This window comes from Vanellus vanellus (assembly GCF_965231255.1).
Source record: "Vanellus vanellus genome assembly, chromosome: 8".
Classification (NCBI taxonomy): Eukaryota; Metazoa; Chordata; class Aves; order Charadriiformes; family Charadriidae; genus Vanellus; species Vanellus vanellus.
Window position 1 is genome coordinate 16,902,308 of NC_138913.1, and position 72,089 is coordinate 16,974,396.

Genomic DNA, 72,089 nt, shown 5'->3' on the forward strand with positions numbered 1-72,089 from the left:
GGATTGTTGGAAAAGATGTGATTCGGCAAACTGAGAGTTTGGTGGAGCAGTAGCCCTTGTAGTGGCTCTGAGTGACGTAGGGACTATGTAACACCTTAAAATTGTTCTTCTTCCTTTCAGTCAACATGCTGCCATATAGAAAGACCAGGGTTTGCCTTCAAAAGAAAATATTGTAGCTCTGTTTTCCTTATAGAGAATATGTTTCTCATTGATTTCAAAATATATGCGACATGGCACGCTGTCGCACTCAGCTCACCATCTGCTAACCCGCCACGGAGTTCCTGTGACTCACAAGCTACAGCAAATGTGCCGATATTTTAGCACTTCAGCAAAAATGTATATACTATTACACTTGTCAATGATACTGCAGCCATGCACGGGAAGTTGCTGATCATTGTTAGACAACTGTTTCCTCTGTGCCCAAGAGCCCACCAGCAGGAGAAGGCGGCCCAGTGTGTTTGAGCTCTGTGCTCCAAGAGCTCCAAGAGCTCGTTATGGGTTGGGCTACGTCAAATCCAAAAATAGGAGGGGGGGAACCAAACCGAAACCTTGCCAACCAGGGAATATTCTGTCTATCTGCAAACTAGTCCCAGTTCTTTTGACACATGATCGGTTTAGCAGCACTTTTTAGAAACAGGAAAACTTTGCTTTTTTAGTATAAAACTGAAATAACCAAGATTTCCTGTAGACTTTTTTTTTTCCCTAATTTTGCTACTGTTCAATTAGGTGTCAGTGGAAATTTTTGTCCCTAGCAGGCAACTTCCTGGAGGAGCATCATTCCTCCCCCTTCTTGGTTTGTTCAGTCTATTTAGACTTAAAAGTGAGCGGAGACTGACTGCCTCCTTTTGCATGGCCATGGCTTTGCCCAAAGCAGTTTGTGATATCAGCTGGAGCCCTTTGACCTTAAGCTGTGGTATTTCTCTGTAACAGGAGCGGTTTGCTGACCTTGACTGTGAACTCCTGTTAGAGGGGGAAGCCCCAGAAGACATGTATACCTGCTTTAATATGATGTGTCAAATATTTCTGTTTAGATTCCTGTGGCACATTTAACCATCTGAGGATTATTCACAATAAATAACAAGGAAGTACATTTCTCCATACCCAAGTTAAATGGTTTCTCCATACCCAAGTAATTTTGGGGGAAAAAATTAGAACTGAATTTTAATTTATTTTGTCATTTTTTTAAAAAATAAGTTTTTATAATTAAAAATAAAATAAAATGATTCGTTAAGAACAAATACTAGACAGGTTAAGGTGTAAACAGCAACATGACATCTGTGCAATGCATCAAAGCTGCTTCTGTGTCGCGCATTTGCCCCTTTCCTTTTACTGAATTCTAAGATACTCTGTATATAAAAAGCTCAGGATTTTCTTCAGTTTGTAAAAGATGCGTGAACAATCAGAGAGACTGACTTAAAGCACTTCAAAGCAACACTATGATGGACTACAATGCTAGGACACTAGAATGGACTGTAATGATAGGAAGGGGTGAGAGTTTGCTGCAGCAAAATGGGAAATGATAGGCAAAATAATATTAAGTGAACGATGCAGAGCGTAAAGCTGCATCATCCAATTCATCATTCACTTTATGTTTTGAAACGCCAGTGTTTACTGGCTGCACTCATACCCCTGCCTAACTCTAACACATTTCGCAGGTTTGCATGTCATTAGCATGTGTGATACAGAGACTTGCAGGGGTAGGGGGCCGGGGGACAGGTTTAATGGTGTGCAAGGACTGCTTAATGAACAAAACCAACTAACCTTTCATTTTCCCCTTAAGGAAGGTAAGAATTAATGCGTTGGGAAAGCTTTTGCAGGAACTTTTATGAAATTCTCTGTAAAAACAAAGACTTCGGTGAAATTAGTTTCTGAGACCGCGGGCTGGGATAGTCGCTGTCTCCGTTCGGGATAACACTTCAAAGCAGCACGCTCTCCCGAAGCCCTTCCATCCTTCACCAGTGATGGCACAGCCAGCCATGCCTGTTAGAAGAGCCATTGAATAAATCTAGGCATTCTTTGAATAAAGTAGTCTCTACTTTTGTCAAGTGACAAAAATAATGGTAACTTTAATACTTAAGCGATGAAGGAGGGAGGCATTTCATGGGGCTTCGGCAGCCTTGGCCGCTGGCTCCAGCACTGCCGCGCTCACACACGCTGCCTTTGGGCGCGCTTAGACTCTGTGAACCACAGCGATGACTTTCACCGGGGAATAGTGTAATAATGGTGACTTTTGGTCTTTTGTGGGAACATTTTAATATAAGCGTTTTACCCCAATGTAGCTTGGTAAAATTTGGTATGAGTAACGCTATCAGTGACACTATTGCTGGGAGGCCCGGGCGTCGCCAGGGCGATGGTGCCTACCCCCTGCCTGTCGAAAGGCACCCCAGGGAGCACGGGCGGCCAGGACTGCGGCCAGCAGGCCATGGCGCGGCAGTTTGCGCGGAAGGGCACGTGAGAAGGGTGCCTCCTCAAAGGAGAGGAGCGTTCCACTGGTCAAGCACCGATCTGCAACCATCTGCACGGGTCAAGGGCCCTCAAGGCAGAATGGCGGGTGCTCGCCTGAGAGCAAAGGCTGCAGCTCGGGCGCAGGGCCCTGCACCATCCAGCCCAGAGGCGGCTGATGCCTCCGCCCAGGGGGAGCTGCTGGAGGGAGAGGCTGTGGTGCAGACCTCAGACTGCAGGAGGTGCCTGGGCCTTTCTCCTGGAGCAACACAACTGCCTGCAGAAGGTGTGCCCAGGCGGAGGACATCCTGCAGCAGGCGGCTGAGCTGCAGGAGGCGGTGAGGAGGCCGCGTAGCTTCAGGGAGGCTGAGGAGGAGATAGAGAGCTGGTTACAAGCGCGGCCTGCAGTGGACCCACAACCCGCAGCAAGAACCCCCACGCTGGCACACACAGAAGGAAGGGAGGCCAGCGGCACAGCATGGAAGGTTGTAACTGCAAAGACCAGCAGAGTGAAGAGGCAAAACCTACTGGAGCAGGAGCTAAGACTACCTGATCAGCTCCTCGTATAACAACCGGGGCAACTAAGACAAGGCGGCAGGGGATAGTTGTAGGTGACTCTCTTGTGAGAGGTGTGGAGGCATCCATTTGCCGGCCCGATGCACTCTTGTCCCGGTTCCGGCAAGGATGGGGTTAATTTCCAAGGAGCCGGCAGGGGAGGCAGGTATTCCATCCCACGTGACCCATGCCCCGCTATAAGAGGCGCTAGCCGGGGCGGGGGAGTCAGTCGCCACTCGGGGCTGGGTTGTGGCTGGGCGGGTCCGGTAGGTGCGCTTCGCGGCGGTACTGTAATTGTGTTCTTATACTCCTTTATCGGTGTTATTGTTTTTCTTTCTTCTTCCTTTTGGTTGTGCTGTTAAATTGCACTATTTCAACCCACGAGTTTTGCCTTTTTCTGCCCGTTTTTCCCAGGGCTGTGGGAGCCGAGCGAGCGGCTGGGTGGTTCTTTTGCTGGCCGAGGCCAAACCACCACAGCTCTCCAGGGAGGCGTGCTGCTTGCCGGGGGCTCGGGTCGGGGGTGTAGCTGGGAGGCTACCAAACCTCGTGCAGTCCTCGGACTATTACCCGCTGCTGCTCCATGTGGGCACCAGTGCTGCAGCTGGCAGCAGCCTGAACGCTATCCAGAAATATTATACAGCCCCAGGAGCAGTGGTCAGAGACTCGGGAGCACGGGTGGTTTTTTTTAGTCAGTTGTCCAGGTCAAAGGGAGGGGGCCAGGGCCAGGTGAATCTGGCAAATCAGTAGTGAGCCAGGGGTTTGGCTTCTTAGATCATGGAACTTGCGTTGAGAAGCCTGGTCTGCTGGGGCTGGATGGGGTCTGCCTGTCAGAGACAGGGAGGAATGTCTTTGGTCAGAGGTGCGCCAACCTTGTGAAGAGGGCTTTATACTAGAGTTGCTGGGGGAGGGGAACCAGAATCCATACCACGCCTACCAATACAATGCTGATACCAGCAGTAGAAGCCCACAACCTGGAGATGGATTGCAGCTCAGGAGGAGAGCACCTGGAGTGCAACATAGAGGAAAAAGAGCCACTGCAGCCAGGGAGCTAGATTCGTTGGGGCCCAACTTAAATGCCTCTATGCAAACGCCCATAGCATGGGGAACAAACAGGAGGAGTCAGAGATGTGCGCAGGCCTGCAAGGAGGGCTCATACAGAAGATCATTAGAAATATTCTGTTACTTTGTGACCTATGAGCTATTCTCTATGTAAAAGATCCCAGCTGAGACACGAAGCCAATTAAATAAGACCCATTAAGAAACACATGACATGCAAAAATACATCTTATGGTTTTGTTAATACCATTAATAAGCCGGTGCTACTGCAATGCTAGAGGATGCTCAGTTTTTCCTGGTCAGTTATTCAGGGAGCTTCACACATAACTCGTCACTTTCAGTACGTGCTCTGAAATTAATGAGCTGCAGGTTGCTTTGCCAGGTTGGGCTACTTGAGCAAGTAGAGGAAGGTTTACCTACTTTGGGGTGGAATTGTGGGGTTCCGCTGCTAGCTGACAGCCTGCTCTGTAGCCCTTCTCTTACTAGATGGACTAGTTCAGGTTGTCCCATTAAATTTAACACTTCCCTGTTACAAGCATCTGATAACATTACTGAAGGTGATTTAAAAACAGCTTCTTCCAAACCAGGAAAGATTCATTGTCAAAGTTCTGTAATGCTCAGAGCAAAGGATTGAAACAAATCAAACCAGAAATATTTGGGTCCCTGCAAATGGCTGCACTTGTCTTCTGCTTGGAGCCTGGTTCTGTGTACTGGTGAATAGAGACTGCTCTGCTGCCTTGCCACCTGGGAAGCTTGCAGCCCATAGGATCTTTAAGCCAGTGATCTTAAACAAAGCTTGGGAAGAATATTTCCAGACTTAACTGGACCCAGGACATTTTTGAGTTAAACAAGCTTAAACAGTTAATAGCCAACTATAGCTCTTTGAAGTCTGACCATAGAATATCATGAGATGAAACAACTGTGAGATGCCCATGCTAGCTAATGAGATAAATTAATAAAAATACCCATAGTCTCCCAATCACTATAGTATCTGCTTAGTGATTGTTTCCCTTTCCTGGGAAAATGGCTTAGTGGGCATGTCTGGCTCTAGAGAGAAAAGCTACAAGCAAGAACTAAGCAGGATGCAAAAAGTGACAACTGAGGTGGACTTTCCATTTATTAAATAATGGACAACTACTAATAACTATATCATTTTATTGTTTTAAGGTATTAAAATACATTTAAAAAAGGCTAAAACTTCAATAATTAAAAGATGATAGTTTTCTTAACAAAAGGAAAGAAGAATTTCAAAGACGTGGAAGAACAACCAGGGGAAAATGGAACACCATATCTGGAGAATGAAAAAGTCAGGGTGAGAAAGAAAACAAAAGGAATGAAATAGGGATTTGACAGTCATTTATGGTCAGCTTGTCTGTGATAATTCCAGTGGAAAATCCCAGGAGCAATTCTTCAGCAGATTAATACAAATCCTCATTTCAAAGAGCTTCATTTTTCAGAGCTGCTATGTCACCCATTTTATTAAACTATCCTTTTTCTAGTTTTGCAGCAAATATTGCTTCCTCTAAGACCCTACAGCATTTTCTGGACAGTGAAAGCTGCTTCTGGGTAGTATAATCCTCCCTTTGAAAACATACAATTCATGGTGTGTGAAATCCTCGGTGGGAGGAGGAGTGTGTAAGTAACACAATACAGGAGTCAACGCAGGCTTGGGTCGGGCCAGGCACGGTGTCAAAGAGCAGGACAAAAGCACGTTTGTGGCGACCGTGATCATACTTGTACCTGAGGAGTGTGGCATCATTTGGTATTGCATTGAAAGAGAAGTTTGTGGGAGCAGTTTTCAAGTTTGATATTCAGTAAAAACTTACTAGCTGGTTCAGTTTTCAGACGGAAATTTATTGAAGCTGTTACACAACTCAATCTGTGATTAGTCCCTTAAAAAAGGAATATGATTTACAAAAGGGCATAAGTGTGAAGCAGTTATGATTTGTGTATGAAAACCTGATTTGAAATCCATGGTAGTTGATGGAAGTCTTCACTTTCACTGTGATGCAATTCCTGAAATCATTTTTTTTTAAATAACTGTTGTTGTTTGCTCTTGGATTTCAAAACTTCCCACACAATAAAAGAGACACTGAAAGGGCGAAACTGGGATAGAATCTAACCATTAAGCTAAAACTATGGCAGCTTTCTTCCAAACCAAGAAGTGTTTATAGCCAAAGGTTTACAATGTCTAGACAAAAGGTTTAAAATAAATCAAAACTCATAAATTTAAGTCCTTGCAACCCACTGTAAATTTCTTCTGTCTGAAGCCTAGTTCACTAGACTAGGAAATCCAAAATGCTGTACCCCAGCTCTGCGCTACCAGCTGACATTTAAACCTATGCTTAATTAATCAACATGTGTAAATAGAAAACCAATGGCTCCACTAAATGATACGATTTGTTCTGAAAATGCACATTATAGAATCGTAAAGTGGTTTGGGTTGGAAAGGACCTTAAAGATCATCTAGTTCCAACTTCCCTGCCATGGGCAGGATTCATTCTAGATTAAAAAACAGAATTAACTGCTTGCTCCCATATTTACTTTCTGACAGTATCTGTGTCCTTTTTGAGTGATACTTGGAAGCATGGTAAATGAACATGAGGACTCTCACCAAAGTCATGTTTTCACCACGACCATAAAATACTAAAATTAAGGTCCAATCTGTTAATATAAGGTCCCAAAATGGCAATATTAACATTAAAATATATTCATATTATATTAACATAGTCTATTTAGAGTTCCGGAGCCCTCATTTTGATATAAACCAAAATGGTATTGGACATGGTGGTTTTCATCTAACTGCATGCAGTTTAGCATCTGGATACAGACTTTTGACCCTAACATACAGGCTGCTTTATTTTCAGGCCAGAGAATAGACTCCATGTGACCTCCTTCCAGGAGCAGTTAATGCTAAAGTCATAAAACTAAGTGAGCTTTACAGCAGAACACACAAAAAGGTACATCCCAATGTGTTTTGCTTTTGCAGAAGCAGCAAATCATTTGCAGTCAAAGAAAGCCATGCAATATATTTTCCAAACTAGGTTAAATGTGCTTTATACATTCAGAAAACATACTGTCAAAATAATTTAAATGCTGTGTATGTGATGATTTTTAAGACATAAATGAGACTAGATGAGTAAGTATTTTGGAGAAAAACTGTGAAACCTTCTAAGTTGAAACAGAATGGCAGCTCTGTGCCAGGTTGAAATGTGACGTGTATTTCTACACAGATATTTCTTTGATGCATATCAAAAGCCATTTTTGACACCTTATTTAAAAGAAAAGATTCCACTCTGTAAGAAACAATTCTGTATTAAGTGCAAAAAGGGTTTAAAGTGCACCCTTGACTTTTCTATTGGAGCAATGATTTCAGCAGACGTTGAAACCTTGTCATATGTTCCCGTGATTCCATAACCCAAAGGCAGCTCAGGAGCCATGCCACAGTCCAACATCCTTTGAAGCCAATATGAGTCCTTCCATTGACTTCAACAGATTTGGGATTACAACCAAAACTTCATTCTAATGTGAACTACGTTCACACCACATTGATTTTAGATCCATCCATGATTTTTTTCCAATACCGGTCATAGAACTCAAACTGTAGAGCAGATTTCTTTTCTCACTTCTCCTGGTCAGATATTTCCATCTCTTTTTGACTTGCCGTCAATACTTTGAGATGCATTCAGACACTGTTACAAGTCCATTGACCTCCTGAGGAAAATGCCAAACTCAGCCAGGAGTGGTTTCATACAGGTGATATAAATGGGGCACTATACCCTTAGTGTTGGATGCACCCAGTCTTGGAAAAAAAAAGTTTGGACTTCTACGGTCATTAACTTTTATATGTGGAAAATCATGGGACTGAATACACCTCTGTCTTCTGTGAAATTTCCAACTGTAAAATTGGTGTAGCAGATGAGGTATAATAAATTGTTTCCTGTAAAACTATAACATCAGGCCACGATCTTACTAATATAAATTATGTCCTGTGAGTTACCATGATACTGCCCACTATTCTATCTTTTGTGAGAGAACATAATAGAAATCCTCCTTCTTCTGTTATGCAGAGGAGGGAAAGTCTTTCTTTAAGGCTCTTCTGCAGCAGGACTTGGAACAGGCCAGCACAGAGCAGCGTACGCCATTTCCACTTTTCTAGGGATTTTCTGATATAAGAATCTCCTCCTCTATTTACAAGAAAAGCAGCAAAAACCCAGCTATATTTTAGACAGTCCAAAAAGTCTAAAACCATGAATACAATGCAAATGCAGATATTTCTGCTCGAGTCTGTCGAACACCTCCAGAAATAGCTTTCAAAGCTAATATTTCAGGGAGATGCCCACTGTTAGAGTGAATCAGCAGGTTTTTTAATCAAACAACCTTCAGTTTGATCTGTTTGATCTTTTATAAAGAACACTGGGAAAATTCTGGCATCTTTCCATTTTTTTAAATTCATATTTTTTTTCAAGGGCAAATTCAGAGATGAATTGAAGTTAGAGAAAGGAGAGAAGAAATGTTTGTGGAGATATTTTCTTGACCATTTCAATGATTTTTTTTTTTTAATTGGAAATGAATAAAATGGAATGAGTGGGAGAAATGTTTGAAACGTTTTCTGGGAGGAAAAACGTGAAAAGGAGGGGGGAAAGAGCTTGAAAACTCTTGTGGGGTTTTGTGGGTTTTTTTGGTTTGGTTATTTTTTAGATTTACTCACACTGTTTTTTGTAAAATTTCTTCTTTCCTATGTTTGCATATGTTCCTTTCTCTTGACAAAAGAAAAAAAAATCCATGAAACAAATAAAAGAACAAAACCAAACCATCCTTATTATAGAAAGGATCTCCATTTCTAATTTCTCATTCTTGAAAGTGAGAACAAAAATGTGCAAAATATCTGGTCATAGAAGTTTGGAATTACTTATGAACATTCTTCACTGATAGCAACGCACTGCTCCAGCAAGGGAAGTCAAAGTCCTTGAGTTCCCCTGGTTGAAGTTTCCAATTTTTTTTGCGGTGCAGGAAAATTACACTGCTATTCCTGCCACCTCAGACAGTCGGAAAAGGGTTAAAACCTAACTTCTTATTCAATACTATTAGCACAGCTAAATCCTACAGAAGAAAGCAAACCCCAGCGCAAGTTCAAGTTCAGAAAAATACATATAACCACAAAATGGGTGACAGCGGTGACATACAGGGACCAAGGCTTCCTCTCGTGTACTGCCTAGAGAAGAATAGTCCTCTTATTTTCAATAACGGTTCAACCTTTGGCTGTTGCTGCCTTTTTCTGCCTTCTGTAGCCTTCGTCAAGACATGACTTCTATACAAAATACTGTGAAGCTACTCTGGTGAACTTTCTTATGCTATTCCTTCAACTGTAGGAAAGACTTACTGGATTTATTCTTCTATAATGGTGAAACCTGCTTGAAAATGCCCTGGCATGCATAGCAATAATTTATTTTGTTCCAGTTAACATGTGGAGCTATTTGTGTTATGCAGCACATTCATTTAGCTGTCATCACTGTGGGTGGGTTTCCATTTTCCACTGTATGTCTGAGTAACAAGTTGCTAAAAGACAGGTGCTTCAGGAACACAGGAAAAAGTGATCTACAGTAGCCATAAAAACAGGCTAGGTGGAAACCCGTCTTACCTACTATTATTGATATTTCATTGCACACTTCAATCCCTATTGATTAATTGCTCGTAAAAAAAAAAAAAAAATGCTGTGGTTAAGCTGGCAAGGACTAGAAATGCCATATATATTGCAGACCGCAGTCCCAGGGAAGTAACAGTCCATCGCTCAATTACAGTCCCGTTGTGCACGAGATGTAGGTCTTACACGCCCCAGATGCACAACTCCTGGCCTGGAATGCGAGTATCTGCAAATGAGAAATGTGACCCAGGAAACAGAAAACCAGAAAAATCAGAGATGTGAGGATCCCATATCATGAAATGGAAGTAAAAGTGGCATTTCTTAGTGGAAGGTTCCTACTACCACAGGGAAAAAATCAACCCTCCAAGCCCCTAACTAGTGCCAATATTGCAGTGGAACATTTGACTGCACGGTGCTCTCTGTTGAATTGCATTACTGCTAATAGAGATGGAACAGAACAAAAATAGTTGCTGCCTGTGCAGAGATATAATTTTCGGTATTCCTTAACAGCAGTAAGTTAAGTATATGCATTTAGTTGATTTGAATGATACTTAGATGCTGCTATTTCTTTTGCTGGGCTTGTCGTTTATTGTCTATGCACACAACGGTTAGTGCACATGCAATGCCTGTCCCTTATTCTGCCTGCGCCACTTAGGCAGTACCAGTATCCAAATAAATAAGCATATACCCAGAGTGAAACTTTTGTAGTAACAGATTGAAATATGACAACAAAAGCACTGAAACAATACTTTTTTTTCTGAGGGTTCAGAGTTTTCTACTTCAGATTTTATTTTAGCTGTGACATTTTAGAGGTCCAGAAAATTACAGGACAAAGGTTTCCAGTTTTCATGTGGGTTTTGTTGTGATTTTGTCTTTGAAATAGGTATTCTGAACAACACGAAGCATTATTTGCTAAAGTGGTATGTGGCCAATGGAGTCCTACGGGATATTTGGATTCCTCTCATAATTACATCACTTCTCGGTAAGCCTTCTATATAAACATCTCGCTGTTTGGAAAAGCATTTATTTTGGTCTTCTGTATTCTTTGCCTGTATGCTACTTGCATGACTGAAAATCTTTCCTGAACAAAGCAAATTACAAAGTGTCATTGGAATGGCTAAATTCCATGGAAAAGGCCCCCAAATAACAGACTTAGAACCACAAAATGCTGGCAAAAAAATTGCACAAAAGTAGTACCTTTTCTATTCCAGAATACACCCTACTGTGCTAAGGAAAGAAGGTGGAAAGCAGAGAAATGGAACAGATTCACTCGGCGATCAAACAATCTTCTGTCTCAATGTTAAACCCTGTTCCATAAATGTATTACTTTGTTAAAAAAGATTGTGGCTTGAGATTCAGAGTAAGATAAAGTTGAAAAGTAATACCTACTAATACCTTAACCAGAGTTAAATCTACTAATTGGGAACAGACAGTCTGGGGTAGGCAAGCTCGCTTATCTGTGCTGGCTCACGTACGGTCCTCACAAAGAGTGGCGCAGACCAAGCCAAGAGCATTTGCAAGCACTCACTGCTCCTTCTGAAGCCTGAAGGTTTTCTCGCTGAGTGGGTCTGAGCTCTTTTACAAAACCTTACTAGTCTGATAACAGTGAGTACTGAGAGAGATGTATGAGAACAAAAAAAATCTCCTAAAATCCTCTTAAAGAGCAAATATTAGGAAAGCTTCAATGTATTGAACTACATTTAACAAACATACTAGAACAGTAATCGTGTAAGTAAACGGCATCTTTACTTTTTCAGGGAAATACTGTCTTCACATTCAGCCACACAGGCGGTGCTGGCCTCTCGCTTTTTGTTTAGCTGTACGGGTTTGAAAAATACAACCTACACATTGGAAAGGATATGACATGTTGAACAGCTGTTTGATTCCACTTTGTGTTACCAAAAGATCAGCCTAAGCCAGAATTGTGCTTTCTGTTAGATACCTATGACTAGTGACATATCAGAGCTTTTTAGTAACGATGGTGATTATTCGTGCGGAACCGTCACGTTGCCCCATAGCAGAAGGCATTGGAAGCCGTGCACTAGAAATGGAGACCCAGACAACGCGCAGACACAGGCATTTACCTCACCCAGCAAAAGATGTTCATGGCTATCCAGAAATTATAAGTGGGACACACAACACAGGGCTGTGGTTTCCTTGGCAATACTGAGACTTATTTAACTTACGTGATGGATGGTTTTGATTACGAGTGAAGAGAGAAAGAAAGGGATCCACAGAATAGCCCGGAGTTTGATTCTCAGATATCCAAACAAGTAGTAAAACAAATGCTTTCTATGTCGAATTTGAAATAGTTTTCACTGGTTTTAGCAGAAGTACACAACTAAGAGATGCTCTTCTTGCAGTACTTCACTAGCTCACTTTCAGGGAAATTTCTAAAGCTTGTAATCTTATGAAACAATTTTTGTACATAAAAACTGTATGTAGATGAAACTACTGGCTGCTCTGCTCCAGCCTATACATTTTCACCTAAAAATAAATGAAATTGCAGCAAGAAGGCTATAAATTTTTATTCCCTGGTCCAATTAAAAAAATTAATACTTTAACAGTAGATGTTTATTTTGAACAATGAATAGTACTACATGCATTTTTGTCAAAAATATCCTCCAAGTGGGCTGACTAAAAATTATCTGATTATAATGCAGAATGCTTTATATTTGTCAAAGGCGTGAGGTATTTGTGATTCAAACCCCGCACAGGGCAGGCGGTGGCCCTGGCATGGCCCCTGGGGCGCTGGTCTGGCTTGGAGTCAGAAAGACGACCCATCCTTACAGGGATTTTGTTCTTGCTTAAGGAGAACCGAGCCAGGGACAACTCATAATTTAAGTGTCAAGACCAGTGTCCATTTATACTTTTTGGAGGTCTACTGCTTGTGTGGGTTTGCATCAGATGTGAGTCAAAAAGTACCTTGAGTTTAGCCAAATTGCTTCCCTTCTGCACACCCTAGGGTAAATGTTTAAAAATTATCCTTCACGTGCCTATTCTTCCTTCTCTGTTCTCTCTCTGTATGGACTAAGGCATGTAAAACACATAAGAAACAGGATCGGTCAATGTGATTATTTTCACTAATTTGTGTTATTTTCACTAATCTTCACTTCTTTCTCCACATCTGTAAATCACTAAATACCTTGACCAATTGCTTATTTTTCTAAGAATAAGATAGTTGAACATCCGAGGTGTGGAACGGAATAAAGTGCCATGGGCAGTAAGTATACCTTAATCTCTTTTATTTTCTGTCCAGGTCCCACATATTATTACCTAGTGTCAGTATGTCAGCTCTCTCTGTCTGAAGTTGTGTATGTGCTAGTAAGGTGAGTAATTTCAAAATTAGAAGTTTTCAGTAGGACTTTGTTTTCCCAAAGCAATTAAACAAAAAAAAAAATCTCCTTTCTATGACTAGTCCATGGTTATTTCCGTGCTCATTTACTATGGGGTGAAGTAACACAGCCTTATGCTGTTGCAGAATAATGATGCTCAGATGGTCAGTTAGCTTCTAATGTTATTGTAACTGGGATATATATCCAGTATTTGCATTGCTTACTTTGTAAGAACAAGTCACTAAAATTTCTTTAACCACACTTCAGACATGACCCGAGAGATTAACCTCTGATTAGTTTACTGACCTCTGTAATTTAACTCTGTCCTCCTTGCTATTGAACTTGTCTAAATCCCCGCAGAAAGGGCTGCTTCAAGATTTGAGGCTGTTGAAAGACCTGCAGCTTGATTTTAGCTCTGTTCTTTTTCTGAGGTGTGCATTTTCCGACAACTGGAGAGTATTGCAGATGGGTATGTAAGTCTGCATAGACGTGATGAAGGATATAGCAACTGGGTGACATCCCCGTGGCTTCCCGGCACCACGGCAGATCCAAAGGACACAGCCACACACGCAAGGCTGAGCAGATGCATACACACACTTCCAGTCTGCTATTGCTACAACTTCTGCTGAAGAAATTGAATCTGTAAGTGCTGTGTATACCTCTTAAACCACATCTAAGATTATAAACTTGAATACTTTGGAGATGACAATAGGGTACATGTACAAAACGTAAAGGTCTGGAGTAAGCATAATGTAAAATTCTCTCCTATGTCCTTAAAAATCTATGAAATTCTCTGATGCTTAAGAGATGGTAGCCATCCAGTGGGATGGTGAGAGAAGGACAGAGGAGCTGAATGCTGCAGCTTAAGAGGTGCTGCCCTGAAGGCAAGTAAAGCTGTTCCCACTCCGGTTGCTTTTTAGAAGAAGCCTGAATCAGACCTTGTCACACCTCCCACAGGCCACCAGCTGCCTTCCTCCACCTGCCTGGAGACACAACCGCATTAAAAGTAGTAGAATTTTTAAAATATTTATTTGTAATCAACTCATCTCTGCGACCGGATCAGCACTGGCATGGCACAAAGAGGGGTTCAGTAATAGAAGACTGAGTGGGAATGAGGGGCAGACAATGCCATCGATAACAGATCTAGATCGGCCTAAAATAGTAATGAAGCTTCATCCTGCCAGTGCCTGTGCCCATCTCAGAAGAAACTATGCACTCAAGGACTCCCGAGGCATGTAGGTTTTGACAAGGTAACGCTAGTTTGTTCAAGTGCAGAGGGAAATGGATGAGTAACAGAAAAGTTCTGCCGCACTGAGAATAGCATAAGCCGAAATAAAAAGTACATCTGAAAGGCCAAGGGAAGATGGAGAATAACTTAGCAAGAGCCAAGGCAGAGTCTGATTTATTGTACAGATAATGTTCTTTGGCAACCTACAGTCAAGTGATGAAGAAGTTTACTAGGCTGGGACCTAATTTTATACCAATTTTTCAATTTGTTTAATTTTGAGCTTGGTGTAGGAACATCAGAAGAAGGATACTACTTGAAGGAGTCCAATTTTCCATATGAATTGCATCTAATAAAAAATTTATGATTTTTATGAGTCTTTATATGCCTGCATCTTTCCCCTATCAAACTTTATTTTAATTATTTGTCACTCTCAATAAGCCGTTCCTAGCGTATTTGCAAAAGATGTATGCAATGCATTATGCTGTGCAAATTTCTTCCAAGGTAGCTGATGGGAAAAACTAACTTACCTAGAAATAATTTTATTTTTTTTACTTTCTATTTTAATGGTCCAGTCCTCATTCCAATCTTATTGTGCAATATATTACCATAAAGGTATATTTTGACAGCTCTTCTGAACCTGAGTAGAGAATAATTAAAATGTAGAGAATAATTATAAAGAATAGCAATTAAGCTGTCTTAGGGAAAGCATCGTAATGTAAGTGCTGCTTCAGGGAAATTTCTGTGGTAAAATCAAAAGGATACACAGGGAGCAAAATGATATTTAAGGCAAGCTGCCAGTCAAATTATGTTCAGACAAGTTCAGTACAGTTGATTTAATGTTCCTTGGCCTTCCTAGTCAGAGTCATGGTTTTGAGGCACATATTAGGAGCATTTAAGGAGAGATAAATATAGAGGATATAAGATGGAATAAAAACAACATTGCAATTTAGGATTAGAAAAATGAAATAGATTGGAAAATATATATATACTCATAGGAAATGAAAACAAGCCTGATGCAATTAGGCTGAGTTATTTATGGAAGTCTGATTTCTATACTTCTTTACTGAAGAAATTGCTTAATTCTCTGAGGTATGTCGGTGAAAGCATTAAAATTTGCTATACTGGGTAAGACCAAAGGTCCTAGTATGCTGTCTTTAGCAACGACCAAAAGCCTAGGGCAGACCCAACATGAAATCAGAAACTACCTCAGTCAGAGAAAGTTTTATTATTTTCTCTTTCTTATTCTTAGTAGTACCTAGCATTTGGCTTTATTTTTCTACTCCCTGAGCTCATGTTCTTGTGGATTGCGTATTACTCTGCAACACGCATTCTGCAGTAATTTAGAGCCCACCATGTTATATGTGAAATTATAATTTTTCTTTTCCTCATCTACATCATGTCACATTTACTTTGTTGAATTTTATCTGCCATTTCAATGACCAGTCACCCATCTCAAAGGGGTTTTTTTTGCATTTCTTTAGTGAAGCTTCAATCTTTACTCCTACTCTCTGCTTTCAACTCTTTAATCCTTACGTTTTAGTGAGGGAGATTTCGAGAGCATTTTGGAAAGCCAAATAGATTATATCAAGTGCATCTCCTTTACCACACACTTTTTGTTTCCTTCAAAGAACAACGACAGATAAAGATTCTCATCTATATTCTAGTTTATCTATTTCCATTTTTCTTGTACTTTCTAATGATTTTTAAGGTATGGACATCAGATTTACTGGCTTGTAATTCTGTGGCTTTTCCATGACACACATTTATCATATTTTCTGTCTTTCAGCCCTCGAGTACCAAGGTGGTTTTGAGCTAGAAGTCATAAAACGGAGACAATTCAGTTATTGCACCCCAGAGTAACTTTGGAATGGTTGGAGCCAGGACCAGCTGGCAAATCTGCCTCTCGCATAGACTACTCCATTGTCTGGACTGTAACTGTTTTTACTGATGCTTACATTGATACGTTTTTAACTATCCTTAGATATATCTACTGTATACTTGAGTTTTCAGTGCCCTGACTCCCCAGACAGGCAGCAGACATAGGCGATGCCATAGTTCCCCCCTGCTGGGCTGTAATTTCTTCCTTTAGTGAGCAGACTGGGGATGGAACCATGCTATAAAGCAAGAAGACCCTCTCATGCTCTTGAGGGAAACTCTGGCCTATGCTAAGCTGACTGGAAGTTTTGCTGCTAATTTCAATGGATGCAGGTTGCCAAATTCCAGAATTTACTTTTCCAACTCAATAGCCAACGAATAGAAGCAACAGGAAAATTACTTTTACAGACAGAGGAGCAGCAAAGTGTTCTTTCCATTTCTCTTTCTGCTCATTGCGAAAAGAATTGCCTGCACCCACAAGCACAAATATTGAGGAAAGTCTAGTACTGAAAATCCAGTCTTCTCCATTCAAGAACATGGACTCTTCTCTCAAGAAATTCTAGAATTAGTGTTAGGAAGAATCATCATCTCTCATTCATCTGCCTTCCTCGAGCAGTAACAGAAAGTATATAGTAGAGACCCGATCTAGCAGAATTTGTCACTGTATCTCCTTTTACCAAGAAAACCCTTCTGTACCTCTTAAACACAAAATGGTTTTCCAAGGACTCAGACAGCAAGTATTCAGAATGCCACAGCCTACAGCTGCACTGGCTGCGTGAAACATTAGAAAGGGTTCTTGCTACTATAGAAAACATTATTGTTCAGCAGCAGAGACCATGAGCTACTCAGCTGTAATGTCACACAGGTTCAAGGAGAAAAGAACAACTTCAATTTTTGTTCAGTAAAGAAAGATTAAAATTTTCAGGAGAGTAAAACAGGATAAGTCAGATTTTGTAGAGACAGCCAAATAGCTACCATGACCGAGACAAGGGCTGATGGCATGCACTGTTTGGGAAGCTGGAGTTACAAGAATTTATCTGGAGCCAAAGCACTCGGAAGAATTACTGTAGATCAATTTCTGTTGGTGTTGAGGGGTGCATCTGTCCGAAATCCTTCACTTGTTATGACTCTCCTTTGCTCAAGCAGGCTGGAAAGAGATAAGGTTAAAAAGACAAATATTCCCAGAGAGAGAAATACTACTGGGATCTGTATCATCCTGAGATACTTTAACTTCCCACGGACTGGAGAACAGGTATTGCCAAGATGGTTCAGGCACTGCAGGCAGCTGTGACAGGTGAAAGACTTCTTCACCATTTCCAAAGCAAAGGGTGCTGTTCATTCAGCCACAAATTTTAATGAAAGAATTTATTTGAAACTGATGACAGCCGAAGTGATGTAAATTGAGATCTCACACATTAATTTTGTGTAAATAACAACAAATAGTAAGCTTCAGTTTGAAAAGGGCAAGCTTTTTGCATGTAAAAGAAACAGTTAATAAAGTCAGGTAGGATGGAGAGGTTAGGTTATTTCTAAAATAAAGGCAAAAGCTGCCTGAAATCTGTATCCCAGTAAGATGTTAAAAATTAGTAGTTGAGAGATTATTGGACAGATAACCTCATTCAGCAGGATGGCAAAGAGCAAGCAGAAGACCTACGTGCAATAGAAAAAGAGATTTATTTGCAACAGCTAAATCTTGGAGATTTAGGCAGAGAAAGGGAGATCTAGGGAGAAAGAGAAGTGAGGAAGTGAAAGTTGCCAGACTTTGCAAAGGAAATGAAGAACAGGATAAAAACTTTGGATAGCCAAATGAAAAAGAACAACAGAAGATGGGAGATTTAAGGCAATGCAGAAGCCCTCTACAGTATATGAGTATTTTTAGTAGGAATATGAATGTAGTTTATGGCCATGAAGATAGGCTAGCTAATACAACAATGTATTAGCTAGAAAGTGTGACAGCAGAGCTGGCAGTCAAATAGAAGGCCCTCAGTACACTCATACTGAAGGAGTTACTATTCCACCCCCGCAGCGCTGGAAAAGCTGGCACGTAATGTTGCATGGCTATAAAAAGGAGTTTAATAATTCTTTCAGATGTGGGTGTAGGGGGGAGATGATACCTCACAGCTGCGAATATAAAATATGGCAATGACACTGAAGAATGGAAGGAGACGGGGAAATGGGTGGAGGAGAAAGTTATGTGATGACCGCCTCGGGCAGAGGGGCAGTGAAATAAAAGGAGAAAGAAACAGAAACTGAAGACGCAGAAGGAAGAGGGCTTGAAAAGCAACACCGAGAATGCCAGAGCAATCCACTCCTGTCTTTTAGGCATACGCGTGGTAACAGTACGCTATCTCGATTTTAAATAAGGCTTTGACACGTAGCTGTGCTGGACTGAGGAATTAAGGAAGGGGAGGGGAGGGTAGGTGCTGCATGGCGAGCCAGGAGGAAGGAGGGAGCTGCTCTGCTTCACTTCGGGATGGAGTTCGCTGAAGTCTTTAGCTGTCTGGCCTGCAGCACCGGGAGCTGGATCCAGTGACGGTTCAGCCCTCTGCCTTTGCTTTTGGGTGGGTTTTTCAGTTGTGCCTCAGGTCGGGAAACTATCGTAGTGTGGAGTGTGAGCCGTCCTTTTCCACGTATTAAAGAACTACACCCGTTCCCACGCTACACATTACCATGCACCTTTCAATATGTCTTCACGTGGACCAGACGGTCAGAGATATTTCGGTGCTGACAGGCAGCGGCTAGTATGATTGCTAAAAAGTAATGAGGGAAGTTTAGTGCCTAATCTCATACAACAGTCGCCCGCTAAGATGGAGTGCTGATGTTTATAGCCAGTTATGGTGTAAGGCATTCTTGTTGGACTCTTGTTGTGACATTTATCTGTCACATTTGTCTGTTTAATGTGGACGTTGTGTTGCCAAGCAAACACGTACAAGTGACAGTAGCAACTTTAGCAATTATTTTCACTTTAATCTGTGGATTTCGATCTATTTGACATTTCCCATTCTGTGGTCAGCAGGACCCAATCACTTTTATCGTCGCTTCAAGTGCTACAATACGCCACCGAGATTGGAAAAAAATGGGGAGATAAAAGTCATCTCTGCAACAGGTAGGGGTGTTTACATATAGATAGCATGTTTAGTCTGATAAATAATTCTTCATGTAGTCGGATATTTTTCTAAATATCTGCTATCAAGGAAACACACAGACGGTGCCAAGTTCCGTATCTGTTTTCTAGAAACAACAAAATGGGCTGAATTTATAAATGCCATTTGTATGCCACTCATTTACTGACATTACGTTCTGAAAATTGTGAAGAAGCACGGCAAACTAGAGGCTATTTCATTTTAATATAGAAGTGACAGTTCTGTGACCTTTCTATGTCATTTCTCATATGATCTTACCAAGCAGCATGAGTGAAAATGACATTTGGAACGAGAGTCCAGCATGGTGAATGTAGTGACGGTTTGTTGTTTTCTGTTTTTCCCAGACATCTGTCTTGAAAACAAGGGAAATCTGAAAGTCAAAAAATTGTGAATAGAACATAAAATTGAGTAAAACTTTATGACAGATTTTACTGTACTAGTTCACCCTGCCAAAAAAGTAAATGGGGTTTTGATTTCTTTGTTGTTTGCTCTGTTTTGCATTTCTGTGATGACCTGAATTTAGAACAGGAAAAGACATAGTTTGGTCTTCTAAAATAAAACATATAATTACGTAGACACATTGTTAACATGATAACAAAAACTAGACTCCTAAACTTACCATTGCATTTTTGCATGTTTTTTTTTTCCCCGATACAGATTACTATCATTCCAGGTTAGGAAAAAAAAAGAAGACAACACCAAATATTACGTAGAACATATACAAGAGTGTTTCAAGGTATGCAAACAACGTGGCTAAGATATACCAGCTGTGCTGTGTTTGTTTGGTTCCTTGTAAATCCAGAGCTGATCCCTTACCCGTAGCAGTGACCATCCAGCTAAAGCCAAGGATGGAGCTCGTGCGTCTGTTCCCCAGTTCCTCCCAGCTTTAGAGATGTGATACTGCAAGGACGGTAAGTGATCAGGTCAGCAGAGTTTTCATAGCTTCACCCCTGGGTAGCCATGGGCCAGTCCAACGTTACATGGGGCTCCGAAAGCAAATAGGCAGGAAGCAGCCCCCCTGCTGTGTTTGGCAGCCAAGGGAGCGATGCTCAGTCCCTTATGCTCACACTGCCATTGCAACGAGTGGTCCCCCTCCTCCCAACACAAAGACATGTTCAAAATGCAAGAAAGTATTGATGAGGCCCTACAGACCTTTTTCTTGTGAGTCTTTTTCTTCTTTCTAATTTCTTTATTTGACAGAGCTTTCCCCCCCTTTTTTTACCCTTTTCTTCTTCCATCAGACCCTGCCCCCATTTTGGTTGCAATTGATACAAGTAGCCAAGGTTAGCCTGAAGCATGCTATAACTCAGAGCTATACTCTTCTCCCAGATCTCAGGTTTTCTGCGTTTTATATATATATATATATATAAAGACATACATACGTGTGTATGTTACATGCACATAGACACATAGGCATATGTAACTGAGCATTTATATATAAGCGAGCATTTATATATAAGCATATGAGAAAACTAGAAAAGAAAAATAACCTTTTGGATTTCTTTCCTGGAGGTTAAACTGATCTAAGTGCATTCTGATTTATAACAAGATATTCTGCCAAAACCAGCAGTACAGCGATTAATTATCTTCAGCCAGTTCTACTTTTTGGCACTCCACCACTTTATACTACGGATGATCTGGTTTATTCCATTTTAAGGATGAGATATCTACCATTTTGGTTTGCAATAAGAACCACAGACAATATCCCTTTCCGTAGCAGGAACTTTTTCTCAAAACTGGAGCAGACTTTCCCTTTTTCCTATTTTTCATAATAAAAAAAGACTGTCTGTCTTTGCTCAAGGGACTTAGGGGAAGGAAAAAGAGATCTTTCCCTATTGATTGCTTTTTCATTTTACTTGTTAATTACCTATTTATTAACCCTATCCAAAGAAGCGTATTTGTCTCTTTACATACCTTCCCTTAGCCTCCCTGGTTGTTACAGTACAACTCTGAACGGCATTTTTTGGATGTAGCTTTTAGACGAAGCTCAGAACAAGTTTTTGAACTAGTCACTGGGGTAAAGTACTCGGGAGGAAAGGAGGAGGAACTTGACTTGCCCTCACACTCTCTCTGGCATCATTTACGCGGGAAGGAAAGAGGTCCCAGGATTGGGAAGAATTGCGGGGAGCTTCTTGGCTTCCTCTGGGCCCAGCTCTGCCATCCTCCCACCCTGGCACACTCGCGCCCGGGCAGGGTAGAGGGAAGGAGGGAGCAGGAAGGCTCAGCAGACCACTGCAGTGTTTCTCCATCAGGCCAGTCCCCGCAGTGATTCCCACCCTCTGGGTGCCACAAAGGTACTAAAACCCAGTAGAAAAACTGCCAAATATTTTTCTTTTTTCATGAAACTATATTGGTTATTTTCTCCATTTCCAAGAAAGGATTAATTGAGGTATCTATTTTAACTGATCATAGCCTGCTAGTACAGGCTACAGCTGCAAAAAGGTTTTAGCAGCCTTCCCAAGCTAAACCTTATTTTTCACGGCTCATTAACTTTGGTGAAGTCTGTTCTAGGCTGAAATTTTACAAGATTCTAGCTCTAAAATGTTTTCTTTAAAAACTGATAAGTAACTATAGTTGGCAAGTTCAATGTTATATAAAAATAAATAATTTACTAGTGTTAGACACTACTTATTTACAGGGCTTGAAAACATCTGACTAAAAAAAAAGGTGGCAAACAATTATCACTGCTAATTACCCTTGAGATCTGTTCTGGATACATTTATTGTAGTTTTGCATGAAGTGGTACTCTTCAATGCATATGAAATAGGTTAATATTATTTTGTAAAACCTTCAGTGATAACATCTTTTTCAAAGGTATAAGGTATACATGTTCAGACAGCTTTCAAAACCAAATTTCAAGCAGAGAATTATCTTAGCAGCCAGAAAGCTGTCCTTTCCTTCACCCCTTCCCAGCGCTGTGCAAGAAAAGAAGTAAGAGGAACATCTGGCAAGCTTTCCTCATTCCTTTGCTGGCTCATTGAAGGCAGTAATCACACGAGGGTGTTCACAGCCTGCACAGAGAGCCTTCACAGCTCACCACGCAGCGACAGAGCTGCTGCCTGCCCCGGAGAGCGGCAGAGCCCTGCTCTGTCCTTCTCCTGCCCGGGCAGTGCGGCTGGAGCAGAGCCCAGGCAGATGCCTCCCAGCGTGCCCAGAGCCAGCGCTGCCTGCCCGCGCTCCCCATCATAGCTTGCGGCAAATCAAAGCTCTGAGTTTTCAACCCCAGAGTCAGAAATCATTCCGCAGTCTGGGCTACAGGGCTCTTCTCAGCTCCTCACTTCCAGGTAGAACAAAATCACTTTCTAGTCATGCAATAATAATAATTAAAATGAAGACTGAGGGGTGCAAAACAACTCTAAAACATCACTGGCTATATAGTGGGGCCCTGCTCATATATGATCACCATTGCGGATGCAGACTACTAGATTATTTAATGCAAAGGGTGTGTTCTCCCATTATCTTTCCCACCACCTGCAAATGTGCAATTGCAACATGTTGGTCCTTAGGTAACCCTGCCTCTGCCGACAGACCACACTCCTGTATTTACGGGGCAGGGAAGGACAAGTGTGGATTCAGCACTGCTTAGATTATTGTATGACAACCTGCATGGCTGGGAGGAGGCCAGGGCTACGGAAAAAATAGTAAAGAATACAATTAACAAGTTTTATTTCTGCCACTACACGTTCGCTTTCCATTTCTCAGGTAGTGACAGAGCTTGGCCTTATATCTCCTGCCAAAAAATGTTAGGAGTTGGATTTTTTTTTTATACTCCCTTTCAAACGATGATTTTGAGTTTTGTCTTTTTGGAGAGGGTGGGGAACAAACTGCTGCACTTAAAGCAATGAGGACCTTCAGTTTCACACAATAAGGATAATGTTTCTACTATCAGGTCCGTTTGAAAAAAAGATTTGCGAGAAATGTTGCCAGAGAATCCAAATCCAAGTCAATACATTGTCTTACCAAAGTCAAATTACTTTGTAAAGGTAATATCCATTTCACAGAAATTGAATTTATTGATGAAAAGATGGGAGAAAGGATGTTCCCAAAAGAAAACATTTAAAAAATTTCTAGACTTTTTTCTTCTAGGTTTTTTACTTTGGAACTGCTTTTTATGCTATACCATATATCATCTGACTGAAACAGCTTGAAAGAAAGTAAAATGGTTTCAATATGTATGAGGAATTTCTTTCCATATGTCATCAGAAAAAAATAACATTTTGAGAACTGTTTTCTCATGAGACAAGATTTGCATCTTCTGAGATGGAGTAACATGACACCAGCTAAGCTGTGAACAGCAGAAGTTTTAAGGAGCCAGCGAGGATGACTGGTTCAAAAGCCCTTCTTTTTTAAAAGCCAGCTGTAATGCCGTTTCTCATTTTGCTGGTGACTGGCAGTCAACATTTCTTTTGGATTTAAATAAATATGATCGGTATAAGGATTTATTAGCATTTTAGCTTCCTTTCTTCCTCTTTTGTCTAGTAATTTTGTGCTTTGTTATGTTCCTGACTGTGATGCTTGGGACCTGGCTAGCTTTCTCTCCATTTTTAAAGATGACCTTGCTGGTAAAGCTGTTTTCAAAGGTCCCTCGGTGCCATTTAAAATCCAGACCTTTAAATGTGGTCTTTAATAGTTGTAAAGTGTTCTCATAAATTCCAAACTCTGTATTTTCTATATTGTTTCTTTATGGTTCATTTAGTGTGACATTATATAAAAATTTTAAAAAGGCTTTTCCTTCTCAATCACTTTTGAGTGAAGTGTCTGGAAAAATCACTCTTACAACTTTCTGCTTGAGCCATTAATTAGCACACCGCTTGTTAACTGCTGCTATAGCTTTTGATTCACTGGCCCCAGCACGCTTCTGTAGTGATGGATGTGCTGGAAAGGCTTAGATAGATAGGCTGAAATGTATTTACATGTCAAAGTAAAATGAGATATGACGTTCACTTTCAAAATGATCTTTATGGGATAATACTTTATAGAAGTGATCACGTCATCCTGGATACTGCAGCTTTATAAGTAAATACAAATAATGCTCCATGTGTTTTATCAGCCTTTGTCAGTGTAACCTTTAACACAAAATCAAGACAAATTCAGTGCAGTATTTTAAGATGAAAGGGCCATTATTATAGATAGCATAAATAACAAGCCAAGAATGTATGTAGGCAGCTATGAACAAAGATATAAAGGTTTCCTGAACATTAGAAAGAATCTGCCACGAGGGAAAATCAAAAAGCCACGTGGAAGTGGAAGGAGCTACTGGAAATCAGACCTCTTGAGGGGAATTGAATAGATCTGGTTTTATTTTGACTCTTTTCCTATAATTTTTTTTTCTTTTTTTTAATATTGACCAACAGTTTTCTATGTGAATTGTGTATAACAAACTGTGGTGCAGAAAGCTGTTTGTCTAATGGGAATTAGCAACCAAGATAAAGAAAAAAGAAAACACAGAGGGAAGTACGTAGAGTTATCTCAGCACTGGTCACCATCATCTTTCTCACCCTGGAGAAATGTCAGCCCTTAGAGCACTTGTCTTGTCTTCCAAATGTCCTGTAGCACTGCCACAGCTACTACAGCGTGGATGCAGGGCTTCTGGTTGCCATAAGCACATCCACCTGCACAAACTCATCAGCAACGTGGCTACGATGAGCTGAAGGACCACGTACCACAACTGTACTGGGCACCCACCACAGTCCAAGCACAGCACTAGAGACAGAAGATAGGGTGCAAAGCTTATCCGAGAAGGTGGCTGAGTGAGCTCATGCTCAGCTCTGGGCTGTCAGCATCTGCACAAACCCTCCGAAGATCTCCGTGTGCCATGGTAGTGCCTGAGGTGGCCTGCTGCAGCTGCGACTCTGGTTATGGCTTTGAAGCTGCTGAGAGAGTAAAGACAATGAGGTGCTGAGATGCCAGGCTAATGAAAGGGCAATAAAAGTACTTCGGAGAGGAAAAACAGCCCGAGAACAACAAAGAAACCATAACCGATTACTGTCCTCAGCGTTGCTGGTGACCAGGAGCTATAACGCAGCAGCACAGAGTAAGGCTTATGCAACACCTCTTATTTGGCCATAATGAAAGGGCTTTGAAAGCAGCGCTATGGCTGGATTGAAAAGCCATCCTGGTGCTGCGATTTTGCATGGGGGCACGAGGCTGAGTGAGTGCCTGGCTCAGCCTGGGCAATGCCGGCAGGTGCCCTCCTGGAAGAGAGCTGCTCCCGCAGGGCTGCTCCCCCAAACCCGCCTTCTCAGAAAGCCACCAGCAATACAAATGGCATTAGTAGGGCCATAACGAGATATTTCAGAGAATTATCAGGGACATTGATGAATCACATAGGCATTTAGACCATGCTCCATGGGAGCTAAAAGGTGAAAAAGCAATTTCCTTCTGTAGCAGGTTTTCAAAATACCTGGAGGCAGACATTTCTCTGGGTCAAGGCCCAGGCTTGCCAACTTTCCTTTTGCAAACTCATTCTCTTTTTGGTTCTTACGTCTGGTGCTCTTGTAGGTGGCATAATAATAATACACCTGGGGTAAAGCAAGAGTCAACTGACAGTAATAGCACCAAGTCTCAGTTATGGGAGAATTGTGCAGGATTTTCTTTTGCTCATTACAAGTAGTATTAATGAAAGGCCAAAAGGATTGTGTTGAAAGAAATAACAAATGCTTTTGAAAGCTGGATGAATCTAGTGAACAATCTCAGCCAGAAAAAAAAAAAAAAGAAAATGTTGTCAATGTCACATCTACCTTCTACAAAACTTTAAATCTATATATTTTAAGAAAACTCAAATGGGTGAGTTTTGGCAGACAGCATCAAATGTAACTTTGTTGTGTTGCTGTGCATCATCTCAGGACAGAAAAGTATTACACAATGCTTGTTTTTAATGTATTCTACTTATGTCAGTCAGTAAATGAAAGCATGTCCTATCTAATTAAATCCAGATTTCATGTGCATCTCTTCATTTACTTACTGTGCAAATAATGGAAGCTAACATTAAAGTATTAAAATCAGATAAAATTGCATTTCATATTAATACAGCGTGTGGAAATGTATAATTTAAAATATATCTTATGAAACGTAATCTCTTTTACATATTGCATACAGCTCTGATATTGATCAAGATATTCCCAGAAGTGTATGATGAGAGGAGAAAATGGAAACGTTCCCCTTCCTCTAGGGATCAGTCCGCTTCTTGCTGATGGCTCACGTTGCTTCTTTGGATAAAACTGGTTCTTGTTTGGTTTGTTTTCTTCTTTTTGTTGTTTAAGGAAGGGTAGTTTCAAAAAGGAATATCAGAATTTAGCCAGCTTCTCTCTCGTCAGCTATTTTGCAGAGCAATGGGTGAGCAATCCATGGCCTCTTCAGCTCTGTCCGTTTTCTGATCCCACTGGAAATGAAAGACTCCACATCTGGTATATAGTTTCCTAAGACAAACTTTGCATTATTTTCACACTTTCAGACAAACAGAGTCGAGGGGAGCCAACGCTGTCTCACTGACAAAGGCACGGACCGCAGCTGGACTCCTGGTTTGAAAGCCGTCCTTGGCAAGAGGTGGGCGCTTTGATGTGCTGCAAAACAAACTGCAGTTACCGCCTTCAGGTAGGGAGCGCCTGGGGACCCTGGATCGACAGGTCAGCCGCACTTTACCTTTGCTTCCAGTTTGAAAATTCAGCCTGTTAAGAGACAGAAAAGGCTTTAAACTACTTCTCTGAGCGCTGCATCCTTCAGGATACTGTGTTTAAGCAGGCTACACCCAACCCGTTTTATTGCTTTCGTTCACGTGTCATTCACACTGATGTAAATCCTCTGAGGTCAATGGAAATTGCCCTGGGCTCAAATACAGTAAGAATTGGGTCCCGTATATTCACGTGCAGGATCTTCTCTTTTCCAGAATCTGCCATACCAATGATACCTATTTGTGACTAAGGATTTGTTTTTTAAATCATCACTTTGATTTGTAACAGGATCATGCAAATATAGCCACACTGTGCTAAATACATACACACTTGTAATTAAAGCTCTTTAAAATCATTCTCTCTTGTTCCTTATGGAAATATGTCTAATAATAAATTCTGTAAATATTCCATACTGATAGAATTGAGGTAGACACTCAATACTATTAAAATTAAGAGGGACTTCCAAATTTAGGTAATGTTATAGGATTAGGGCCTTATATTTTAATATCCTACATCAACGCTTCAAAGAAATTTATTCAAACTTGTACATCAACAATATGGAAGGTGGCAGGTATCCTCCTACATTAGTGCCTGCTGTCTGGGGACCAAAAGGAAAAATCAGTGATGCAGGAGTCTGAAAACTGAAATAAAAAAATGAACTCATAAAATGATGACATGAACATTGCTTATATCCCTGCAACAAAATTGTTACAATTGTTCCGATATGGTAGCTTTGTCATGAAACAGACAGTTGAAAACAAAATTATCTGAGAAAAACGAGACCTTAACTCTTTTCACTCAGTGTTATGCTTTGCCTCAGAGAAGCATAATTATCTGCCAAATGTGGGACGATTCCTTTGTTTGAATCCTGACTGGCAGGAAAAAAAAAAAATCTGCTCTCTGCTAAAATTATCTAATTTTGTATCTGTCTCAGTGATACATTTGCTTTTATGAAATGATGCCCTTTCTTCCTTGCTGGTGGAATACTCACTGTGCTCCATAAACAGTCACTTTGCATTATGTAGATTATTTCACAAGAAAAGTGAAGAAGTGGGCTTTTGACAATGATGGAAACAACGAAGCATGAAGAAATTGGAGAAGATCAAAGATGCTCTTTGGCTTAGATGGTAAGAAATAGGGCCATTAACAATAACAGTATCTTTCTTGTTACCGTTTCATACTGTATGAAATCCTTTAATTGTCGCATCAGAAAAAGCCTCATTCAGTTTTCAATAATCAAGTATTTAAAAGAAATCCTTATGCTTTATATCACATGTAACAGAGGGACCTCCTCATTTATTGTATCACTTTGATGTATTTTTTTATTACTTGAAAGGCCGAATCAAATTGCAGAGGTTTTATGAATATTTTATAGACTCAGTGTTCTGAGTGATCCGAAATACCTGTCTCTGATATGCTCTGGGCTTACATCTCAGCTGTGCTCATACTAAGCCCGGCACAGGAATAGACTGAGGAAGCAAAAGCCCAGTTGAACCATTTCCCATATTCCTATATTTCTAGACCTATTGTAAGTCAGAGCATTCTTAGAACAGCTACAGGTGCCTCCCCTATGGATTTAGCTGAGCATATAAGTAGTGCAGCCATTTCTTTTTCATGTCTCTCCTCCGGCCAGACATGCCTTTATTCAGGGACAACCTAATGTGAGAAACTTCGTGTTATAATCTTTTAGTTCAACCTAAAACTAGTCTTGATCTTATCAATTTTCTTGCATTAATTTATAAATGCCTTTAAAACTTCTAATATGTAGTTTAGTAGTTTTAATATTACTCTTACCCTGCTCCATTTGAGTTTGAAAGATAACAATAATACAACTGATTTAATTAAATTTTTACTATTTCTTTATGGTTGCTTATGATTACAAGACTGGTGTTGTATAGATACTGGATTATTTTTATTCAGTAGCATACCAATATTTAATAAATTTTCTTTACTATGTGATTTTCCCTGTATATCCTGCTAAAGAAAAAGGAAGCACTGTATATTGTGAGGAAATATTCTGGGCAAAACAGTGGATACGTCAGTGAAGGACAGATGAAAAGTGCATTAAAAAAGTGATCCATACATGCTCATTATGTATCCTCAGCATCCACAGCAAACAAATATGCACATTGAAGAAACTAGTCAGAGTATCGCTAAAATCCAGAATACATCTATAAACTCCATATTCATAATATAATAGATACAGTCTGTTCCTTTCTATTTTCTACTAGTGATAAAAAACTCAACAAGCCATTTCTGCTTGCTCATACAACGCCTGTGTCATCTGCATCCCTCGGAAGACTTGGTGTGAACCACTTCAGGTATTAGGTCTCAACTACATCGTAACAGTTTTGAAAAACTACTCTGCCCTCCAGTTACACAGCCAACAGCTCCGCCTGCTCGTCACAATGTCGTATGTACTCTCTAACCAACAAACCAGCATAAATGGTTTAAGGACATTTTGCACTTTCTTGAACCACGCACTTATCAGTGTTACTGGGTTTGCACAGCAATGAAGTCCCATCATCTGAGCATTAGTGAACCCCAGAAGTGGAGAAATTGGTGTCTGTGCTTTAAGAAGTCATTGTGTTTTCTTCATGACGGACAGACTGGAGGTTACTCTTCTCTGAAGGTGTGGGAAACATCCATACCAAAGAGCCATGGGGAGGGTTTCTGCAGTTCCTCTCCCTCACGTTCTGCTGTTGCAGTCTCTGCAAACAGCTGCCAATATGGTTAACAATTAAAACCAGTAAAATATCAACACTGGCAAATGGTGCAATAATATGGGTGCACTGCGAGAGAAAGGGAGGCAGTGGAGAGAAACGGAAGACAGATTTTAATCTGTACCTGTGTCTACTCCCAAGGTAGAGATATACTGTATGCCATTCAGCAGCATGAAGATGACGTGTCTTAACAATAATCTTTAAAATAATGGTAAGAAATATAAATTAAATATTGCTTGCCTGTGCTCCAGAGTTTGATAAGGAAATTAGCTCCTGCACCATTTGGTAGGAAGCTTTAGCTTACTTCAGAGAAGAGAATATAAAGCCACAATATTGCATTGTTAAATAGATTTAGTATTCCAGTCAGGTACTAAATTTCCTTTAATAAATATTAATACTTGGAAAAATTCTATACTGTGTTAAAAAACACCATTTCAATCTCCTTTCTAGCTTTTTTGGTTACCCAAGACTGATGCAGAAAAGAACCTCAGAAGCACATAAAGGCTAGGGGATTTAACTCCGGTTTACATTTCTCCTCGAAAAATTACTGAAACCACGCTCGAGTAATCGTTTTTAATGAAAGAAAGCATCTCTGAGTTAAATGCTCACCATAAGCCTGATGTTGTGAAAGAAGTGCATCTCAAGACTATCATGCCTAATTACTGCATATTTTCAAGACATCATCATTAAGGTAAGCAGCTTTTAGTGCTGGTTAACTGTCACACTGCTGATTTGCAAGTGTATGAAACTTTTTAACATTTTTCTCATATTGTCTTCTGATACTTGTTTCACTTTATGCCTCAGTACATGGGACAGGACCTTATTTTCTATATGGTTTATTGTCTCCCATCCTTGCAACTCCATTAGCTAATGTTAAAAAACGGTGAGGGACCTATATATCGTCGCCTGAAACATACATATAAAATATCACTTTTTTTCTGTTAGACTTTTTAATCCTATAACACACACATAAAGACCACGTTGAAACATGAGATTCTAATATGCAAGCCAGCTATAAAATAGCAAACATACTGGTATTTTCTCCACCTATTGGGCCAAACATTGGGGGGACAGGGTAGGGAAGAGAAATCTGCTACATAATGAAGATTCTCCCAACTCAACCTCAGGGCAGAGACGTTTCTCTTCAGTACGCTCAGGGCATCATTACTCTGTAAGTTTTACAAAGCAAAGCCCAAGAAGCAAAGCCATTCTTTTTTGCCTTTTTACTGAACCCCGCATTCTGCCCTTTCACAGAAAGCGGGCTAAATCTAATGACTGTGGCCATCTTACAACCTGCAGGCCATTTTCTGCTTGCAAGCAGGGACGAATTTATAAAGTACTCAGGAAAGAAAGCCAGCCCAGAGCAGGACGCCAGAGCTGCTGTACCTGTCAGCCCTCTTCCCAGGTGTCCCCTTGTTTGGGCAGCAGCGCCTCCACAGTCACGACAGGGGGTGAGAAAATACTTGAAATAAAGTCATCTCTTTAGTTAACAGTAATGTCATCACTGAAACTTTTCATAAGCGTTCCATTTCACTGATTTCAGGACAGTAAGAATTTACTTACAGCACATCCAAATTTAAATAACGGACACAAACCGTGTCAACTTTTAAATGGTTTCTTGTTCTTCAAGGTACTGGCAACATGATACCAGAAATTCCCCAGCCCTTTATCTGTCTTGAGAAAAGCTTACCGACCTAGAAGTCATTTTCCCACTCTAGCACCTAAAAAAATAAAAAAGATTTAAGAATCACAATTCTACAAAGGACATGAGAAAGGTCAGCGGAAAAGCTCTGGTTTCTCTTGACTTTGACCACACAGCTCTCCAAAAAGCATATTGAATATCATTGCACCCAAACAGAGAAACATCATACTATCATCTTTTTTTGCCTATGATGGATGGCATTATATGGCAATAACAGAGCAATACAACGGCAAGTCTGTCTTTTTCTGGGTTTCATGGAAACTGAATCCCCCCAAATGAAGGCCAATTTATAAAGAAAAACAAAGAGTTGAACTTTAAATGCTACTATTTAAGCCTGGCAGTTAATTAGAGTCCTTCAAGGAGTGCTTTTCACTTGAAAGCACATGTGAATTCAAAATCCAAATTCAGACAACCATGTATTTTTCTCAGGGTGGTCTGTGTGCTTTGGTGAGTCTCAGGCTCCTAATTATCCAGATCGGGAGTCGCACCAGAGAGGCAGTGGTGGAGCCTGCCTGGGCCTGGCTTTATTTCCCCTGGAAAACAATGTGCAAGGAGCAGGAGGAAAGACCTTAAGAGTTTGCACCAGGCTGTCACCTGTGTAGATGAGGCCTCATGAACCAAAACTTCTGTTAGGCAAATACATATCCTTCTAGCTAACACAGTGCAAAAATCTTGCTGTAAAGCATAATATTCTGAAGCTATGATTAAATTTGACAACTAGTCAGAATACAGAATTATAAAAATATTATCTAGTATAATTATACCTCTGCAGATTTTCTTTTGAAGAAAAATGTAAGGACCAAGACATGCTTATTTTATAACTACACTATAAAAGCCTCAGATATCTCTATACTATGCTGAAAGCACAACGTGAAGGTATGGTGAGGTTTAGGAGTGCCATCTAAACATGTGTTCCATCCTGAACGATTACAATCCTCTACGGAAGAAATTGTGAGTTAAATCACTTGGTACGTTCCATCTGTATTTGGTATTTTGTGGTTTGCAAATGGGTGGAAGAACAATAAAACACTGTTTATTAAGGGCTTAGCAGGAAGTAGTTACCTGTATGTGAGACGAAGTGTGCCTGGGAGAGGAGGAACTTTCCTAAGGGTCTGCAAGCAAACATGGAGAAGAGCTGTGGGTAAGAGGAAATCTTATACCGCAGTAAATGATGCTATTAAACAAATAAAAAAAAAAAAATTAAGTCATAAGCCACAAGTGAATGAATGAACTGCATTTCTGAGATGCTTAGAAGAGAAAGGAAAATGAATCCAACCCCTTGAAGCAAGGCAGTTAGAAATGTTTTATAGTTTTATTACTCAAGACTGGCAATGACAGTCAAAATTAAAAACAAATTAGGCACTATGGCCTTTATCATTCTCCCTGCTTACAGTCATGGAAGATATTTGTACTTATTGTGTCTTTACCACCACCCAATTTTCTGAAGGGTGTAAATATTGATAATTAAAATGCCAACTTAAAATCATAACAGCACTGTGAGGCAAAGCATATTCGTCAGGCTCACACCTGACGTGTGAGCACTCCGTACAGACGGCTGCAGCCCTTTCACGGTGCTATTGGTGTGGAATTTCTCAGTGTGGTGGAAAGGGACAGGCTGTGGATTTTGCAGTTTTCCTGAAGACATGTTAAAGGGCATATTGACAGATAGCTCTCCACAGACTTTGCGGACTCAGATCTTTATTCCGTCCACCAAGCAAATTGAATGCAACACACTCAAAAATTGAACCCTTTACATGGCAGGTTCATTAATGAACAGAAAACCAACTTTTTTGTTTGATTTTCTTAAAGTAATAACCAGCAAACTCCCAAATCTCTATGTAAGTACTCAAAGGTTGAAACACTTGTGTCTAGGTATAAAACGCTCAAAGTCTTGGACTTGTACAGAGTAATTGCTTAGTCCTACATAGTACTCATTTATTTCTTTCCTTGTGAGCAGTAATGCCTGTCAGATGTGCGTTATCATAGTCCTAGAAGCACAAAGCATTATTGTTGCTTTCTTTTTAGGCAATAAAAGAAGTGGTGCCATTCCCATTTTACAGATAAGGGCATTAGCTATAGAGAACTGAAGCCTCTTGCCTAAGGCCACAGAGGAATTACTTAGTCTGAGCAGGTGATCGCTTATCTGACTCCCATAAAAGAATTTGCATCTCAGGTAGCAACTATTTATCATTAAATATGTCATGAAGCAAAGAATAAAGGCTCAGCAACATGGTCATCGTTCAACAGAAAGACACTTCGGGGGGTGAGTCATCACAAACTGGAGTTCTGCAACAACAGGGCGTTTTAGCAAGAGCAAGGCCAGAGGCTAAGTACTAGAGGTACAGAAAGCATGTAATAAATGGAAGACGACTGAAAACTTACCTAGTTTCATAAAGAAGTGGATATGGTACAAATCACATCACAGGTTTCAGATTCTTGCGGCTGCCTTGGTCTCAGGCTTAGGAAAAAACGGTTCTGATTTATGGCCTCATGTCGAAACCACGTGAAACTCCCCCTTTTATATTTTGATGTGAAAAACAGACTGACGTATTTCAAATTTTTCGAGGCTTTTAAATTCTCAGACTCAAATAAAAACTCAAGACAGCTAAAACTGCAACGTTAGACCAAAATAAAATTTTACAAGAGAACCTGTGCGTCAAAAGATGGCTGAACTTAGCAAACTTCTACTGAATACGCAAACTTAGGTATTTAGTCTTAAAGGTTTCTACTTCTGTAGAAACCATAATTTGTACTGTTATAGTAAGCACACTTTCTCTCCCATGCTGAGCTGTACATAGTATTGACCTAGATCCATTACTTATTGCTACTTTATTGGGGTGTTTTTTTGTCATTGGCAAATTTCGCTAGCAATGATCACTTTTCAGAAACTTGGTATACTTGTTATTGAAGAGATTGAATTACTCCGAATCAAGTGTGTTTCTGTGGAAGACTTGCTATAAATTATGCCAATGGAGATATCTTATTTGAGATAACAATTTGTAATCTAATAGTTGATCATTCTTAACCTACTTACATTGAGATATATTAAATTCGTAGACACTTGTTTGAAATATATTGTTTTCTATATCATTAGTTTCAAGTATTTCGACATTTTAGATGGCTTGGTCATTCAGACATGACTGTTTGCTTTGAACCTAGTTATTCTAACTAATGGGCAAGTTTAAAATTTGATGGTCAGATGCACAGAAATAACTGACATTTTTATTCTCCCATAAAATTTTAATATGAATGGTAATAAACAGCTCAACTAGAAAACCTATTGTTATTTTTAAATTGATTTATGTCCTTTATATTACTACGTTTTTAGCACCCTTTTTAATTTTTACAGTTTATGGTATTTTTCAGTACTAGAGGTACTCTGATAAGAAAGAATAGGACACGCAATAAAATGTATATAAAAAGATTAATTATTTTGCAGAAATGTTTCATTTCCTAATCTTCAGGATGAAAAAATCCAGATATAAACTGCAATGAAACACATCTTATTTCCTAGACTTGCAAAAATTCTTAGAATGAGAAGAAATGGGAACTCCATTGGCAATGAGTACTTGGTGACGGACAGGAATAGCCACACTTTTCCAAGCACCTCCAAACTCTGAGTTTGCATAGCTGCTACCACCTTCTCGGCCAAGGCAACCGCAAGGCTGAGCAGAGCCTCTAAGCCCACCCAACACTGACCCTGAGCCCACAGGAGAGTGGAAATGGCAATTGTGTACTTTTGCTTTACACCTCTTCCTTCTGCCCCATCTTTAAGGGACTGTTTATATGAAACAATCAGAGAAGACGGTATATTTTTCTTCAAAAGTTTCTTCTGAGGAAAAAAATAAATAAAACAATTTACTCTGACTGGAGATACGTGAGCGTCTAGAACAGGCAGACAAATTGGCAGGCTACAAGTATCTGGGCCGGATCTCCGTATTTACTGATGGCATCTTCTTTCAGTGCTCTGACGGTTCAACTGCTGCCTCTGGAGCCTCATCCAATGCTGCTTAGATTGAGATGTCTACCTAACTAAGGAGGAAGAAAGGTGACTGAAGAAAGGAAATTACAGGAGGAAGACTGCAAGAGATAAATCATACTTGAAATGCCATTTAATTAAATATTATGTTATTTTCATGATAAGAACCTTCTGATGCCTACGAAAATCATTTTATCAGGATCCAGAAGGAGATCGGTAGACAACACCAACATTGCAAACCAACACATGACAACTCTGCTGAAGTCAGAACTTAATACGACTCAGCAGAGCTCCCATCAGCATAAACGTGACAAGAGCTGGAATCCTTTCAAATTATATTCAGAAAAATAAGGAAAGCTCTTTAAAGGGTTTAATACCAAATTATGTTGTTGGGTGCAGGTAATTACACATTAGTTTACATCTATAAAACACCTAACTATTCATTTTGCTTTATTCTCAGAATTCTGATTTGACTCAGGAAGTTCTGGTCTTACAGTGCATGCTTTTATCTTCCATCTCTTTCAGCGTATAAATGTTTGCAACACTTTTGTAAGCTGGTCTCATAACTCTAAATACCACTGAGGGATTTTTGTGGTTTTTATTTGTTTATTCGGTTATCCGTTTTTTCCTGGGTGTTTTCTTCAGGAAGAAAATAAGTTTTGTTAAACCAGTTAATTTAAAAATGGGCTGAGATGCTGCTAAATTCACAGTAATGGTGTATTGTTACATTTGTTTATTTTAATAAGAAACAATTTGGATTTCCTGGTAATTAACAAATGGTCATAGAGTATTTTAAGTCAATGTCACAGCTCAGAAAAAACTTCAGAGCTTGCTGAGTACAAGTTCACTGAAAAACCTCAGTCTGTTATCTTTGTGAGCTCAAGCTACGAGTGTTTTTTCACTGAATATTTGATAGGTCAAGTACAGTTCAAAGGCAGAATGATTTTTATTCACCACACTATTCTACAGCATGTTATTTTTGAGTAGATTTGAAGCTAAAAGGATGGAAGTGGAAATGTAAAGAAGAGCAGTCACATCTGGCTTATACTGACCACAGTAAATAAAAAATTTGTTTCTCAATATACCAGAAAATAATACCAAAGAGTATTCAGAAAAGACTTCAAATTATTAATTGTAGCATTTTTAAATACAGTCAGAGAGCTCGGCCTCGGTAAGCTGTACTCAGCCTAAGGTTGAATAGGTATTAAGAAGACTCAAGGTGGCTTTATACCAATTGCCTCTTATGAATTCAAGGCATTAGAAAAGGGTAATTTGGCTGCCTTACAACAAGTGTTATGTAAAAGCATGTTCAGAGCTGCCTAAATCACATCTGTGGGATCTAAGAAGCTGTACAAGCCAGAGACCAGTAGTGACACTTGGCTGCTTCCTACATATCACGTTGGGATTTCCAAGAGACACTTATAGGTCATTGGTTTCCAAATGTTGAGCAAAGACGACAGCAAAGAGAGAGAGGTGAAGGCGGTTTTTCTACCCATCATTTTCAACAAAGTCTAATCTTATTACATAAAAATGTACTTGCTTTAAGTAACAACTCGATATAGCATTATTTATGGCCCAGGCAAGTATGAATTGGAAAGTAACACATTTGTGATTTCTTTCTGTTGCTTTGTATTGATACAAAAGCAAATAAACTAACCTCAAAGAGTCACAGAAGGAAGCTTCTGTGTAAGTGACTTGCATGGGTTTATCAGAAGAAAAGCGCTGCAACAATAAAAGTGAGGTAATGTCAAAAACATCTACCGGCTTCTTCAAGGAAATTACTTGTTTCATTGCCATCTCTCTTTTTCAAAACAGCATCAAAAAATTTCTCTTTAACCAGGGTATAATGCAAGGAATCGTTCATGAGAATGCCACAGAAAGGATCGCTCTCTTTTACAATATGAGCAGCTTACCAGGCATCCTGCTATGCATACTTTATCAAGCAAGATCTTGACTTTTTTTTCCGTTTCTGGTGGTTTTATCAAACAAATGAAGGAAAAGCCTTATAAATCCTTTTTTATAATTAGCGCAGATTCAATAAAATGAAAATCTTATATTCTTTAAGATTTAAAAACTTATTGTAATGCCTTTGTTATAATGGACACCAAGATCACCGTACAATAAAGGAATTCAGAGTATTCTCTTTTTGCCAGCGGTACACTGCCTGTGGGAGGATCAGGAGGAGGTAATCTGTGTTCAGATTTAGCCTAAAAATAGTCGAACTTAAAATTAGAAAATACTTCTGCAGCCTCTGTAACAATATGAAGGAGTAGGAAAAGTAAGACATGGTTTTACAAATCCTCATCTATTTGGAAGAGCAGGATTCACAAGTGAATCAGCGTACCATTTAAAAATGTAGCCCTACAAAAAAAGGGATAGCAAGGGAGCAAAGACGACAAAGCAAAATCAAAGAGAATGGATTGAGAGCAGCCCTGAGGTGAAGGACACGGGGGGTGTTGGTTGATGAGAAGCTCAACATGAGCTGGCAATGTATGCTCGCAGCCCAGAAAGCCAACCGCATCCTGGGCTGCATCAAAAGAAGTGTGGCCAGCAGGTCAAGGGAGGTGATTCTTCTCCTCTACTCCGCTCTTGAGAGACCCCACCTGGAGTACTGCATCCAGCTCTGGGGCCCCCAACATAACAAGGACATGGACCTGTTGGAGTGGGTCCAGAGGAGGGCCACGAAGATGATCAGAGGGCTGGAGCACCTCTCCTATGAAGACAGGCTGAGAGAGCTAGGGATTTTCAGTCCGGAGAAGAGAAGGCTCTGGGGAGACCTTATAGCAACTTTCCAGTATCTGAAGGGGGCCTACAGGAAAGATGGAGAGGGACTCTTTATCAGGGAGTGTAGCGATAGGATGAGGGGTAATGATTTAGGATGAAGGGTAACTGTTTTAAAGTGAAAGAGGGGAGGTTTTAGATTAGATATTAGGAAGAAATTCTTGACTCTCAGGTTGGTGAGACACTGGAACAAACTGCCCAGAGACGTTGTGGATGCCCCATCCCTGGAAGTGTCCAAGGCCAGGCTGGATGGGGCTTTGAGCAACCTGGTCTGGTGGGAGGTGTCCCTGCCCATGGCAGGGGGGTTGGAACGAGATGATCTTTAAGTTCCCTTCCAACCTAAACCATTCCATGATTCTATGATATTGAGCATAACAGAGATGGAAGAAGCCGCTTACTGGAACCAATAAGTAGCCCATGTAGGATAAATGTAGTATATCAAGATTAACATTTTGTCTCACCTCATTTCGCCAGCTTTCAATGTACTTGTATTTACTCAAACTCACTTTACAACACCATATCTGAACTTCAGTTTATTTTTCCATTCGCTCATTTCTTGTACTCCCTTTTTGGTCAGCCTCTCTAAAATGGAATACAAACCCAAAGTAAATAGTTGAATTACTATTGAATTATTTCTAACCAAATAGCTTCTTATTCAAACTCAGGTGTCTAAATAAATTATTTCCTCTCCCTAACTTTCTGTAAGTTAGGAGAAAATTGGCTGCTTGAGCTCCGCTTACAGGCCTCTGCTTAAGAAAGATGTATTTAATTTACATACTTGCTAAGACAGCACAATAGCGGCTTAATCTCTGAAATGTCTCCTGGTTCAACTAATATTTTCCAGAAGAATGGTATTATCACCAGTGAACAGGGATTTCTAGTTATTAATTTGAAAAGGTACATGCCAGGCAGCTACTCAAACTGAGAAAGTTGCCGGTGCTCAGCAAGGCCCATGGAAGCGTAACATTTGCAGTTAATGTTGAGATTAATCTAGGATCAGAAGGCCCTCACCATGCAAAAACAGATTCCTGCAAAAGAACCTCAAATTTCTTCATCCAAACCAGTTTACAATGACTCCAAGCACCTACCTGTTCACTAGTGACCTTTTATGAAAATTAACAGGATGCAACATGAAGAACTTATTTTTTCCTAAGCATCAGCATAAAGTTCCCTCTGCTTGCTTTCATCCTATTACTTATCCTTAGACTACTTCAGATCATCCTAAACATCTCCATGGTTATTTCCAGCAACATACTTACTGATAACAAAACCCCCAGCAAAGCTTCCCGTTGGTATTCACTCCTTTTCAGCATCTTCAATGCAATCGCAGTGGACAATATGTTTGAACTATTGCAGTAACAAGCCAGACACTAATAAGGTAAAAACATTGCAAGAACCAGAAAGAATTAAAAAAAAAAAAAAAAAAAATCACTTGAAGAACAACATTATATTTGCGCCTGGAAAAAAAATAAAAAATTTAATAGACCAGACATGTATCCTTCCAAGTTTTTATGGAGACAATAAACCAAGAACTGGGTAATATGTTCTGATCATCTGTTTTAGGCAGGCTCAAAGTACTTGTCTGGTAAAATTATTGCTTTATATAACAGTTTGTTCTTTTTGTTTTGATTAATGACTATGCTAGTTTCTAAGTAGCAACAGTTCCTACAGCTACATTGGAGAAAGCACATTTTTTGGAACTGTAGTTACCTGCTGGTGAGAAAATGACTGTCCTGCCAGTGCATTTTACAGAATGCAATTAAATCTTGCCGTGAAATAGAAAGTGCCTCGTGCAGCTTTTTAAATAGGTAAGAATTTTCAAGCATCCCGTTCTTGTTTTTCTAATTCAAGTGCATTACATACCATGTGACTCTCCAGACAAGATAAATTGCTTTTGTTTGAAATTAATTTACTGTATAAACATATTCTCTCTAAATATCTTTGAAAGCACTCATACTTCCTCACAAGTCCTTTTGGTAGCTAAGACAGATTTTACAGCTTGTTTTTTTTTCAGGCTCAGTGCAGAAGTACATTGTGTGCACGTCTTCTGGTGTTTGATCTTTTTCCTTTACAGAGTTTGGTCACAGAACAAAGACGCACGAAAATATAGCTTCATTTCACAGGCACATAAACCAAAATGGTAGTCTTCAGATAAAGAAACTGAATACACTTTGACTATTGCAGAAGCTTGAATACTGTTGTGCTTTTTTCTGTCTAAACCAAAAAGCAGAAAACTGGCAGAGCTAATTGTGATCCCGAAGATGAGCTGCTTTGAAATGTGATGGACAAACACAACACGCAACCCACTGCTTCCACTTCTTCAGCAGTCTCATGGAGTTTAGCGAGTACGAGGCAGAACAACATCCGCAACCACAAGCTGCTAATCCAACCTGTGCTTCAAAGAAATTGGATTAGGACAGAGGAACATCAGGCAAAATGCTGGTGTTTCCATACTTTTTAAAGAAATGTCTTCAAATAGTTAGCTTTTCTTTGGAAAACAGGAAGAACTAGGAAGACAGAGCAGCTAATTTCCAGGTAACTGTGTTTGAATGTAAAAACTGGGAATAAAACCTTTAAGAAATTGTTTGAAATCTATAGCAGGAAAGAAAGTGCTTTTGTTTCCAATTGCCAAAAGTTAAATCTGCATGTGCAAAAATCTCTTAAAAAAACTTCATGGGATGAAAGATGCTAAAGTGGTAGCCAGATTTTGAGAGCATCTGCCAGAGATTCATGTGCAGTTGTATGAACTGGACATATGGATTCAGTTACATTATGTGAAAAGCGTTTGGCACACAGAAGTTGTACTTCTGTAAAAAGCCAAGGAATATAATGCAGAGGAGCCAGGAGAAAAACGTCTTTCAAACTAACGTAGAAAGTGAAAGGAAAGAAGATCAGAGAGTTGTGGGATCTTGTGTCCTGTAATAAAGAGAAAGTAAATTTCTCAGAGCATTCATGAATAAATCTAGAGCTTAGTGCCATATTCCAAAAATAAATCAGAACAATCTGTGTACAGGAAAGGTTAACAGCCAGTCTGCTGCTATAAACTTACTTGGTTTTCTTTCTACATCCTATTATTGTGGGTTTTAGTTGTGGGTTTTGTTGTTTCTTGGTTTTGTTTTGTTTTGTTTTTTTTTCAAGAAGAAACTTTTTACTGCATCAGGCCAGAGACAACTCTATTAGCACAAAGGACATTCCAGGAATGAGTAAAGCCCTCTACAGCAAACACCAGAGGGTTTTCCAGTGAACATAGGGTGGAGAGGACACAGCCTTCCCACCAGAGGGCCAGCCAACACTTCCCCTCCCAGTTCCATATCAGCCACGTGGTAGGTGGGGAATCTGGTTTTCACGTTTAACCTCTTCCTTGCTGAGCCTTCAGTTTGACTTTTATGCTTTGTGCCAACATTTTCCTCTCTTTCCCAGTTTCTGGCTGCCATTGCACACCTATGGCTGTCTCCTCTTCCCCAAGCTTTCTGACTCTGGAGGGAGGTGAGGGGTCTCCTTCATTACTTTTCTCTTGTGCAGATCTTACTAAGAGAGTGATTAGTTGCTGTATTAGCTGATTATTGTTTGGAGTGGTGCAGGCCAGAAAACACCTTTACTTGGCGATTTAAACTTGCTTAGGTCTTTCTACACTCATTATCATTCTAATTCCTTCCAAAAAACCTTGAATTGCTTGTTTTCCATCCCCATAATCTTCAGATGCTACTAGATGAGCTAATTTATATAACCAATGACTTTCTGTCATGTGCTCGGTCTGAGCAGAATGATAAAAATCTTTGCTGATGCTTTCCTTATTTCAATAAACACTCGACCAAATTCCCCTTGCAGTTAGATCTTCACTGCATTTCCTTGTCAATGGGGTTGAAAAATGTAAAGGGCAACGTAAATTTAATGTTATCTGGTCACAAGCTTATCGTGCAACCAAAAGCCACTTCAATCATAACCAAAATCCCGTGTATCAAAGCCTGAACATTTCTAAGTAGATCTTTTCGTACTAGCTGCTAAATTACTCCTCTGATACTCCAGTCACATCACCTGTGTCAATGGGACAGGAACTGCAGCTTCTCAACAATTTCATGCTTGCCCCTTTTTCCGGGAGTCATTGTCAAAAAGCAAGTTAAAAAATGGTAAAAATACCAGGATCCTAAAAATGGCATTGTATGACAAGTCTGAGAAAAACTGGAGGTTTTACACTCTCAGTCTGATGACTTCAGCCTAACGGAGGACCAACCCAACCTTGTGTTTAATACAAAATTGTAAAGTTTGTCTGTATATTATTTCTTCTTGCAGCTGTGGGTGCGGGACTTCTAAAAAAAAGACTGAGACATGGAGAAAGGCAATCAAGCAAACAGGACTGGCAGTGCCCAGTGTAAGTCTGAGGAGCTGTGACGCACCACGGGAAAACTACAGAGCAAGTTTGGGTGATGACTTTGACCAACTCTATCTTTGACCTCTACTCAGTCTTTGTAATTACTGTGATTTTCTTTCATTTTATTGTGGTTTTTCAAACTGTATCTGCACTTCACAAATGCTCTGTTTGCTTCAGTAGAAAGAATCCAAACAAACAAGCAAAAAACCAAGCCAAAAGCACAGCCCCAAAGCTTGAAACTACATATTAGAAGTAGGAACGGCCAAATTCCGCATGCTCAGACTTCTCTCATTCCCAGCCCTGTGTTCAGAAGGGAGAAGAGCGGGCAAAGCTGGCCGTCTTTCTACGGTGCTTCATCTGAGCCTGCCAGCCCAACCAAGGCCTGTTAGTGTCTACACACGCACCCAGGCAACCGTGCACCAGCCGCTGCAGCTGCCGGCTCTGCCGATAAGCCCCCATTGGGGGGAGCTGATGAAAGAAAGTGCTGTGCAAACTGGGTCTGGACAGGCAGGCTGCCTTCCCCCAGGAAAGGCTCTAGTTCACGCTGAAATGAAAGACAAACTACTATTAAACAGAGGATATAAGGCCATAAAATTTCAAGTGTCAAACCAGCATCCTAATATTTCTGTATTATCTATAAAAAAAGATTTACGGTACTTTCTTCAGAAGTAAAACACAGATGGGGACTGAAAAGCCATTTTTGGTCCCTGTGCTGGAACACTGCTTTATGATCTGAAACCAGCATCTGCCAAAGAGGTTATCATTCGCGTGTACAAACGAACTATACTGCAATATTGAAAAATTAATTAAACCATTGTTTATTCAATTACATGCTATGTCCCCACTCTATCTAGATAAACAAGCTGAATCAACTTCTGAAAGCTCTCAGCCTGAAGAGACTGAATCCTATTATCAGCTGTTAAATTAAACATTTAGAAGGCTACATTCCGTGAAAGGATATTTCCAAGGACCTGAGGTACTTCTAAAACAGCCCGTTTAAAAAAATTTGGCATTTTAAACAATCTTACCTTGACATTTTTTAGAGCCTAAATATTCCTGCAAATGAATTAACTTCCATTCAATGTTTTTCCAGCAATATTTATGCATTAAAATATTTTGTTTACATAAACCAAAGGGAATAATCCAATAAATAAGAGAGAGTGTGTCTGACAATGTAAGGTTTTCTTACCTGGAATCACAAGCGATGCAAAACTGTGTGAAATTCCTCTCTACCTCGCTTGGAGCACTGTGGCTAGGTGTAATTTCAGAGCAGACTACAGAAACTTCACGCTTCTGCCACCACAGTCACCTTAATTGTGCAGAGACTACTTCTGTGTTAGTACTTCCATGACACTGACAGGGGCATAATTAATTTTCCTTGTAAGGAGATACTACAACATGTCAATGGCTGTCCTGGTTTGAGGGAGACTCGGGCCCAGGACCGACAGCATTTACGATTAGAAAAAGTTCCGACGACAGACAGAGCAGATGTACTTGAGCACAGAAACCACCTGGCAAGTGTCACTTTACAGTCCAGCATGTGCAGAAATGCTTTCAGAAGTGATGAAGTTTACAGCACCACTGGAATCGTGTACTTTTACTACATGAGAAACTGGCAGCAATAGCAGCTGCAGGACAAAACTTCTTCCACTGGCGAACTACGCCCTTTTGGAGGGTGGGGGAAAAAAAAAAAGCTCGTGTATTCAGAGATTAAAACCAGAATACGATATGCACGTGTCATAGGGACATCCACTGCTTCTGCAGCTTCAGTCATCAGCACTGAAGCAAGTGCTTCATATTTATATTTGGCTCGTGGACAGAGATTTTATTTAAAAGATTAGCCAAAGAGAAATAGCGAGAAAAAATATATCCCACATAAATTTCCATCTTCTTTTAAGTGACACAGAGCATAAAGCCTATAAAACAGTTCTCACCTTAAAGCAAGGAAAAAAAAAAGCAAGGAAAAAAACATTGTCCCTGCTGAATAACAAAGCAAAGGTGGAAGAACTTCAAAACCAGACAGACTACTCACTCTTTCTGAGTAAGCAAACAGAGTCAGCATGGGTAGTTTTACACTCATCCCATTGCACTCCTGTGTATTTTCTTTATCTGTAAACAAACGCTCAGATGTACTTTACACACTGCTCAAAAAAGAACAGTAATTTCCCCCCTGACTGGATAAAGGCCTCAGAATCAGAAATCTTAATCTTATGTGAGCCTGATCCCAGATTTTATTCATTTTATTCATATTAGTTATGTGGGTTTGCCGTGAGAAGTAACATGGCACAGCTCCATCCCAGAAACAGGCTGGAGGACGACTTGAAAGGGTTCAAGATGGTTGTTTATGCAAAACAATGTTTTTCCCGGTGTGATACACCCCTCGATTTACCACTGGATGCGCTAACCTTCGTTCAGCAGTAAGAGCGGCAAGGCATCATACAGCTGCTAATGTAGTCTGAAAGTTTACGTGGTACAAATAAGAGCTGACTCCTACAACAGCAATGCCAATACAAAGGCAAGTCAGGACCCCCAGCCCAGAGTGAGTCACAGCGTTTTTCTCCTGTGTCTCGTAACGAGAGGACAGATCCTGCTCATAGCAGAGCTCAACTTGTTTGGCGAGGACTGTTTAAAGCAGCAGCTTCAGGCTGAGCCTGTGCCGGGGGAGCCCCATGGCTGGGTGAGCAGGGAGGTCCCCAGAGCCGTCATTGTTCCCCGGTCCTACTGGTGGCAGTGGCCAAACTCTTGCCTTGCACCATGGGGCCCAGGGCCCAAGTTGTACTCAGCACAGTACCTTTGCCATCAGTACAGTTATTCTCGATTTTCAGCAGTGAGTAGGTCCCTAGCAGAGTCATTGCCATCTTTGACTCGTTTCACACCCGTGTCCGATGCTGGTGTGCTCTGCGATACACGATTCAAAGGCTTTCTGCTAAATGTAGGAGAGGGGATGGATTTGACACTGGAGTGTCAGGAGGGAAATGACCACGGGTTAAGCTCAGATGGACAGAGATATTCATTCTGATGCTTGAAATTGAGCTCTGTTGAGATTGCAGTTCAGGTTTCACAGCATCAAAATCCTCTAGTCATTCCTGAATGAAAACGGAGCAGGCAGAAATCTGACTTGGGCGATTAACTCTTAAAATTTCAAAGTTATTAAAGTTTCGAGAAGAAAATAATTACAACCCAAATGAAAAACCTCTGGCTGTAACCGAAACCGAGAGTTCAAACGTGCCACCGCTCTGCAGACCGAGCGACCAGAGCTGAGCCCTGGGGAACCCCCGAGGCGGCAGTGAGGAGCTGCACCTGCACTTACTGGAGGCACTGTAAATCTGCTCTGACCGCGGGAACATTGTACGGAGCTCAATAGATCAGATTGGCCCTTACTGTCTTCAAAGCAGATTTACTAGGGGACTAATGGGTTTTCAGCCCTTCCATCTCCCTCGGTGACACTTCCCCATGCAGTGCATATGGGATTTTTGGATAAATGACATACCAGTCAGAGAGGTAACTGTTGTGCAGTGGAGCTGGACTTCTTCCTACGCTATGTGTGGAGCAATGCCAATCAAGCGATGGCGTCTTCTTTTCCAAAGGAGTAACCTTTGGGATTTTTTCTGGGTCTTTAATAACCTTTACCACTACCAGAACAGCATAAAGGAGGCTTTATGGTACAGGCTACTGACCTATTTTTGATATTTATTTCTACAGAATGACCTTTTCTTTCGCTTGAAGTTTCACACTGCTTATTCCAACTACTGTCTAAGTATTGCACTAGAGCTGGAAATAAAAATGGAGGGTAATAATATAAATGAAGATCTGGCACGTCTAATTTTAACAAGGCAAAAAGTGCTCATTTGTTAGTCCTCTCTCTTCCAAAAGAAGAAAATCTCTCCTTTTTTTTTCCAACGCTGATTGCATTAAAAGACAGGACAGAAGGAAGCCGGCTGGCAATGGATAGAGCTATCTATCTACTCTCCTCAATCTACCGCTGTGGGCATTCATTTAAATGTCAGGCTTGGTCCTATCTCTGCAATAGATACAAAAATTGCTTTTGTTGAATTTATCAGTAGATCTCACGCTGTCTATTTATGAACACTTTTTTTTTTTTTTCTTTTCATAACCACCGTTTAAAGAAACAGCAGAACTCTCCAAACGTGCATGCTCAGCTTCTTGAGGTTGGAAATATATCTCTTCATGAATAGTTTTACCTGGCCGTATTTAAGGCCCGGCCAGTTCTCCTCTTTATAACTCCACTATAGCCTCAGAAATCTTGTAGGAACTCTTCAACTCTTTTACATTTTCCTTTGTGATTTAACTTTCATATAACCTGTTATTTTCTTGCGTTGGCTTTTTTATTTTCACAAAGGATTCAGAAATAAACCCTTTTCCAAAGCCCCTACATGAAAATGATTGAAAAGGCAACCAAAATCAACCCCAATTACATTTACTTCTGTGGTTTGTATGGTACAAAGAAGCCATACTTAGGAATCCATTTTTCTCTATTTGACAGCAATTGCAGCCCATCCAGAGACTACAACTATCTGACAGCCCAACCTGCAAAGAATAATGATTAAACATCAAAATACCTACCAAAACAGTGTATTTAAGCAATTTGTCCATTTAAGCAATTTGTCCACAGAACAGCACGAGAGAAGTGACACAATAATTCATTGCTGTCTTATCTCTGTTTTTTCTAACCCTTCCTGAGGTGTACCTTTGCCCTGTGGCACGGGCTATTGGAAGGTATGTACTTCGCATAAGGCCTTAACATTGGAAGCTCGTTATGAGCAGGCAATTTGGTGATGAATGCTAATGCCAGTCAGGGCTTTCAGCATCAGTCACTTTTCAGCACCTGATTACCCAGCGAGCGGCTCTCTGTATCACAGCACTTACTGTCTCTCCCGCAGTGACAGTGCCTCGAAACGGGCCCAGTGATTCAGACATTTCTTTTGAGAGACTCTCTCCAGGTCTGATTGCAGCACAGGGGCACAAAGCTACAAAATAATCCCTCTACTTAATTTTAGCTGCCAACACTCCGACTCAAGTCAAAGGGGAGGTTGTCTTAGAAAGTTACACGTGCAGCGGCTGCCTATGAACTGTGGCTACATTGCCCTGTCTCTCCTGTTCGATTCAACAGTACTAGTCTGGTATAAAACAGGGCAGAAGGAGGCAATGATCCGCCAGAGCATTTAAGCACTTCTTCAGTTTGCGGTCCCTGCACTGTTCCACTGAAGTCAATGTTTTTCTTCTCCATGCTTGGACTTCTGGGTATGCAGTTTCTCCGCTTGTCCTTACCTCGAGTTTAAAGAGTTTTGACACCTCATGCAAATTGTCAGAGAATTTTAACATATATTCATAAAATCCAGCCTGCTCAAGATGGTATTTCTGAATATAAAGATAAAGCAAAGAACATACAGGGACCCTGATTTAGATAGAATGGTTGCATACTCTCTCAAGGAAATAAGTGAGGTCACAGTCTGACATTTTTTTCTCCTCCCAGTATCCATTCTAACTAATTTTTACATTGCTTTTGTTTTTCAGTCTAATAAATCACAGTTAGCTATGTAGGCTGATATAATGTCTCTGTAATGCTCTGGACAAGTGCTGGTGTGTTAGTTATGAAGAAGCGAGTGTGTAGGCAAGCACTCATTAGCGTTAACTAATGAATCCTCTAACCAAGTCACACACAATTGAGAGGAGTACAAGTTACTGAGGCTTATTGCACTGATACAGTGGGCTTTCAGGGAAGGGGGTTTTGTTTGTTTGGTTTTGTTTTGATTGAGTGATACTATTCGCTGCCTTCTTTGTTTTGTAAGAGGTAACAGTCCCCGGTATGCTTCTAAACTGAGCTATGGTTTATGGGAGACCTTACTTTTATGTGGAACAAAAGCCAGATTTGCCTGGGAGTGATCTGAAACGCAGTCTCACTGTGCTGTAGCAGTAATAAAACAATGTGATCCTGCAGAGATATACAGGTGTACTTTTCTGAATATATGAGTGACTTCATAACACCATTGAAAGCCCTGAAAGCTAAATGAAGTCGGTCTTTGTACTTTGAAAAACAATCAGTCCCTTGAAGACCTCGGGGAAAGCACAGGTGAGCTTTGGTTTCTGCAGAGGCTGTGAAACACAATAGGTTACAGGGAGTGAAAGTACCGTGGAAAGCTGGCGGGAGCCACTCTCTTAGCTTGTGACATTTCATAGTCCTGGTCGTTTCATAGTTTCCCTGTAGCTATAGGGCTGTTCTCATTGTTTGTTTAGGGAGCATTTTTTCCTCTAGATGCAGTGATCCTCTCTACCCTCCCGCTTGAGAAATGGCCTCTACAAGAGGAGGATTGTGGCTATTTAATTTTTGCATTCTTCATTGCATGCTGTGCTCCTTTCAGAAATCAGTGAGACAGGGACGAAGAGAGGAAGCAGTATCTTTTCTCAAAAGCTGCTGAGCAAACCCACGGGAAGAAGCTTCAAGAGGCTTCAGGGACAGGGGAGGCAAAGCTGGAATCTGGAATCCACCACTTTGTTGCAGCTCAGAAAGTTGTGGAGAGTCAAAATCCAATCCTAGAAGCAGCAGGCAGCTTGCAAAGACTGTCATAGCCATATGCCACTAGTTTACAAGCCCATTTTATTTCCATTTCCTCTTACTTTGTTGGTTTTAGTTTCCCTTATTTAAAGAGCCTGAGATTTCAGTCTAAGCAGACCTCCTTCAAAGCTCTTCTTGATTCCGTCTCCCAGGGCTATAAAGATCTGGCCAAGCATGCAAGATTACAAAGCATTCCCAGGGAACACTGTCCTGGCAATGAAAGAATAGGAATGCTGAGAACGGCTCATAACATCAATAATTTCAAAAGGAGCAAAAGTGAGAGGTCTTATGGAGTAGGATTTGGGCACAAGAGAGCTGGATACAATTTCCAGCTTCACCATGTGGAAATTCACTTAATCCATCTCACAGTCTATGCCTCTACCTATACACTGGGGACGTATGCTCTACTCCCTTGGACTTTTTTGTTACTAACATGGATAACGTTGTTAATTTACTGATTGATATTCCTTAGAAGCACTGAGAAAAGGGGGTTAACTGAAACCTTTTAAAAAATCCGACCTCCCTTCCCCTCCAGCTTCAGTTCGAAGCCATGGGGTTAGCAGAAGTCACCTCCAAGGCATGGTGAATTCTCCCCTCTTAACTTGTCCTCAACACCACTGGAGGAAAGAGCAGGTTCCCTGCCAAACGCACAAGGATGTGTAAGGGGAGGATGCGTCTTCCTCTTTCTGTCTTATTAAGTCATAGCTACACGCGTAAAAGAACATATTTTTTGTGCCAAAATAGTCTTGCTCTTCTTTCAGTAATAGGATAGCAATACCTGTGTCGGCTGTGGGGGAGTAAGAACACTGGCGAGCTCTGAGGGAACAAACACAAGCACTACAGAGTGCACATTATGCACAAAATGAGCTACCTTCAGAAAGCTGGCTGACTTCACATTAGCCAATGTATACATACAATAATTAGGATAAAACACTGCTGGTATACATGGAGTAACCTAGCAGGTAAACCACATACCAGCATAAATAACTGAGACTCCAATGTTAATGAAGTACATAAAGAAGTATACCTCTAGCATTAGCGAGCCAGCGCTATGTTGTCTGGATTTCATTGAGGATTCATTTGAGAATTTAAGTTAGAAAACTAGTCCTGACATCTCATCTTGACTGAGTACAATTTTCTCCACGCTTCTCTTTATGTGCCTGGAAAGTTATATGTTTTCATTAAAAGCCTTCATAATAGAGACAGCTCGGAGTAGAGAAGAGAGAGAATTTAAAATAAAGTTGATTCTTGGAAGAGCAGTTCTCATGGAAGCAGATCCTTCACTATCCCACACTTGAAACCATTTCTAAAACCACAAAGTAGATCATGGAACAACTGGGCTGACATTCTGCTCTAAGGAACCACTACTATGAACATTAACAGTGGGCAATGAGCCCATAGTGTGAAAGGTATAGGAAGACTGTCCCCTCCACTCCCCATATCTGTGATACGGCAAACTGCACCATTCTTACTAAAAATACCAGGATATATTTCTTAAAAAAAAACCCATAAAGTAAAAATAGAATGTTAAAATCTCCTCTTTCTTTTAAGAGGCAAATGGAATTAATTCAACGGGGGGGTGGGAGGTGTCCTGGTGAGGACACCCCTCCCTAGGCTAGCAAAGAGCTCCACTTACTGGCAGATGCAGCCTCTGAGTTATTGCTTCCCACTTAATTACTGAGCCAAAAGTAGGCAGCGAGAAATCAATTACCCACTCGATCAACCCAGAATAAAAGAATTACCTTTCTTAAAAGTACCTGGTGACAGCTCACATCCTTTCAGATATACTTCCTGGTTTAAAATGAAACTTCTACCATGGACAAGTACATGGACAAAATGTAAAGTGGCGAAGCAGAGTGAAGAACGATACAACACCCGCTGGGGCCTTTCCCCTGACATCAGTAGTATTAGCCCCAGTAGGAAAGTAAAGGTAAGGATTTGATACTACCAGTACTTTCTGTGAAGCCCAGATTGTTATAGCCTGGTATACTGACATTTTGTGGTCAGAAAATTAATCCAGATTATGCATAATCTATCCACGTTTTGGCATATTGTAGTGCACAATATATGCAAGTTACAGGTTTTTTCCAAGGCAACACAATGCTGCATAAAAACACGCTGCTCTTTGTAAATTGTTTTGTAAATTGCCTTTATGAGTATTCTCCCACATCTTTGTCTTTCATTATAACACCATTCTTTTCACCTTTATAGCAAAGTTGAATTTGGCCAGTAATTCTACCCAATGCTTCTTCAAAAGCACCTCATCAGTGTTTCACTCATGTGGATGAAATTACATTTCATGGTGTACAACAGGATGTTTTGCATGTAATGAATGATCAGAAACTAATTTGCTCTGTGCCAGAAGTAAGTTTAAAAGTATATCACTCTTCACATCCATTTAACTAAAAAATTAAAATTGATTTTCAAATACCTGGGAGTATCCTGTGGAATAACACAGTGATAGAGGACTATAACACTTTGCTAGGAAGGAAAATGATAAAGGGCCAGAAATGAACCAAAAATATTTTAAAGGACGTTAATCATAAACTGTTTACATACCACCAACTCAAATTACACAAAGTGCATATATAAATGGCAGCAAATTTAATTCAATGAATTTTACCAAGATCACGATGAAAGCATTCTGATTTTTTCAATTAGCTGTCCAAATTGATTTGGGTTTTTTTTTGTGGCGAGGTTTTTCAATCAACCAATGAAGGACAGACTGTGACACATTGCTAGTACTTCACACAGGGCATTCCCAGTCTGCTGTGTCACCGGGACTGCTGGTAACCTGGCGTTATCGCCGTCTTAAGTCAATGCGTACACCCCAATAAGTGGATTGTCCTGAGTGAGCCGTTGGAATAGCACCGCTCTCAGGCCCAGGAAGAATTTAACGTGGAGAATTTATTGTAAACAGTGTTCAACAGGCAGGAACTTAATCATAATTTTAGTGCTCTCTTAAATTTGGGCTTTGATTGTTTTTGTCCCAGAAGCAATATGAAGAGTTTAGAAAGCTCTGTTGTTTCCCTTGCCGTGTTGAGTGCTGCTCCTTTCCATTCAAACGGCTCACACTTCAGCTCATTGCGTGCAGTTGTCCACCATCGTGGTGGCCTGTCGTGTCTTTTATAGGTATTTAAGTTTTGACTTTTCACACATACTTAGGAGCAACGTCACTATACCGAGATCAGAATCAGGCCCACACAGGCATTTGCTTAAAACGCACACATGGAATGGGAGAGTAATAGTACCCCTTTTGTCTGGCCCGTTTAATTAGCTCCTTGGCAATACTACTACAAATGGAAACCTATCTTTCTGGTGCTTCGATTAGTGTCCGACAAAACACTCACTTTCTAAAAAAAAAAATCTTCAAGGAAACATGCATATAGAAATTAACTTAAGACTATAAATTAATGCATACAGAAACGCCTGCTGCATTAATCGTTCTAAGCACGTACTGGTTTAAGGGAGAGAAGGTACAGTAATTATGCAGCTTTCACCATCCAACAGAAGCATGCCGGCAATATAATAAGCGACAACATGAGACAGATAAGTCTCCTTTATTTGTAGACAGAGAATTGAGAGACAAGTTCAATTCTTTTTCCTTACCAAATGTTACGCAAATGGCCTCTAGAGGGATCCAGGTTATTGCTTTTCTGCTGAAATCTCTTAAGCTCTCCCCCCTTACTTTTTAACAAGTGAGTCATTCATCTAGAAATAATGATGCAAACATTTTACATTAATGGGTGGTATAAGTACAAAGTTCATGACCAGGAGGAAGCTTTTTGAAAATCCAAGATTTACAAAATCTGGAGGGCAAGGTTCACATTCAGTAGAAGTCCAGCCTCAAACAAATCAGCTCTCAGCTCACATCAGATTGAATAAAACAATGCAAACCCGAAGCAGTGCCTAGACAGTTAGCTGCCTATCTGAAACTCAGCTGCACTGGTGAGTCTGCACAATTAGGTTAGGAATGTGGTAAGAATTAGTCTCGTGTTTCTGGGGAATGAGTCAGTGTTTCCCGTTTCAGCTCCTAGAATACTCACAGAAATGTATAGTGCTTCTAAATTATTGTCTCTGGCTTGGGCTTTGTTTGCCTGAATTATTTCACCTTGTTTGTATTTTTACAGCTTTGTTTTTAATAAAGCAGGCATGTACTTAGGAGTTCCAAGTTAAACAAAGAGCAAGACTTTCATTCTATGGTGTCTATATTCTATATATTCTACATTCTGGACATGTCAGGTAGCTTCAAGCCAGCTTCAAAATTCAGTCTAGTAAGGTCTTTACTGAATGTGGGCATCACATGCAATCAAAGGTAATTAAAGCAGACGTAATGACGGTAGGCATGTGGAAATGCCTGTGTGTACAGGTGCGGTAGAAAGTCCTAGACATGCTCCCAACTCTGTTTGCAGCTAAATTTTCAAGTTCATATTCTGCAAAAAGAGCATTTTCAGGGACTCTCAGGTGCTCACAGAAATTTGAATATATGAAGATACTCAGCTAACATCCTATTCTATCTGGAGGAAGTTTGGTTTGGCTTGTGCGAACCGAGATAGAGAGTGAAAGGGATCAGAGAAAGGGTATGCCAGGGCCTCCTGGGTCCACACCCTGTGATGGGAAAAGCAGATCACAATCCTGCCATTAGAGGTCATTTGCTGAAACTGGGCCCTGTAAGCAGACTCCATTCCAGTTTGCAAAATACAACACAATACAAAGCCAGTCCAAAACCAGTTTGGTCCACTAAATTTAAATTTTCATTGAATCACATTCCTTCTGTTAGAGTACTGATAGATGTCTTGATAGCACATCAAGACAGAACAAGAGTTCTGTGGCAGGGGCATTTGGCCAGGGTGCAGGAGGCGTCGTCGTTCATACAGCACCGACCACAGCACCAGATCCACAAAGATATTCACTGTTTGTGATGTGCCTTGTTCCAATCTATAAAGGTCAAATAAATCATCTTCTTCCTGACAACAATTTTGTGAAGATAATTTGTTAGTATCTGGAAGGGCTTAGGAAAGCGACTAGACCACAAACTCAGGTAGAAAAACTCAACAAATTAAACCAGACTTTAGATAAAAAAGAAAGTCGTGATCCTCCTCCAGTGAAACCAATCAGAGCTTTTGTCTCCAAATCAAAAGGAACGTTGTGCAGTTAAAATCTCCTGCTGCTGGTTTTTGGTTTTAAATTTCAGTTTGCAATGAAAAGAAAACACATTTAATTAAAAATGCCAGTATAAACCAAAGTTGCCTTATGCTTTATCGTGTGCTTTGTATAATATTAGAAAAGCTGCAGAATTAAACATTTAAGCTCCTTCCTGAGGGTAAAATAACAAAACTAACAACCATAAATTGGAGTCTAAACAAACATTTCTCATTCTATCAAGCGTGCTGCTGGCTGAATTACTTGATTACACCTATCATTTAATAATCTACTTAATGAGGTTCTCCGTGAGACTCTTCTCATAAGTCAGGGCTACTTGTCCAAAAAAAAAAAAAAAAAGGTGGAGAGAGAAGCAAAGGAATCCTCAGACATTAAAAGGAGCATTTTTGCATTGAAAGTAACAGCATACCGTTTACAGAACACCACCAAATATTTAGCACATGCTTTACCACTGGTACAGTGGTTTACCTTACAGTGGGACTTGGAAACTTGAGTCATGGTGGGTCTCTGCTGTGTTCAGTTCAGAGGGTCCTGAAGATCGCTCTGTTCAGTTATATTTTATCAGCTTCAGTGGACTGTATCTCAGGCCCCACGTACGGCTAAAGCTGCTGGAGTTCTGTCATACAGACTACAACAAATCAACCTGGCTGGAGGAAAGAGAGGGTATCAGATTACTCTTATTTAGGAAAAAGAACCCCAAACCCTAAAGGTAGAGAACGTTATCGCTGTGTATTCTCCAACCTGCAAAACATGAAAAGAAACGTAAAAGAAAATATCATAGATGCTGCTACTGAAATAAAAATTCAAATAACATTAAATAGTGAATTAAAAAAACAGGTCAAGGAATTAGTGGTGGAACAGCAAAACCATTCGTCTCCAACCTCCTAGCAGACCCAAGATGATTTTCAGTAGCACACCTACTTATGACCATATATTTTCACTAATGAATCTCTAAGTGCTTTGAAGGGCAAGCGCTGTTGGTAGTGTTTGTCTCTATGAGATAAACTATTGGCTTATTCATTTTCGGTTCACTATTTGATATGCACTGTTACACAGGTTAAACAAATCCCACACCATAACATTACATGAAAAGAGATAAATATTTGCCACAGTGCTCCCTCACTTAGCAGAAGTACTTATATATATATACAGAAGATTATATGTCCTATACTCTTAAAGATGTGAGAAGATACTCCTGCATCATCTTTACACACTAATAACGTTAGTCGCTCTGGTAGCCGGATGAAGTCTCCAGGAAGTGGGTGCTCATTTTCTGCAATGTTTCAGTGTACCTGCTTCTTTGTCTATATTCTCCCACATTGTCACTGCCCACTTTGTCGTCTTATCTGCTTTTTGTCACTGACTTTGAACGTCCAGATGAACCATGAGTAAAGAAGAAAGGAGTCAAAGAGCTGCAATTTTAAAAGGTAATCAAGCCTGAACATAGAGCCCGTCAGCAGAAGCCTAAGGTTTGTTTATGGTGGATGTAAATCATGCACAGAAGAGAACCCTTCCTATTTCCAGGAACAATTTTCCTCAGATCTTTAACAGGATTCTGCCATGGAGAATAAAAATATCCAGCTGAGAACAAATTCTCTTTCTATTTTTAAAAAAATATTTTTTCCCATTATTTTGGGCTCACCTGGCATTGTGACTAATGAATTTCCTTTGCCACTTTTTGTCCTTGGAATGGATATAGTCAGAATGTGTCAGGTGGTGCAGATGAGCAAATTGCTTCTTTTTAATTTGGTGTCAAGCCCTAACAAATCTACAGTACCTCTTTCCATATCTACACATATTTCAAATTTGCCAAAAAAGGAATTGGGTTAAAGTTTGAAGAGTAGGGATTAACTTCTGACATTTAATTTGAGCACAGTAGAAATACAGGATTTTTTCATTAAGTAGTTAGCACATGAAAAAAAGCCTATAGAAAGCTTCAAATGGAGGTCTCCAGTGCCTTTTTCCTCCAGTACCTAACATCTCATTAAACAGCCTTGTAGCTAACCACGAGGATGTCTTCTGCACAATGAGAACTAGCACACACCACCAGCAATATTAAAGGTCAACTTTAAGCTTGTTGTCAACCAGCCCAACCCAAATAAATCTGTATTACACCTTGTAACTCTCTATACCTTTCTTATTTCAGCATTAACTGTTTCAAAAGGTTTACATGATATGGTTTGTTGTTACGGGCTTGAGAACAGTCTTACAGTTGCTGCTACTTGTCTAGCACTAGCAGGGAAGTCTCTTGGTATCTTAACAAACCCAGGCAGGGGCACCGCAACTGCCACAATGCTGAGAAAAATCTGGTGTCTCATCTCATATGTAAGCTCGTCACCAGCCTCTGACTGACAGCCACCCAGGATGATGATCATGTCACTGCCTGGCAGCGGGAAAGTCCCAGACTGGACTCAGCCATGGAGGGAATTTTGCTGGAATCCAAGGAAGGCCCAGGAAAACACCCGTGTTAATTTAAATCAGAGCTGCGATCAGAATGGCAGCCTTGGCACTTTCCAGGGAATTTCAGCTGTGATTCTGGAAGAAATGCATGGGAAGTGAATTCAGAGAATTTACCTGACCCTGTTATTTAGGTCAGATGTGAATGACGATGGGACTGTCTATTTTTCCATTGCATAGAAGAAACCGCTTTGTCTCCCATAAAGTAAAGCGTACCTTTGAGAAGGTACACTAAATCTCCCTCTTCTACCTGGCTATCTGTTTTCATAAAATTTGTAGTAATGACTTGCACAAATATCTGAGACTTCAGTTTGAACTGGTCAATCAGTTCAAAAGTAGGGGAATACAGACAAACACTCACACACTGAGGGACAGACTGAGGGACAAGGAACAAGTTGGGAACCTCATTAGCAGCGTCAACTCTGCTCAACGATGGCTTGTCTCAGAACAAAACCCAGCCAAATTTCTTTGCTTAAATTTCAAGACCCTGACTCAGATAAGCTATTTTCTACAGCTACTAAATGATTGCAAAAGTATTTTTACTGGCTTGCCAGCAAGACTTTTCTATTTCCTGTAATCAAGACGGACTGTAAAAAAACAATAGGCTTGCATCAAGTAACAGAGATCATGAAGCAGTTTGTTTCTAATGACTAAGTCATAAAAAGTGCATGGGAGCATACTAAGCTTCAAGCCAGGCAAAATTCTTTCTTTCCCAATAGAAAAAAAAAAAAATGCTTGGAAATACCATGAGTAAAGTAGAATTGTAGATACTGAATTGAAAATAATGAGCCTTCATTCATTCCTCCACTAGGAAAACTGGCTACTTTCAACAGTGTTTTCTAAGAAGCAGTCACTCCATGTCTGACTGCCATGCATTTTGATAATAAACCAAGAATGAGTAAATTAACATTGTTATATTAAGGAAAAGTAAAGCAATATATCTACTTATGGTAGAATTTCCCACACAGTTTTTTGACACATTCCCTGGAGTGATCAAGTGCATTAATTTCTATCTCTTTATAATCCATGATATACATATACATACAATATATTCTGGCAACTCAGCTAGAGATGTTTTACTAATTACAAAAATCACTTGATTATTACCTCATTCATAGAGGGAGTAAGGATGGACGTAGTCTGCACTGTGGTATTTGCCCTGCAACAATGGCAGTTAGACCTTTGAAAAGGCTGCTGTGAAATTTTATATGCTTAGGGCTAGATCTGCAGCTATACTAGTTTATTGTTAATATTATTGCTCGCAAGACAGAATAAAAGGAATTATTCTCAGCAGAAATATTTGCATGGGTGTATTTTCAGCTCCTGAACAGATTGAATGCATCACCAAAGATTACTGCTGAGGTCGTTTCGCTGGTATCAATCAATTCTTGTCAGATGGCAAAGCGTCAGGACAAAATGAAATACCAACGTAACCAATGGGATTTGTTTTGATGGGTACATGGATATTTAATAACAAAAGACATGATGCTGCAGCAAGTGTAAATGCAGCACAGAAAAAAGACTTAAGTTCTTGCTCTTGAATAGCGGACAAGAATATTCTGAATACCATGGTTTCTAACTCTTTTATTAAGCATTTAACTGAAACTGCTATGGTTTCTATTCTTCCTAACTCAGTGCTTTTAATTTAAAGAGGACATCTGAATTCCTCCTTTAGGTGATATGATTTACCCTCAGGAGTTTTTTGCATTTTTATTATCTTCCAAAATTATACTGAATAAAATGTGTCCAATCTGAGTTTGGACCACCGTCTTGAAACCAAACTTAACCACCTGAACAAACCGTGAATGGGACTTAAAAATTATCTAGTTCCTTCTGCCCTAATAGTACTGTTCACTTGGGCGCACACGAAAATAAACAGAACATTTTAATTAGCTCATCTGAAAGAAGTGCCTCCTAAGCGTATCTTCCCAAGCTCTATTTTTAATTGTGAGGTTGTCATCCTAAGGGGAAAAACGTAACTGTTTTCATTCTCCTGCTATGTAGTCTTAAGCTAATGAGTTTGCACTTGGAATTCTTAATTAACATGTTTTATATTCTTTGTATAAGAAGCTTGCCCAAGACTCTCTTAGTCAGAATCTAATATGTGAAGATTTAATGCCATTAATTGTCTAAAAAAGACTACGGTGATTATTTGGCTGAGTAACATATGTCCATATCTTGATGAATTTTGAACGCAGCTGCAATTCCCACTGTAAATGGACTATTTTAAGCAATCACTCTGATTACCTCTACTTATATATTGAACATGAGAGTGAAGCATATAATTCTAAATTCATTTTAGTATTAAGGTAATTCACTACCCAAGTTTTAATTGCATGACTCTTGAGAACATATATTTCCGAGTTAAAGACAGAACTGAACACTTTGTTTTTCAAGAAAAATAAGTTTTAAAATTAAGATGTTGAAGATGCAGATAAAAAAGATCATAGAATCATAGAATAGTTTGGGTTGGAAGGGACCTTTAAATGTCTTCTAGTCCAACCTCCCTTGCAATGAGTAGGGCCATCTTAAACTAGATCAGGTTGCTCAGATCTAGATAGCATAGATAAGACGCTCGTACCTTTTCAATAAGTAAAATAGCTTTCAAAACGTATCTGGTTGTAGAAAGGCAATGCAAATTATACTGGTCAAAAGACCCAATGAATTTGCTAGATGTCAATACACCTTGGATCAATCTTACTCTCACAGCAGAAGCCACAGAATTATATATGCAAGAGTACATATCAACTTACGTGGTCACTGGGCTGATCAGCTGCAAATGGTATACAGAGCTGGTAAGCCACAGAAAAGCCGTACTGCTACACTGGAAATGGACATGGTTGCCAGCACTATAACACGGAGTTAGGAGAAGCCGGATGAATGTGTCTGATGGATAAATATGAATTTTGGCAGGGTCTAAACACTCTCTTCATTAAAGTAAGTGAGAAAAGCTGCCATTAAATTTAGAGAACTTACTGAGTTTCAGAGATGGGTTGGAGTAAAAAATTGAATTCAAAAGAAACACTTCAGGTATTGTCTCCTTTTGAAAGCTGTTCTGAGTCTTTGTTTACATTATTAGTGCATTTGAGAGGATTGAAAAAGAAAAAAACAATGTTCACAGAATTACTGAAATAACCACATATTTCTCAGCCATTTTCAAATGTTAAAAATAAAGCTCAATATAAATACATCAGAGGGGAGAAAAAGAAACTAAACCTGATAAATATGCTTTTGCCAGTCTGCTTTTTTTCTCTGTGATGTGGTGATTTCTCTTAGAAATAATATGTCTGAAAAACCATATCTGTGTAGCATTACATTTGATCAGTTTGATTGTTGCAGCATTACAGCTGAAGGCTGATCAATATCAAATTACCTTGAACAAAGTCAAGTCTACAGCACAGCTGGACCATTCCATTGTATTCAAGGTAAAGACACAATTTGCAAGCACAAATCAATTGTCTTTTTCATGTGCTACCTCATCATTGAACTTGTACTCGGTTCTGAAATGTGGCTTCAAATTCTGATCTGTTATTCTGGAAAAAGGAAATACAAATCAGAAACGCTCTTCACCATCACCACATAACATGAATGTCACACACATGAAGTCGTCTTCATTCAATAAATAGTGTTAATCTTTGTCTGAGACATTTATAAGAGTAGTTTACCAGGTTACACTCAGGCACTGAAAGCCTCTGGAGCCTGCAGTATTCCATGTGCAAAGTGTATAACGGTCCAGCTGAAGGTAAACGCACATACACCGAGTTTTTCCATTATTAATTCAGCCGCTCAAGCACTTCTCTGGATGTTCCAGACTGGAAGATCAAATGAAGGTAAGACCATGCAGTTTTTATTTTCCCCTTAAGGCCCTACTGTTGGGGTCAGCTAGAGCTCCCCCTGCTTAGGTTAGCACGTAGTTTCTCTACTAGGACTGGGGTTGAGGTTATGTGTATTCCTGGGATGAGTTTAGCAATAAACACAGTTCTAAAAATCCTTTCAAACCCATTTTAATGCAAAAGCCCTATTCCTGTTTTTTATTGCGTCACCAAGGTGCACATTTCTGGCACCAGGAGTTGATATGCCATCTCTATTTGGCAAACCGCAGTCCAAGTATTGCCTATACCAAGATTTCAATCAAAGCTGCTAAGTGAGTGGATAAGCCGACTTTCTTTCTTGACTATATATTTAGTCCTTTATAACGAATTTTATCTCAAACTGATCCAAAACCACAGCGCACTGATTACAGACTTTCCACGTCGTTGCACACAGACACCTCTGGGAGGCTGGTTTGGGCAGTCACTGCTGTCAGCCCCCACAATGACGATGTCTATGAAAGCTCTGGATCTAAACGCAGTCTTATAAATAAACTCTCCATTGCTTTGTTAAAGTAAAGTTTGGTTGTTCTGTATTTCACAGGATTAAGCATATCATAAATATGTTTAATTACCCTGTTTCAGGTTCAACTGTATTATTAAGACAGACCTAGCAAGCTTTTGCTGATAGAAAAACCAATCGGGGTGATACTTCCAGTATCATCTTTTGCATATTTACTTCACGAGGAACCAACACTGCCACGTCTGCATTTGACACAATCATAGTGAAACAGACTTTCTGGTAGAATCCTAGGTGATACAATCATGTCTTGAATATAAAAATTAATCTTCTAGTTATTTAAACAAGGGCTCTTCCAAAATCTGAGATTACATCTGGAATGAAAATGGATTTATAATCATTTATGATGTACTGATTCATAATCAGTCCCCACACTATTTAAATCGCAACTAAAAATAGAAAATTACATCACATTCAGAATCATTACAAACAAATATATTATTTGGCTTGTTATTCTCCCTCCTTCTCCCCCCTCCATCTGTTGAAAATTCTGAGTATGAATTTTTAATTAAATGCAAATCAGGTCCTTCTTTGCTCAATAATACTGTAATTTGGAAAGTGAAGCATTCAGTGTGTTGACGAATACAATTTGGGGGGGGGAGTATTTCTCTTGGTACTTTTGGTATGACATAGTTATAATCGCATAGATCTCCATTTCTAATTAGTTCACCTATTAACATTTCACATTAATTCCTTTGATTGTGCTGTTCATTAACAAAACAGTGAACAGTCTCACCTGACAGCTTCTTGTTGAAAGGCATTTTCCTCAAACAGTATTCTCGCATAGACAAAAGTATTTTTGCTTGGTTTTTATAAATGCTTCTAGCAGTTTTACAGTTTTCCTCCTGCTTGCATGTGGCAGTCTCGGAGCCTAGCACAACTTAGTTACAGATTTCAGCCTTCTTAAACACCTGTTGTTTTTGTCGAAAAAATGTGGAAGTAGTCCAGCTGTTGGTTGAACTTCATCCCGTCAACTTCATCTTACTGAATTGTGAAGGATAAGGTTTACTCTCAGTCATCTGAAGTCATTCCTCTTATGACAGCCACGTGGGATAAACCGCCCTCTGGAAGTGCCCGTGTCTCTCTGTTTTGTAAGACTAGAATAGTCAACAGAGAGAGCAGTACCTTCAGAAGGTAACTGTTCTCATTTTAAGATTTAGATGTCTAAAGTTAGGTGAGATGAGACCAAACATCTCTCTTCCATAATAGCTACTCCCAAGCTGGGTCTTCAGGTATGAGACTTTTTGCCAAAGATTTAGCTTGCCAACAGTTCCTGATACAGATGAGAAATTCAGAAGTGCTCTGAAGAAACGGGCTGTCTTCTCTGGATCCACATCATGGGAAATATTGCTGACCTCCAAAAGTTACACATTGCCCATCAAAGGCTGTGCAGTGTCCTCAGTAGCTACACAGAACGTAGAGCCCATTCGATGCTATGACACCACCCTCTCCCAAGACTCACACTTAAGAAACAAGGATAGCCTCACCCAACTCTTTTTCATCTCCTTTCTGTGTATCTTGCCTTAAATTTTTATATTACTTTGGCTGTTCTGCACTTTCTCAATGCGAGGATAAAGGCCCTAGGGGAGGCTGGCCACCGCCGATATTTCTTATCAGTATATTTCATCCCCCAGGCAAATAAATAAATAAATGAATGAATGAATGAATGAATGAATTAAGGGTTTGGAGTTGGCAGTGTCATATCTGAAACCTGCTGATATAATTAGGGTGTCTTTCTTCCTCAAGAAACCTGGAGTTTGTTATACACACGTCAAGCTGTAAATCAGAAGATATGGGATGAATCAATAGCTATAGAGAACATAAAATTATGTGGCTTCAGCTTATAGACGGAGAGAAATTAGGGATGGAAGGCTTATTAAACTGTCTAGTCCAATCTCTGCCAGCATGGGATTACTCCCTAGAATGTATTTTACAGCACGTTATCCAAAATTGTTTCCATATGTGATTCTGCTCTGGAAAGAGCCTATAAAAGGTGTCTGGTACAGTGCCATTCTGATTGAATCAACGATTTCTCTCTCAGTTACACAAAGCATAAAGAAATATTTTTTCCTATCAATTGAAGACATCAGCTCTTTCAATCAGACACACTATCACTTATAATAGATGTCCTGTGTGGCACCCTCACCTTTATTTGCATTGTGTAACTCCGCATTACGCCTCAGCTCACTCCTATCGCCTTAGGCGTACTGTGATGCAGGAAAGATGATGGAAGTAACAGCGGAGGTAAACGCTTTATCTGACATAAAGCGATACAGATTCTTTGTATTACATACATGCGCACTGCGACTTACAACATTAATACTGTATCTTGCTTCCACAGCTGCTCCTCTCCTATTTCTGAGGCCACAGATTCTGAATCTGACCTAATGAATCCTTCATTATTCTCAACTTCCTTGTGATACTATCACTGAAATTATTCAAGTATTACCACCGCTCTCCCCAAGAGACCTGCCTTTTAGCTTTAGGTGAAGGAATGGGTCAGCTACCTGAACCCTGAAGCTGCTGAGATTATTATTCTGCCTCATAGTAAGCTGGTTTGCTATTAGTTTAGTGCCCCTTCATCTTCTCTTTGCCTCTAAGCACGACCTTTTCATTTTTTCTCTTTGATTTTATTCATAGCTCTTTTCTTTTTCCATTTCACAGTTTTAAATTTGAAGTTCCTTCTAGGACTGGAACATAATTTTGATTTTCTTGACTAGAACGACCAAGCAGGCCACGCTTTTTTTACTGGACAAGATTTATCTCTGTCAGTTCTGTAGCGTTCATTCCGGGCTTTACATAAGTAGTCCTCCTCCCTTTCTTATCGGTGTCCACGCTTTCAGGTCGGATGCCGGCTGGGTGCGGGGGAAGGACGCTCGCGCCTGCTGACTACGAGGAGCAGATGCGTGCCCAGCGGAGCGCTGACTGGAGCGGCTCACCTCGGATCTTCTCACCACCCTCAGCCAATCAGCCACGTACTTTTTAATCTCCCCCCATTAATCAGATTCCCGCTCTTTGAAAGTTTTGAAGCTCTTAAGTTTTAAGCCGATTCCCAAGCGGTCCCTATTCTAATGCCATCGAGCTTCCTTTTAATTATTCGCAACAACAGGGTAGTTGTGAATTATATTCTCACCGCTGCCGGGGATGTCAGCAGCATTGTCTCCACAACTTTAACACAAATTATGCTTTCCTTAGCCTTCTCCGCTTGCCTGTCAACATTAGCTTTTCTGAGGCTGTTCGCAACGTCCTTATGCTGTTTCCACGCAGTGGCAGGCAGGCAGGAAGCATAGCGCAGGCGTCTTCTGGAAACCTGACTCGCCCTCTCAGCGTGAAGCCCCCTTGCAGACCGGCTGTTCAGGCACTCTGGTGCAGGAATACGCTACCAAACGTATGGATGTGGAGACCTGAGGGCCCTGCGAGGTGCACTTAAGCGTGCTTAACGTTTATACTTGCTGGCTCTCTACAGCACGACCGGTCAGGCTTAAAAACGCAGCGTAGGTTTAATAGTCATTGCATATAGATTCCCTGTCACCAAAGCAGAGTTACGCCTCTTTGGTTCACTGCAATCGTCTTTTCTCACAACCACAGCAGCATCTGTGGGGATGGAGTACTTACAGAGATCCCGCTTCGCACTTTCCCACTGTGTTTTCTCGGCTGAAGCTCATCTTGCCTGCTATAGGTTCCTCTGCCTCATCTTTTATATCTTACAAGAGAAAAACTAGCTTTGTCACTCCTTATTCTCGCTGCAGGCTGTACCGCAGCCTGAGGCTTCCAGGTGCATTCCAGAGAGAGAGGGCAGTGTTGACTGCGGCAGTTAAAGCATTAAGCAAGACACCCTGGGAACCTCAGCTGTATTTTTCACTCTGTCACGGTCTTGCTGAAGGACCGTGACCAGCTCCTGGGGCCTCTTTCTGCTTCGGTCTCACCATTTTTCATATGAAGATTATATTGGCTTCCTTTATAAAATGCTTTCAGGCCTGCTGAAGAAAAATATCCTGCAAGAGAAAAGCTATTATCGCTTGGCTGATGCAGCCCTTGCTATTTTCTCATACGAGTCACAGGAACAGAAGTGTTATATAGCTACAGCACCCGTAAGCTCACCTACCCGATAGAGGAGATTCCTCCTAAGCGTGGGAGTGAAAGGCTCAGAGCCCTCCCAGAGCCTCTGGCTTCTGCACCAGGACTGCCGCCGGTCTGCCGATACCACATCTTGTTCAACTTTCAGCTTTCCAAAAAACTTTCCAGTCCAAGTATTTATTTATTTTTTTTATTTTATTCTGGAGGGGAAAAAAGGAGAGAAAATAAAAGTTGGAGCATTTTCATGTTCTACCATCTGTGATTTCTGTTTCTGATCTGGTGACAATAGTAAACTTCTCCCGTTGTGCCACCCAAAAAGACTGAAAAATGTCCATTCCAGTCGTTTTCCCTAGGCTATGCTGAGTGAATGTTCAGCTCCCTGAGGATGAAGTGTACCGATGTAAATTTACTGTGGTAGAGCCCCACTGCTGCTGCTTTCTGCAGAACTACCACTGAGTAGTAAACGCCTCACTGCTCTGTTACCCGGGGGGCTGAGCATTAACTACACTATTGAACAGCAAATGCTTATCATCCCCTATAATTCAAACTATATAAATCACTGAAGAGAGACAACGTGCCTGCAGGGAACTCACATGGTCTATAAAAATGTAAAAATCTGTACTATATTTAGCTGACAGAGCTATACTTAAAAAAGAAAAAAAAAGTATTCAGGAGATAATCTTACACATTAACTCATCTTCATTTCAATCTACTGCAGCTTGGGTAGCGTTTAACCTTTTCTGCAAACATTTTCATCTTTAACAATATTTTTTAAAAATAGGGTTGAGAAATAAAAGCTACTACTCCTTGCATTCTCTCTCCTTCAACCATTCATGCAACATAAAGAATGATCTCTCTTAAGCCCACCCTTAGAGCAAAGCAAAAAACCAGTATTTTTTCTTCACTGAGCAAAAGCATCTCTACTTTGCTTAAAAAAAACCCAAACCCTAACAGAAGGTTTAAAATATCATGGTTGTAAAATCTGTATCCACTGAAAGTAGAAGACACGGTTCCCTTTTATTTAAAGATGCAGTTCTTCAAATATAGGGCTTATGCAAGGATCACTGCACTGAGGGATGAAAGGCAAGTTAAAACATTTCTCCAAGGAACTGTGCTATGACTGAGGACATAAACTTTCATTCCTGGACAAGCAAACACTTCATCTGAAGCGGACACAAGTAGTTCCGTTACTGTCAATGAATTACTCATGTCTATGAAGTTAAATATACATGAGCATTTGAAGCATCAGAAGACTTTAGGATAAGCTGGTGCTGCATATTCCTTAATGTATACATAAAATAACTCGTTTCTTCTTTTGGCCTCAACCATGCGATAACCTCTGGATGGACCTCACCAGCTCTCCTGTAATTATCATGGACTGCTTACGCAATTTACTGCAGAGCTGAGCCCTTCAATACTATTCTGCATTAGAAAACAAAACTATCCCCAAATGTTTATCAGTAGAGAAATAAAACATGTTAACCTTGAATACACAAATGCAATTACACAAGGAAGACAAGGAACAAACCCAGATGAGAAAAGCCTCAGGGGAGAAATGGTATGGGCCTTCCCGAGTGCTCCATGTAGCATTCAGAGAGCTGATGAAAGAGATGTTTGCGAGCAGAGTTGGAAAACGATCACAAATAATCAATGTTCCCAAAGGGTCAGAATCAAAATCGAGTAAGAATACTAAAGCTTTTGTTATTAATCCATGGACAGCTTAGTAGCTTCCCACTAACTTCTATTCTTTGTGAAGATGTTCTAATGAAACAAAGACAATTTTGACTTTTTAATCTTGTAAAAGATGATGTCATCAATGATTTATGTTTGATTGGTTTTTTCCCCTACACAGAGAAAATACCTGCAAATAATTAGTACGGGTCTCCTACCATAGTTTGTGAGCCTGAACTAACCAACAGTAACGAGGGATTTTAAACAGAAATATAATTAAGCAATGTAAATATGTTTGAAACAGTAAAAGAAAAACATGAGGTGTGGTTAAAAACTGGTTCAGATGAAGTTAGACAATCAGAGAACAGTTCTCCCAGCACAGAAAGCAATGTACATACAAGATTACTTTGTAAGACTGTAGCAAATAACGCCAACATACTCCGGATGCGCTATCAGGGACACTTCATTATCACGAATGGAGAGAAGAGTCTTTCTGTGTATAATCCTAATGTGGCTTGAAGGTGTTGCTTTGAGTTGTCTTCAGATTAAAAACAGATAATTAACTCTAAACAAAATCGAGGAAGCTTAGAGAAAACCAACAAAATCTCAAAAGGTCTGGCCTTCTCAAGGCAACTGTTTCGTACAGTCAGTGGCTTTATCTTCTGTGAGCTTTTGTATGTTCATCAGGATGCCAACACTGAGAAGAGAGCAGAATATACTAAGAAACTGTTGTGAAAAATGATTAATTTGGGATGAATGGCAGAAAATTAATGCAATACAGCAGTTGTTTAATATGCTGGCAAAACGAACACTTACAAGTAATCCTCCAAAATGTACACCAGCTGCAGAACTCCAGATGAATTTAAGATGTTAGTCCCGCAGGACTACTCAAATGAAAATGGGCTCATGCTTCAGTATTTTCAGATCAGAGCCATATGCTGTACACTAGCACATTTGCAGTATTAGTACCTTGCAGTAAATTTCTTAGAGCATTATTGAATCTAATTTCCAGTGCCCACAGTCAGCAAACTTCTGGCATTTCCCTTTGGAGATAACTCTGCAGCCTGGATCAGCCCTACATTATAGTATTCTGATACTAAGCTGAAAGTATCTTCCTCATTTGAATAAACATTGGACATCCGTAACTTTAGGTGCCTGGAAAAATCTGGTGATGAATAAGCTCATTGATTTTAAAAAGGTTCTCCTGATGCTGCTCATTATTTGGTGCAAACTGCTGCAGTGCCACCAACGGAAATAGAGGGGTGACATTTCACACCAGTGAGGATCTGGTGTGCAACCCACGGTGTCAAGCACGTGTGTGAATACTGGCGTAAGTGTGGCTCCGGTGGAAGCAGTCCCTGCCTCTTCTGGCCTGTCACGAGGTCTTATGCATTATAATCAGACCTTTTAGTTTATTTTGCTCCTAAACATTTTTAGCTTCCCCTTGACAAAAAATAAATATCGGTAAGTGAAAAAAAAAAAAAAATAGACCTCTTAATTTAATCTCAATTGCATTATCCTAGAGATCCACTATTACACTCCATGCTCATTATGTCCAACCTAAAAAGATATTAAAAATCTCATTATTTTGTTGCTGGCTTTTCTACTTAATTATTACCACAACAGGCAGGTAATCATTATGCTGATTACTCAAGACTGAGATGTAAATAGCTCACGTGGGGGTTAATAATCAGATAATAACAGTAAGCACTGGTTCTGTATAATTAAGTCAAATGACATGATTTATACTAGTGCAAACTTACCTCTAAAATGAAACATTTTACGATATTACTGTCTTTCCAAATAGCCCTTCAGTTTGCAAGCATATTATATCTGGAGGTTGCTTAAACACTAAAATTTTCGGCATTCACAAAATTTGAATTGAATGGGGGGCATTTTGTTTCAAAATTGCAGTAATCTATTTGTCATTAATGTTGGATACCATTCATTTAATTTCCTTTTTCAATAGCCCACACTTCACAGAATCACAGAACGGTTAAGGTTGGAAGGTACCTATGGAGGTTGTCTTCTCCAACCACCCTGCTCAAGCAGGGCCACGCTTACTGACTGCCTCCAGAAACTCTGCCACCTGTGCATCGTATGCCTGTAGGAACATGCTGAACTGCTAGTGTGACCAATGAAAAAATTGTCACAGATTTCCCAAAAATAATATATAACATAGAGACTTCCTTGTATTAACTCATAATTGGAAAGAAGGGTTAGTTGCTATTCTTAACGTTTAAGAGTTATGTAAGCACCAGAGGTGCTAGGTGTAAAGCAAAATAAGGCATCACCAAATCCCACGCAAATTTAAAACAGTAAAAGAGATGGTTTTCTCAATCTATAACCATTCAAAGAATAGCTAACTATTTTTAGCTGAATACTAAAAAAACCCTTATATTGCTGCGTCTATTAACTCACAACTCTCTTTTTCAGCTACAGGAAATTAAATGGTAAGATCCAAGAAACATTTCCTAGATATAAAGGTTCTTTTATCTGACTCATTACTTGAGAGGAGTTCTGGAAGCTACAAACAGATTTGCATTTTTGCTGAGGGTCAGACATGCGTCAACATTTCTAAGTTTGAGTCATAACTTAATTCTTGCATAGTCTTACTGATTGAAATGAATTTTGGGAGAAGGATGGGTTTTCATTTACACAACTTCTTAATATGGGAAATTTTTAAAAAATATTTCTGAGGTTTATTTGTCTTTCCAGTTTGTTTTCCTTTGCTTCTCTTTTCTTTCATGTCTTTCCCTAAATCATTTTGCTCGCAGCATTTCAATATGACCGCACAGGCCTGAAGGCAAAGGGACAGAAGCGTGGGGGTAGGAGAGGCCACCTTCTCCAGGGGAGGACTTCCTCTACCTGTTACTTATTTAGCCCCTCTTCCAACTTTCCGAAGTTCTTATAAGGCCCTGTCTTAACCTAATCAGCCAGCATAGGATTGCAAAATAAGCTAGATGCAGAATTCAGGAAGGAAATTTGATGAACATCCATGGAAAGACGGGTTAAATAGGGCTTTAGGGCTTGCCATCCTCCCAGCATCAGCACGCGCAGTTCATTCTGCCTGTATATTTGTTACCAGCTGTGGTTGTCAGTGACAGTAGGTTGGGACAATCTCCAGTAGCACATTTCAGGTGATAATCTGGAAAGCCGTGAGGAAAGGAAAGCAGAGATCAACGGTCACTGTAGGGGAGGGTCTTTATCCCTCTCCAGCACCACATCTATGGGAGTATAAGGAGTATAACGTTCTCCCTTGACGCTTGGCATACTGCCAGAGTACCAAGTATCTATGAGTTGGATGGTCAATATTTCTAGAGAGACATGATTAAATGAAGTGGTATCCGGATTCTAATGCATACTGAAACCGTTAGTGTCAGCCTTCCACCTGGCACTGAGGTCAAAAATCCACTTGCATAGCACAGCACCTCAGCAACGAACATAAGAAATTATCCATCAAGACCTATACCTCACAAGCTAAGGTTTTTCAGCAGTTTTACAAAATTCTCTCCTATTTCTACTGTGCATTTTTCACTGTTTCCCCTTATTTTATTAATGCAAGCCTGTTTGAAAAGGGCAAGGGGAAAAGCAAGCACTCTGCAGGGCAAATGGGAAGAGAAATGGACAGTAGCTTTTCTTAAAATGTCACTGCTCATAAGGAGCTTGTGACAGCCTAGCTTTATATAAGGCTGGCTTTTAAAAAGGTGATGTGAAATACATACGGATTTCTCTCGTGTTTTTAGCTTGCTATTTTAATCACCTCCACACTGAGTTTTTAAAATTATTTTGAGCTGCTACTCGTTCCAATGCTTTATCATGTTTTCTAGCCACTGGAGCAATGCTGTCCCGAATCACGACAAAGTAGGAACATTATGGTTGTCAAATGAAGGTACTGGTATCTGACAGAACCAGTTATTGCTTTAGCAACAAAATTCAAAGCCCTCCGTGCACTGACTTGTTACAAGACGCTGTTGTGATGGGATTTGGGGGATGCCTGCATGTGGTGTTAGAGTACCTTTTAGTTTATTTGCACATATACTTTGACTGGATTATCCCTCGGCGTCAGCACTCATAGGTTCTGACCCCATTACATCTAATGGGAATGTTGTCATGGCATTGGACCAACCAATAGGCTTATTCTAGATTTTAGATGAGAAACTGATACTGAATAAATTTAGACACACATAAAATACATCTAATCCATATTTCTTGCTTTTGATGTATTCAGTCTAAAAATTATAGAGGATCTTTTTAAAGGTTGTTTCCTCTAAATGCATTTTTAACTATTTAAGATTGTTTGAAAATTTTAAGAACATTAAGAATTAATATAAGCACAATTATATGAGGTGTCATTAAAGTAATTTATGTGTTGCTATAGAGTTTCAAAAGAGAATGCTTTTCAAACTTTTACCCCCTATAATGTATCTAAAATGTAACTGATCCATACAGAAAACAGTAGATAATAGTCTTAACAATCTTCCTACTTTAAATGGATGTCAACTAACAGTAGGTGATTTTTTCCCAGTAAATGTTTAGTATAATCAGCCATTTAACACCTACCTTAACATCAGCATGCTTAGACAGCATTTTCAAGCAGTCCTCGGGACTGCGTCTCTCTGGAGCCAACCCCTTGCTCTGTTCTGGGCCACCGTGATCTCCTACTGCAGGAGATATATAGAGGGAGAGCGAAGGCTAGGGTTTCCTCAGTACAAAACCAAAGAGTGAGAGGAAGAATGGATTCTGGAGAGAGGACATTTGAGGTCTCTGTCCTTACCTGCACTGCTGCCATATTGAAGGTTTCCTCCCTCCCTTTAAAAACTCAGCCAATTTTCGTGTTTGGGTTAGGGCTTGGGTTTGCGAGTCAGGAGGAGAAGCCATTCAGTGGGGCTCATTCTTTGAATCGTTAGCCAGGGAAAGCTGAGGGTCAACCTGCATGAAAGTCACCCCCTTGTCTGCAACAGCAGCAGCAGTAGGAGCCCGCTGCCTCCTGTCAGCCTGGGGCTGGGCTTGATAGTGCATGAAAAGCCGATCCACATTTCCAGAGAGGAGAGCTTACGGCTGTGACAAAACGGCAGCAGAGAGGAGTGCCTCTTCCCAGGCAAGTTTGCTATTCTCACGCCAAAAATACGTGGTGATGCCTAAGGTCACAGTTACAGAGGGTGGTGAGTAATTCAGGAAACGCAACGATGTCTCTGGGCTGCCAGGCAATGGCGAGGCAGGGATTTCAGCTACACTCTATGGCTGCAACACCTT